The sequence below is a fragment of the Lepisosteus oculatus genome, chromosome 4, assembly GCF_040954835.1.
Source record: "Lepisosteus oculatus isolate fLepOcu1 chromosome 4, fLepOcu1.hap2, whole genome shotgun sequence".
Lineage (NCBI taxonomy): Eukaryota > Metazoa > Chordata > Actinopteri > Semionotiformes > Lepisosteidae > Lepisosteus > Lepisosteus oculatus.
In genome coordinates this window covers 46,243,979-46,307,894 of record NC_090699.1, presented here as the reverse complement: position 1 = coordinate 46,307,894, position 63,916 = coordinate 46,243,979, and the positions used below count along the sequence as shown (strand labels likewise).

The 63,916-nt window shown below is 42.0% G+C and overlaps 1 protein-coding gene across 3 annotated transcripts; it reads right to left on the bottom strand.

Annotated features, from left to right (window-relative positions):
- Window positions 1-9,534: 9,534 nt before the first annotated feature.
- LOC102683288 (LIM domain-binding protein 3-like) lies at window positions 9,535-59,696 on the bottom strand. Of its 3 annotated transcripts, XM_069189296.1 has the most exons (9): window positions 59,336-59,696; window positions 43,119-43,270; window positions 28,672-28,747; window positions 23,327-23,349; window positions 20,387-20,590; window positions 18,644-18,673; window positions 15,855-16,018; window positions 15,062-15,098; window positions 9,535-13,919 (listed from the first exon to the last, which is right to left on the bottom strand). In XM_069189296.1, exons 1-9 carry the CDS (start codon window positions 59,429-59,431, stop codon window positions 13,823-13,825), a joined length of 879 nt encoding a protein of 292 aa, XP_069045397.1. In that variant the 5' UTR covers window positions 59,432-59,696; the 3' UTR covers window positions 9,535-13,822. The 3 variants fall into 3 exon arrangements, with proteins under 3 accessions (XP_069045397.1, XP_069045398.1, XP_069045396.1); XM_069189297.1 differs by lacking the exon at window positions 18,644-18,673; XM_069189295.1 differs by lacking the exons at window positions 18,644-18,673; window positions 20,387-20,590; window positions 23,327-23,349 and adding an exon at window positions 26,427-26,737.
- Window positions 59,697-63,916: the final 4,220 nt, after the last annotated feature.

The window sequence follows — 63,916 nt, the reverse complement described above, 5'->3', positions numbered from 1 at the left end:
AAGGAGGCAATTTTGGGTTTCAGGTTCAGAATCATCAAGGGTAAATTAGTTCCTCATATTCCTGTGAGCGCTGGTAACAGGGAGGGAGAACAATAAGTTTACAGCACTTTTTTTATTGGTACATTCAGGACCCTGCAAAACACACTTGCGAACCAGAACCCTGTGACTTAACCTGCATTTCAGCCCCTGATGTCAATTCATTTTATAGATGACTGAAAATGGATTCAATTTGGAAGGCTAAGCTTTAGAAATCAATTCAAAGGGTCTTGGTTGGGAGAGCCCAATAAGATTAAATAATCTTATTAATTATTATTACATAATAAATTGTATTTGTATGGTGCTTTCTATCCTAAAAGTGGTTTATACATAGCCCCTACCTGGGTGAAACACAGCAGCCATTAAGCACCAGTAGCTCCACTATACACCAAATCAGGGGAGGAAATGAATTGAATTTGAATTAACAGCTGAATAAATGGGGACTTTAGGGAATGCAGAGTGTGCAGACCCAGAGTGAGTTTTAACCATAACACCACCCCTACTCTTTCTAAACTTGCCCTGGGTTCTATAATAAGCAAGTAGCCAGGACCTCAGTTTTAGCTGAAAGTCTCAGCTGAAAGATGGTCACCATACTGATGTATTGACTTGAGACAGAAATGCAGATTACATGGGTCTCTTTACAAGGTTCTTTGTCTATGATTGACTCTACCCCAACAATGTGAACATCCCAATAGACAGGAGGATAATTTTACATCTTTGCATGCTGATATGAAAACTCCTATTTCCACCGTAAGGCTCTCTGTTCTTACACGGTCTTTGGCAAGACAGGTCTCTTGTCAGGCAGGGGCTCTGGGTGGGAAATTCTTCATGGGAGCTGCAGAAGTAGCTTGAATGGGTCATGATGGTGATGATGATGACAACGACAATGATGAGTTTCAGTGCTAAAGATATCTCGCTGCATCAGTCATCTCTGCTTAGTGAGCTGTAACTACTTACCTGCGCTGGGGCTCATGGGGCTCTCTTGAGCTATTGAATTTTGGCCAACAGTTGACTAGTCAACCACACTGACATCAGTGGTTTAATGATACCACCTTCTCCTCATCTGTGTATTGAAAATGTATTTAACAGTCCAATGGCTGGGCACATAAAACTCCATAAATAACGAATTATTAGATATTTACACACATTTTCACTTAAACAGGGTATTGATGTCAGTGTGTTCAACTGCTCTGGGCAAAAATCTTAATCTCAAGAAGCACTTAAGGGGAGGTTTAATGTAAGGCATTTTCTACAAGTGGATCATTGTGCCAGTGTGAGTCAATGCCATCACTCTGACAGCACATCTATCACCACGCTCAGAGCCACATGTAACACAGCAAGGGTGGAGCCATTGAGAAAATCACTCTCCAGCAGCTGCGTTCTGATCTTACTTTGTTTGCAACCTGTATTTACGGTACACAGTCTGTTCAGGTGGAAAGAAAAAGCTTATCTCACTTCCAGAGGGATTTGGAGATGAGCAGTTCAGATTTTAGAGCTTGATTACAAATAGAAAACAGATCTACACCCAGTATGAAGGGGGGGTATCCATCTATTAGCAAGAGAACAGCTGTATGGTGCACAGAATCAGGGCCCAGGAGTCCCACAAATAAAAAGATTAGGTCTCTTCAGTGTAAATCTGGTGGTAGGATTTAAAACTGTTGACCCCTTTTATCCTGAAAATAACAGGTGAAGGGGAAACCCACAGCAGTGATCAACAAAGAAGGGGCTACAATTAAATTTAATTACCGAAATAAAAAAATGTATCCAAATATCTAACATTTTACATCAATTAGAAAGTGAGAAAAACTCTGTGCTGGATACTCACATTTTCTCCCCTCCATTTTCAGAGTTTATTTGGAAGACATTGATTATCCAGGAAACACATGACCATCACTACACACAATGGGCCATACCCATAAAGCCCCATCTGCCATACTAAGCTTCCCATGCTTTTCTTGAAAAATGAATAATTTTTTCCAGAACAAAAATAAAACTATCCACAAGAAGTAGCAGATTAATGTGCTAAAGGTACACACAGCCCCTGACCACATCACATGTGTCGTCTTCTGGTTAGTGTGCAAGTGGAAACTTAGCATGGTGGTAAGGGACCCCCAGAATATGGTTCAGCTGAAACACAAGACATCAGACTGAAATGACCATGACACACAATACACATGCAGCCGTTCCTGACCCGCCAGTCAGAACTCAAAGCTCCGCCTCTACTCCATACAAGGTTACCTTCTGGGTGTGGGCGGGGCTGGGGAGAGCGCCGGAGACAGGGCAGCGGGAGGAGACGGTGAGACCTGTTTGGCCAGGCTCTGCGGCGCCGCAGCTGGCTGACTGGGCGAAGCAGCAGGCAGAGAAGCAGGTGCAGGGCTTGTGGAGACTGGAGCATGCTCAATAGGAGTACTAGATCAGAGGTTAGGTTAGAATGAAAACAGAGGTCAAGATCAGAACAGCAAATATACATATATACATTCACATGTTGTGCATGTATATTGAGTTATGTACTCTGCAACACAATCTCTCCACAGTCATGCACATGGCATTCCCTATTGCTTTATCCAATGCAGGAATCTTCATCAAGAACAGAATGGAGAGAACAGGAGAGGGCACTGAGTTCATAGAGCTGAAAACAAGAGAAAACCTAAAAACATTAAGTTACACTATTGCAGTATTTGACTTCACTTCAAACAAATTACCCTGCAGCCCTGGGGGGGGGGGGGGGGGGGTCGATCAGTAATAATGGTTTCTCTTAGGTGAGAGTATAGTACAGATACCTGACACTCTGAGGCACTGCCCCACTAAGTGTGTCTGTTAGAGGAGGAGAAGTAAGGCTGGCTTCCTTGCTGACAGACTAAATAAAATTACTATTTTGCACAAAACATCCCTTAATATCTGATTGATTAGCTTTGGTCCCAACACACATTTCACTTCATAATATCTTCAGGTCTACTCCCTAAACTTCTGCAAGCAGCACCCATGCAGCTTGTTCCATTGCGAAAGATATACTGTGATCTTGGAAGATACACTGCACTCCTCTAGAGACTGTAACAGCTGTAAAGCCAAATATCGAGGGAAGAATACTATATGATCTGCTCTGCCATTACCTCACTCACAGGTAAGGACACCTGTTAACATTGCAGAGCCAAGAGACAGTTTCTAATTACAGTAGACTAATTGCTGGTTGATTTCTGTAAAGAAATCAGGAACAGACACAGAACTTCTGGAGTTTTTCACTTTATAGCAGGGCATCAGCTCTGTCTTCCCAGATTAAGTTCAATCTATTTCTTAAGCAACAAACTGGGAAATCAAAGAGTCTGAGAGATGGGCAGGGAACTGAAATGGTAATTGTGGGCAACCAGCCCTAGTTTTGTTAAGGTTCGGATGGCTCTTCGGTGTTTGATAGGCTTAGCTGTTTCAAATACCAAAGCACCCTGGAAGAACATGACACATTTGTGTGTGAACAATCACTCCTGCTGTGGAAGGAACTGACACAGATATATACCAAGAACCAACACAACTAAACCCAGAAAGAGTGGCAGCACCAGTGAATACAGATAGAAACCCATTCACGCGCCACGGAAGTCTGGAGCAAAAACAAAAACTTATTTTTTTTTAATTAGTCCAGAAAAAGAGTATGGAACTGGTTAGTTGGGAAGTTTCTTCTTTCTTTGTGGGGAAATCAGAATAAATGCAATGCCCACAGGAGCAGCCGAGGCAGAGAGAAAGAGGGAGGGCAGGCATCTAGCAGCAACACGCCTGGTGGACAACGCTGACCGACAGACACAGTTACCAGACTCCACTCCAGAACAGCTCTCTGGCCATAGCCACTTCGTCGCTCAGTTTAAATTGTTTTTCAATTACTTTTTGAGAGAGCCAAATAGAAATAATAGGCCTTCTACATGTCTGCATTCTTTTTTTTAGACCATCTGATGATATCTGATGCCACTATGATTAGGTGCAATTTTAATTAACCCGGTATTACTATTATAGCATTGGACAAATTGAAACAAAAATTTCATTTAAAGCTCATAGTCATGTGTCAGCGTCTAATTATTTCAGCGCAGAAAGTGACAATTGACTGACCATGAAAAAAGTCTGGAGTGGAAATAACCTGGTCACCAACCCTCCAACACTGTCAGTGTGAAACTAGTGGGAATGTTTCAGTTGTACTGTAGGTATGTAGTGGAGCATGTGTAACTGTGGGAGAACTGAACTGTATGGGCCCACTGGCAGGGGAGATGGGAGGAAGCAATGAAAAGTAAGCAAGTCACAGTCTGAGAACACAGAGAAAGAGACACTTCGCACAGACAGAGAGATGGCTCTGAACACTTTGCACAGACAGAGGGGCAGCTCTGAACACTTTGCACAGACAGAGGGGCAGCTCTGAACACTTTGGACAGACAGAAGGGCAGCTCTGACACAGTGCACAGATAGAAAGATGCCTCTGATGCTTTGCACAGACAGAGGGGCGTCTCTGACACTGCGCACAGAGAGATGGCTCTGATACTGTATTTTGCAGATAGAGGGATGGCTTTGACACTGCGCACAGAAAGAAGGGCAACTCTGACACTGTGCATAGACAGCGGGATAGATCTAACACAGTGCACAGACAGAGGGGCAGCTCTAGACCTGGAAGATCTAGTGACCTAACCCAGGCTGGGGCCAGTGACATCTCAAAGGCATACCCACTTACTTTGTAAGTATTACTTCCTTATTGATTACTATCATGTACAGTAATACTGACCCACTGTTCTAATGGTCTGATCAGATAAGTGATATTTCTTATTTGATTGCATAAATCAATGCAAAATTAAAGTGATATATTATTAATAAATTGGATGTATACTGCAACTATGAAAACAAATAAAAGTAAAAAAATTCGAATTATCCAAAAATAATGGAAATTACATTTTGCATTTTACTATTTTATTGTGTGATAAGCAATTTTGAAGATAATTTCTTTAAGATTGACAATAGTATATTTTTGCATTGGTCTCATTCATTGTTCCATTCATTGTTTAACAATTCCCCCTTATGACCCAAATCTGTAACTTCAGCTACTAGGAACTGACTGGATGGTTGCGCTTTAATAGATGGGTTCACAGTCTAACCTGAAATCTGCTTTCTTCTTTCTGTACATAGAGAGGTTTTAAATTAAAGCTCATTGATGAACTGGTAGACGTATTTAAAAAGGATTCACCCTGGCACATTTACTCCTACATACACACACCAATAGACAGACACATATGACCAACAAAACAAGAAAGGAACTGAAGGTCTGAAGAGGATTTATCGTTCATAACACAACTCACACTGGGAAGTGCCAATGAGAGCCAATCAAATGCGGGGCTTCAACACTGAGCTCTGCCCAGACTTACATGTTACCAATGAGATGAAGAATGAGCGCAATATTGCTGTCCTTCATTGGACTGATATTGTGTGTGGCGTAATAGAAATTTCTATCGCTCCAATCTGTGGCAAAAATAGGAGCTGGCATGACCGCCCCTATGTTTAAGTTCAAGAGCTCAGGAATGCACTGTTGTGTTTTGAACGCAAACTTTAACCTGCTTGTTATAAGCAAGACAAAGAAAGAAAGAGAGTAGGACAGATAGAGGAGAATGAAAGAGCATCTGATAGGTACTTAGGGTATCAGAGGTTAAGGTTTGCACTGATTCACATACATGCTTTTGTAATTGTTGATCATCCATTTTTTATTGAGTCCAAAAAGGGATGTTTAACACATTTTTGTTTTGTCAAGACACATAAAGAAGAAGCCATACAGTATCTCTCGTTCTCAGCCACTGCGGAAGGGAAAGACTGTGGGGTTGTGGGGTTTTGGGATTCAGGGAGAGGGAGAAATTTACGGCCCACGGCAAGGCTTAGCTGAGACCTACAGCGCCTCCTACTGGCAATGTCTGCTTGGCATGTCTGTCAACATAGGGAAACTGTCCTCTCCCACACTGCAAGGGGGTTAGAATTGCCCAGTGTGTGCAGGAAACCCAACACAGCATACAGCTAGTACCGCCCCTTTCTGCAGAACCAGACCAGAATTTTCTGCACACTCCGAAGAAGCAGGCCTAGCAGTATTGAGAGGCAGAGGGAGAGGACACAGGTGGAAATAGGACAGCATGCAGGGGCACGCAGATACTGGCTACAGTACGACACTGCTTAAACCCAAATGGCCCTGAACTGAAGGTTACGATGAAGCTGTTAGAAAACCCGCTGCGTGCACTCAGATGTCCTGATCATTAAAACCAGAGTCGGCCTTATTGCTGGACAACAACAGCCCCCAAAATCACAAGTCTAACAGGCCAGAATAAAAACATTTCTTGCAGCCACAACAATTTCAGCAGTGTCTCCTGTTACCGGTATCACAGAGATTTCCAGTTATTGGTGTGCTGTTTAACCAGGTTAGTCATTACTGTCCTCTGCTGGTAACCCACAGCAGACCAATATAACCAATCAGCCACTGTCAGAAAGCTGAGATCGCGGGTGTAAGTTAGGAGGTGCTGTTAACGAAAGCTGAATGATTTGATCTGAAGCAAAAGCCAAATGCAGGACAGACTGGGGGGCAGGCTCAGTCCATACACAGAAGACAGTACAGGACACAGAGGAGTGGACACACACACCGGAACATACAGTAGAACATCTCGCTTCCCTGCCCACTATGTCGCTTGGCACCCACCTGTCACAGTAGATACACAACAGACAGCGTCCAGCCCCAGAGGAGCTGCAGGGTGTACAGCACACCACAGACTACCACTGCTTTCCCACACAACGTCCCTGTTGTCATTAGGCTTGGCATGCTCTGACCACCACAGTCACTGCATCAGAGGAACTCACTACAATTCCTTTCGATCACAGCCTCTCTCTGCTCGTGTTCTCTCACGGCGGTAAGCGTTGCAATCAGTGGCCAGCCGTGCAGTTGGGTGACTGCTGCAGTGACACCCCTGGACAAGCCAGCTTGCTCAGCTGCTCTTCAGAGCAACACCATTCACAAAGAGAACAAAACTCTCGTTTCTCAAGTTTTACACATTTCTTCACCAAAACAACTTCCAGCTGGAAGGAAGCACTATGAAATTTTTGAATCCCACACACAAGTGAGGAGTCTCAATCTTGCTACAGTAGCTCTATGGGATTGAATCTAGGTTTGAGCTGCTGCCTATAATATGAGCACAACAGGGACATATCCTGGACTGAGGTGCAGGTGGCCTTCAGAAGGATGGCGAGTTCATGAACTTGCCTTGATAAGACATCACTTTAACGGGGATCATGTTTTTAAAAAATGTTCATCCCCTTCCTTCTAACACTTCAAACACTCTTTCTTTCCAGGAACACAATGACAGGGAATTAACTAGAGCTAATGCACTCATCTATGATGGCATGGACACCTATATGGACCTCTTCCTGCTGCTCTCAATTTCAGCTACAAAGTAAAAGAGATGGGAAGGCACAGAGGGGAAGAGATAACTAATTACTAGCTTCGACTTCCTGTCAGAAAAGCAAATTCAAGAATAAAGGCTCTGAGTTTGTGTTTGTGTTTCTACTGTCAAGATGAAGGAGCAACAGAGACTGTGGAGCAGCAGTGCCCATGGAAACTTACTTGTGTGCCTGGGTCAGAATGGTAAGAGAAAAGGAAAACAAGCTCAGGAAAACTGGGGGGAAGGTTTTCCTTTGGTTTGTCTTAAGAGGTCTGGGATGAGGTGCTGTGTGGATGGAGGGATGGAGGGATGGAGGGAGAGGGTCAGCCACCCATTGGCACAAGCACAGCTGCAAGACTCTCTCTCTTTTCCCAGCATGCAATGCATGCAGGGAGGGGTATCCCCTCCTCCTGATGGAGTGAGAGGGGGAGCAGATCCGAGGAAGAAGGAGGTTAGCGTTCGTATCCAGTACAACACAGAATTAATCAGTACAAATTAGCGCACAGCAGACCTAAGCAATTTCCCTATGTGAAAACCAGACAAGCAGAATTACCTTCTCAGGTCTTTTGAAACAGCTTCGGCTTTCTCAACGCCAGCTCTCTCTAATCACTCCACGATTGCCTCCTTTTTTCACCATAGATGGACAGATGCCCACGCGTCAGCTCTTCACCTGGCCTTCCTGCAGTTTCTCTTCTAAATCGATCACACCAAGCCCACTCCACTCTCACTGACACACCTCAAGACTGACACCTGAGCATCTTGGCAAAAGCTTGCAGCTCTTTATCTCTAAGTTATAGAGAAGACATCCTTACAGACAAGAAAATGCATTTTTCTTCAGTATTGAGCTACACCACAACCTTACGATGCTTAGCAACACTGTGAAATACATTTTTGCTATAGACAATAAATGTACCTTACAAAAACACAGAGCTGCAGGAACAACCATCATTATGTGAGAACTGCTGCAGTAGATCTGAATTCAAGCTGAGCAAAAATAAGGAGGGCAGGAGTGAGAACTGTTCCTAGGAGGAAGGAAGCAGAATCTCACCTCCCTGGGTGATATGTACATCAGATTTATTTAGTAATGTCTCTGACCATTATATGTGATAGAATAGCTCATTATAAACACTCCTAAATAAGAGATTAAATCTATTCTCTGTATGATCGTGGATTCTTGTTATATGCCATCAGTGGTTGGTGCAGGGTGAAGCATGGCTTTTCATCTGATCCACACCAGTAAGAGTCAGGGGCTGGACTCTGTGCTAGCACTCAGCAGGTAAATATTTCAAGGATATACCAGTACGAAGGTCTTCGTGGAAAACACTTCACTCTTTGCATCACAAAAGGTTGGAAAATATCATTTGTGATTCATCATGGGGAAAACAATATTTCTCAGAATAAAGTATCTGCTTTTAAACAGCATATGAGGTGGCTCATGGTACTCATCCTAGTTTAGATGCTAGAGCTGCTTTTGTTTGCTTTCTTGTTTTAGCCGAAAAATACAAAAAGTGTTTTTTCAATTCTTATGAGCGCAGTTTTACGTTGCAGACAGATAAGTTTTTCATAAGAATTATTTTAGCTATTTAACTGCTGTTGGAGTCATACAGTACGTAAACCTCAGCACTCAAGGAGGGTAAAATGGGACATGTGAGTGACTAACCAGGCTCTGGGGTGACTGCTATCTGCCCCACATAATCAATACACACTTACAGTATATCTCAGCGCTACTGGAGCTGTGTTGTCTCCTGTTCAAAAGGGCTGTTCTGCTCATTAAAAACTCTGGGAGATGCTTAAGAGGAAGAAAAGTGTTATGTACAAGTCACTTGCTCCTTATGAAGTCTGCCAATACCAGATGAGCTCTCATTGGTCCTTAACAAAACCTTTCAGTGAACCAATAATGTGCAAATAAGATGATCTTATGAATATTACAGCTCTAAGACTGCTGGGAATTTAAATTTGCATTATGAAAGACAGCGATTATCAGGACAGAACTGGGAAGGCCTGAGTCATGCCAGGCGTCACCAAAATTCCTTAAATCAGGAAGAAACAACCACCCCCACAACAGCCAAAATGATGGGTCATTTTCACGTTCTTTATTTCAGAATAATGTTGCCACTATATACAGAGAGATTTTCAAGCTACAGCAGAAGTAAAGTAGAGATCACATGCATGCACCTGTCAGTCTCCCTGGGGGAGGGTGTGTGTGGGGGGGCAGAGCCACCCACGCCCACTGAGACCTCAGCACTCATGACCTCAGTGCTTCATGACAGTGGGCCGTGGGAGACAGGACACAGCCCCGCCTTCAGGCGGGCACACGGGGAGATACGTCATTATCAAAGTCCACTCAATTAACACGGTGCTCTTGCATCAGCTCACAAGGGGGCGCTACATGTCCAGTAGCTGTCAATCCAGATGAAACAGGACGAAGGTGATACACCAGGATGGGCTGTGCCCCCTCCGCACACCCCCTTACTGCAGGGATAGCTGAGAGAGGCAACATTACAATATGGCTGACAAATGGATTTTGCGCTATGCACACAACCTGTGGTACAGCCTGACGGGCATTTCTCCTGCTGCTTCTCTGGCTCTTTCCTGTTTCTCTCTTGCTCAAGAGGCACCAGTTTCTTTCTAGCTGCTCATTTTCTGCTCCAGTACCATGGCTTTCCCTCAATGCCTCAGTACTGACTGTAACAGAACGCTGCCTCGTACAAAAAGACAACTGCAGCTGGGGTCCAGCAGTCTCATTCTTTAAGGGAGTTACAGGCTGCAGCTCTGTGACACTGGAGTCCTGGCAGCATGATACAATTTACATTGGCTGCCAAGTGTGGACAGAAAAATACAAAGTAAAAAATGACATTACTCTCTAATAATGGACAAACTGCCTTCACTGTTGCCTAAGGAATATGACAAAATGTATAATTCTTCCACAGTTCTCCTCAGTAGTTTGCACCAGGTCTTTACCAGATCTTCACTGTGCTGTGCCAGACTACACTGTAAAAGTCCACCCATTATCCACTGCTGCACCTACACAGGGTCTCGGTGAGCCGGAGCCTAATCCAGCAGGAACAGGGACTAGTACACACACAGGGGTAGGGTTCACACACAGGGACAATTAAGAGACATCAACTAACCCCGGCCAGCATGTCTGTGGGAGAAGCCAAGGAGAACATGCCAACTCCACACAGAAGTGGCCCAGGCTGGAAACGAACCCAAAACCCAGCAGCAGAACTGATAGCCACGCTTTCCCTTCACTCCAAGAACATAGAACAAATACTTACTAAGAGCTGCTCAGGGCTATATAACAATATAATAATTATTAATAATAATAATAACCTCAAAAAAGCAGTCTGACAGCGTAGTAAAATCATAGGAAAGCACAGTGATGGTCAGTACAAACCGCTTATAAGATAATGTTGGATGCCAAATTACACCTGTGGCAAAAGAATAAATCTTCTTTCTCAAATGACTGAAAAGACCTTAAAACCTGGGTGTTTTGCTCAAACCACTCTTTATCACAGAAAATAATCTGTTTTCAGGTAACACTGAGTGGTACTAAAAATGAAACTACAAATATGATTCAAGCATTCCACCAAAACTATGCACGTAGAATTGAACTGTGATGAATCAGTCCTTCAGTAGAGAGTGCTCTTTGTCTCAGAGCTACAGCCTGATACCAGAGTGTGAAACAGGACTCCTGTGTCGGCACTGCTCTGTGCTGACAATCCGCAGTTGTGTTTCAGTATGGGAGACCCTAAACCCTCGCCAACATCAGGGCTGCCCACTGCCCATAAAATCAGGTCTAATTTTAAAGGTATGGAAATCCCTAAAACACTCAAATCTGGAATTCTGGATGAAATAAGCTGTCTGCTACAGAATGAACACCCTCCCACCCATGGGAGGAAAAAAATACTCCTCTTTCCCAGACACCAAGAGATACCCCACTCCTGGTGTTCTGTCTGTACGTCAGTAAAACAAAATGACAAGCTTGACAACCCTGGTCAACATACTCTATCCCTCAACTCATCTCAGATTGCAGAGACCCTGCTTAGCCCTGTGTTTTCAGCGACAAAGAGAAGTTTGTGGAGAACAGACCATAAAGGCAAGGAGGCAATCCACTCCAACCCATTGCAGGGATAACACGGGAGATACCTTCTTACACAAAGCGTTCTGTGAGAATGGAACAAGATACCCAGCCATGTGCCGATAATTTGGCTTCTTTTAAATAACAGCTGGTTGAGATCCTTTGTCAACTAAATACCAAACAGGTTAGATGGGCCGAAATAGCCTCTTCATGCTTGTAACCTTTTTAATGTTCTTATTGAGGTTCAATGCATCACTTGTCTGCTTTTAAAAGCATAATCATTCAGAACGACTAGACAGTAGTCTCTCCTGAAATGTCTGTCAACCCTCTTACTTAATTTTCTTTTTAAACCCAATAGACTAACTTGGGAAAAATTTGGGCAGTTTGCCTATTAATGAGATAAATGTGAACTCAATAAAACAGCATCATAAAACAAAGCAAAGCTATAACCTTTCCTTTAATCTATTTAAACATTCTCCCTATCTCCCACTTCACAAATAACAAAATTACAATGGCATCATAAACCATTACTAATCCTACAAGCTTACAGCACATTAAAAAAACAAGAATAAGAACTGTTCTCCACAAACGCTGGTTTATTAATAGATACAAAGGGAACTACGGATTGTTCTGCACTCAAGGGTCTCAGAAATAAATGAAGGAAACTGAAACTTCACTCCATGTGTCAGTCTGTCTTTCAGTCTCCCACATGACCATGTGCACAGCATTACATCAGCATACTCAAGGATCTTGTCAGGTATTGTTGTTTTCCAAAGAGGGAAAAAAACATTGTCTTATTAGAAGAATAAGACAAAGGGCATCAAGAGATTTCAAAAGCAGTCTCTCGTGTTACTTAAAAAAATTGGGAGACTTCTTTTAACCTGGTACCTTTTCTCCCTGGTATTGTAAACAGAATTGTCCTAATTATCACCAGCTTTGACACTGTTAGAGTAACTCTTATCAGACTGAACCTGGGAAGCAACAAGAGCCACTGCTCTGATTCAGGTCTGTACAGGAGCTGAGGCTGCTGGGTTGGGGTAGAGGATTACTCACTGTCTCCCCCCTGTGGATAGGACATGGCAGTGTTGACAGCCAGGTTACGGCTCAACGAAATATGGATTCTTCTGAAACCTCATTCTCCCGCAGGATTCTCACTCCTTGCTGGGAGGGTCACATGGTCAAACTGTTGTGTGGCTTTTTGTTTCGATACCTTAGCTTCCGTGTTCATTGCCAGACAAGAATGACCAACCTATTACAATGTAAAAAACAAAACTCTCTCCTTGGTAATGTTTTTGTGTGTGTTCTATGCCTAGATGGGGCTTCTTTGCTGTTTACAGAACCCTGCTGCATTAAAATAAGCACATACTCCACCAGGCATCGTGGAATTGTCCACTTCTGCATAAACTGCTGTGTTTGAGTCTGCTCTGTTTTGTACTGTTTTGTGCCAGGTGGATGCTGCACATTGGTGGTGGTGGAGGGGAGTCCCCATTACCTGTAAAGCGCTTTGAGTGGAGTGTCCAGAAAAGCACTATATAAGTGTAAGCAATTATTATTATTATTATTATTATTATTATTATTTTTATTATTATTATTACTGAATGAAGTTTGCTTCCTCCCAGTCTTGAGGGTGCTCATGTTAACATGGTAGGGAAGCGTATGCTCACTGGAGCACTACTGTGGACTCCACTGCAAATACTTTCCTCCAATGCCATTGTAATGTAACAGACTTCCAATTAAACCAGAAGCAAGTTTACCTAGAAATTTATTTGACTCCAAACTGGATCTCAAAAGTTTTGAGCAGCCATTCTTCCTTACAAACCTGAACCCCTCAGTATCGACAAAGTCCAACAGTAGCAAAGGGGAAATAAGTGACACATCTTCTGTATCTTTGTTTTGGTTTCAAAGTGGGGTCTCTTTTATTAAAATTACAATTCATTGGACTGAAGAGGAAAAATACAGCCCTCCAACAGTGCCAGGCAATTTCTATTACTTTTTGTTGTACAGCAACAAACGATTTGCTTTGGAAATCAGTGGAACAGCCCAAAAATAGAAATACTGGCGTCTAGAATGAACAGAACTGAGAGCTATAACATAGCGGAGGGATACAAGATCAGAAACACATAACACATGAGGACAAGCACTCAGGAAACTGGTTTTGTTATTTTCTTTTTTCGCTACTCTACTGTTAAACTCATATTACAGGTACTAAACACTCTGCTTTCACACCTCTACCTCCTGTTCCTGCCTCTGATATCTCCTGCCTGTCTCAGCTGCACACCTAACCCTGAATGTTAAGGATCTGTGCAGACAAGCCGTGGTGCCAGTTTTTCAATTTAGCAAAACGTGGGCCTTTTACTTCTGTTTCAAACCTTTCCCTGTGGCATGGAGAAAGAGAGAAAGAGAGGGGAGAGAAACAGAGAGAAACAGGGAGAGAAAGAGGGGGTTAGGGATTGTGACTTCCATACCCCTGCCTGCCTGCCATCTGTGGGAGCTGGGATTTTGGGGTTTGGGCAATCCAGCACTTCTCAGTCCCCCATTGTGGCCCAGAGGAGCCTGTTCTTAAGCAGCACTAATGAGTCTCAGCTTAACCCAAACCAGAACAATGAAAAGCAACTTTCGGTACTCTAACAGGACAGGAGTAATTTCTTCTCCCACCAGGCAATTGAAATGGTTTCCCAGTTCAGCATTTAAAATAGGCAAAAAAGTCTTGTTTGTATATCCAATCACTTGTTTATATAAGCTTATATAGCCTGACATATTAAATTACATTACTATTAAATTGATCTCTAAAGAGAATGGAAAGCAAGATTTGAAGTTGGTATTGCTTAGTATTTTCACACTGAATTCTTTACAAATGTCAAAACTGTACCAGAGCAGGGTTTTCTGAACCATTCCAGCTATCATACAGTCAAGAGCTGCTGTACAGCGGGGATTGCTGTGGGTCTGACAGGGAGCAGGATTCCAGAGTTGGTGCCTAAGACACACACTGGCAATGGGACCCAGTCTCCAAAACTCAGGCCATGCTCTAGCATATATCACCCAGAGGGACAGCCTCCTGGCACATGGGGTGGCCCAGTCCTGAGAACCCAGAGGAATGGCATTGGGCTCATGATATTCAGGGAGCCACTTCAGACTGACTAACATCGAACAGGGCATTGCAAACCAGCCAGTGGGCAGCATTAGTGCTGAGGTGTAGTCTGCTTAGGAAACCCACTGAGACTGCTCAGGGTGCGTTTACTGGAAAAGAGAAGCACAAAACTGCCCAAAAACCTCACCCACTCCCATTATATGGCACTTAAACACATTCCAGCTCCAAAAGGTCAGCTTCCTCTGAAGCCAAGGCCTTGGAGCATTTAACGAAGTTGCAGCCGAGTGTCCTGGAAGAGGGCCTGGCAGAAGATGTCTGTGTCCTGGATTAAGCTGTGTATTAAACCAGCGCTTGGCCTAAGTCTCTGATGTACTGCTGGGACTGTGTGTCTGACAGATAAGGCCACCAGAGCTGCTGCTAGCTGCCTACCTTGATCTCCTCAGAGCATCCTCGTCTGGGTCTTGCACTGAAAGACAGAAGAAAACAGGCGTCAGCGTTTGAGGTGGACAAGTGGACACCAACTGCACTGACTGTCACCATACTTCCTGAGAGAAAGGATTCAGGTCTTCATGGAGAATTCTTGCCTTTTTTACATTCAGCTAAACCAGTGATCTGTGACCAGCTCTGCCTAGGCTCTTAAGGAAAAGCTTTACAGCTTATAATTGTCATTCTGGCATACTTAGAACATAAGAACAGTTACAAATGAGAGGAGGTTGGTTATTTTAGCCTTGTTGGTAACCAATAACTGTTGATCCAATAATTTCTTGGAGCCAGCACTTGTTCTAGTGAAATGGATTGTTGTTTAGTGGTTTATTGTGTTGATCCTGACATAGTTTCCTAAACAATATAATTTATCAATAGTTTTGGTAAAACACTTTCCTCTCTGACATTAGATTGGAAGACTCGGAGGACAGATTTGATCTCTTGATGATCCTGACAGTAATGGCATTCCCGCTCCTTAATTTCATATACTGTATGAGTTAACTGTTAGTCTTTAATGCTTGTTTGTGTCTGCTCTGTTGTATGCTGGGTGTTTTGCTGCTGCCCTTTGCTCCAAATGTCAAGGCTGTTCCTTTGAATGAGGCAGGACTCTCTATTACACTCTTACATGTAATATAATTCATATCTTACATTATATAACACAAGAGAAAGGGTCCAGATAAACAGTGGCATTGTACAGATCATCAGCACTGTGTGTGAAAGGGGAGCATGCTGTACTTACTGTACTCCGTTCCTGTGATGTGAGCCAGGACGCGGAAGGACTTGGACTGCAGGTTGGCAGCACGGCGAGCCCAGTCATCCAGCTCGCCCTTCTCCTGGTTCTTGACGACAGCCTGATACACTGGAGAAGCACTGTCTACGAGAGGGTCTTTAACAGGGAGCGTACTGCAACCACAGAGAGAGCCGTTGTTGTCAGTAGGTCCTGAACCCTACTCCCTGCTAGGCTGGGGTCACAATACCCCCCCAGCCGCTGAGGCTACAGAGGAAGACCTTGTTCAACACACAACATATCCTGTCACTAGCCACTCTCCTGTATGGTTATCCCATCCAATAGGTAACTTGCACGCATGTAATAGGATACTTCTAGACTATTATTGAGACCTGGACGAAGACCTGGGGAAGTAACATCTAAGTCTGCACAACTAAAATAGAAGACAAAAGTAGAACCTAGGCAAACAAACTTTCTGTCTCCAGTAATTAATATTAAAATACACAATCACTATAATATTAAACCTCACAATCGCTCAAACCCAGAGCCCTGGGAGACCCCTCTTCCACATCAGAATCGCTCAAACCCAGGAAATGTCATCAGCATGTCAAGGCAACAGAACATCCACAATGCTCACCACCCATGAAAATCTATGGAGCAATGAAACACTGGGGTTCAAACTGGACAGACACCCCAATTTAAAGGTACTGTGAATATATCTGGTGCCATGTAAAATCGGACTTGTAGGTGGACGATGGGAGAGTTGGGCTCTTGGGGCTCTGTGTGGAGATGAGCACAAGCCAGCATCAGGACCTAACCAGACATGAACAATGAACTTCTGACCTGCCTACATCCTTTAACCAGACACCCAACATAACCTTAGACATTTCTTTAATACCGGAGCTGGAACAGACTCAGAACATTCGCAGCCACTTCATTGTGAAGTACATTAATTGGTTCTTGGTATATCAGGCAGCAGTGGATTTGGGAGTGACAAACCTTGTTTGTTCTGTACACATTTCATACATAAAACCCTGCTCTCCTCAGGCCCAGTTCTTTGAAGATCAGCCTCAAGAATTAGCTTCCATTCTTCCAGAATCCAATTTCACTTTGTTCTGGGCTCCTTTGAGAGGTGTAATTTCTGCCTTTTGGTGCCACTGAATGCTGCTCAGGACCATAAGCCATCATTTCTTGTGTAGCTACTTCACACTGTCCTTTAAGTACCTGTCTGAACATCTCGATAGCTGGAAAACAAACCAGCAGCTTTTGCCCTTTAAGTGTTTTCCTTTCCAGACCACACCTCTGAACACAGATGCATCAGAGGACTGTGGACTTAGTTGGCTTAAGGAGGATAGACTTCAGGAGTTAGGAAAGAATAACAACACCAGTGAATGAAAGCAGAGGATCACGGGTTAAACACCAAAAGCACAATGGACTGAAGGGGTGTTCGTTAACTGCAAATACACTGTAAAACCCAAAACTGATTTCTTCTATAAGTAGTACAGGAAGCCTTTGTGGACAAACTTAGTTGGTGGAGGTTACTGGCTGGCCCAGTAATTAGGTCAGGTTAAGACCATGAAAGTGAAAGTATGGTTGACATCCCTTGAGAAGGGCTTTCTCCAAATCAAAATGCACCCAGAACTCATAACTGATACTACAAAAATGAAGTGGAATTATAAAACGAATACCTGGTACATTGTTCTGGCACACTCCATTTAACTGGGGCCACTTAAACAATTGTAACTTCAAACATTTTTGTTTACTCAAAGTTTTTGTTTTACTGCCTGTTAAGTGTTGAGGGCAAGTATGTTGAGGACTCAAAGTAAAGTTGTGGGTGCCTATAACAATTGGCCAAAAATAGGCACCAATTCTGGTGCTTGGAACCCCATTGTCTACTCCTATTCACTGTCACTGTACTTTCTGCTGCTTACTGGAACCAGGAAAGACTGGAATGGCTAACCACTAGATTGTCACATGTAACCGTTTTCAGCTTTTAAATATATGGAGATTACAATTAATTTCACAGGGCTCTGCAAGTCTCCAACCATCTAAGGCTTGAAAAGAATGAATATGGTTTAATAATGCAAATGTCTACAGCTATTTAGAAAGTGAGGACTCTAGACAGAAAACTTAAAGACATTTAAGGTCTAAGCATCTCCATTAACAGATGGGTGATAAACTGGGATTGAGACACTAACACCTGGTAATGGCAGTTTTCTTCAGGTCTGAAGGGGCACCTGCAGAGACTACTACTCCACTGCAGGTGAGGCTTCTACTATTTACTGCAAACCAGCAGCCCCTTCTTGTCTGAAACCCAGCAGGATACCTGGTCCTGCAGTGAAGGAGAGGGGCTCCTGGTTTATGCTCTGCAGCTGGAGTTCATCTGAAATTTATCACTGTGAATTACTTTAGATAAAAGAATCAGCTAAATGACTAATTACTCTGCTTTACATTACATACAGTCACGTGTCTTAGATTATTAAAACAAATCAGGACAAGTGAGCATTTAATACACCATGCAATGCAATGTAGGAGTTGAAACTAATGATTCAGTGATAGGTGGGATAAACACCTGGACTGGTAGGAAGAGAAGATATCAACTCTGCATTGGCGGCAATATGGAATATGGAGAACTGATCCGTCCCACTGGTTCCCAACACAGAGATCTGAAATGCCAGGGAGGACAGGGCCACAGCTAGCAGCTCAGCACCAAGGGGGATGAGCTCGTTAGTACAAGGATGAACAGGCAGGAGAGACAGACAGACGCCATGCTCGTCTGAGGCGAAGATTAGTCTACTTACGCCAGGGGAGAGCCGGCAGCACCGCCACCGCTGTGAGTCACATGACCAACCGGTCGCCCCCGGGCAGGGCCGCGATTGCAGGGGGAGGGGGGAAGCAGCAGGGCAGGGGTGAGACGGATGGTGCAGTGGGGGTGGTGTTGGAGGGAGGGAGTGAGAGAAGGGGGAGAAAAGGGAGAGATACATGAGCTCTATACAAACAGCTGGAGCCCGGCTGTACTGTGGTACCTTTCCAACCACCTCCAGTAGACAATATCCCACAGTCTGATACAGTTTGATGTAGCTGGACGAGATCCTCGGATCAGTTTGTTACTACCCAAGGGGCTAGATGGGCCGAAAGACCTTCGCTCCTTTGTGTGTTTGCCAGACACGCTGCCCCTGCCGTTTCTCCGCAGGCAGACAGGGTGTGCACTGGGATGAATCCACTGGTTATCGATGTGGAATCACTGCCGGGATTTCTCAAAGGCAGTGGACGCGAAAGGGGCAATCGTGATCATCCGTCATGACTCCCGCCTACAACGATGCGGTTTAGCAGAACACGCTGCACATGTAGGCGCTGCTCCTGCAAGCTGACTGGGTGCAACCATGCGCTGCAAAAGCGCCCCCTGCTGTTCACGGAAGACAGGCAATCGAGGCCTCACCTGTGACAGCACGGTGCACAGAAGGAAGCTGGAGACTGACTTATCAGTGACACCGACAGCAAGGCAGGATACAGCCGGCAGGATTTGTACTAATGCCCACGCTGATAACTCTCCATCAGGAAGTTGACTATAATGCATTTGTATTGATTTTACAAGTACAGGATATCAAAGAGAAACTTCCTAAATTAATTTAGAATAAGTTTAGAATAAGATTTTTAAGGTAATGTAAAAAAGGAGATGTGTGTAGAACAATATTTAAACTGAAATAATTTACCTTTTACAGTGTTCTCGCAAATTACATTACAATTTCATACAGTGTTTGTACCTGGAAATCCATTTATTTTTAGAAGGCAGCATAGGAATGAATTAACAAATTCCTGTACTGTGTTTTCAGAACTCAAGGTCAGTTAACGTTAATGAAATTTGAAAAGCTCCTGGACTGTGCAAAATTAAGAAAGAAGTCTCTGAAGATATGGGGAGGGAGCACACGTATGAATTAAATAAAGAAGAGGACAGACGCTTCAGCAATGTGATTAATAGCTAGTGAACCTGAGGTAAACAGTTTAATAGGGAGAACATGAGAGATGGTTTTGGACGAAGGCACTTCTCTTTTACATGTCCACTTTGAAGCGGCAGGACATGAGTCCCAGCTAGGTCTCTTCAGATATCCGTATCCACAAAGAGACACTTGTCTTCTCTCTATAGCCTGAAGCACAGCCCTGAGGGAGCCCACTGCCTCACACAACAGCTGACAGGAGGGAGACAACCCAGTGAAGAAAGCAGACTAGGAGCTCACAGTAATCGTCTATCACACGAGAATTAAAGTGTTCTTAGAAGATGTTGGGGAAACTCCCCTAGAGAGAACAGGGAACAAGAACATCTATCTAGCTTTGATTTCAGAGTGACCCTACTTGGCAAAGGATTAACAAATCACGGAGCGACCAACCTACTCTAGTGCACTAACATACAGTGAAAGCACAGTGAAAGCAAATTAAATTAGAGCATTGGAAACCATGGTGAATGAGCACCGTGCAAATGTTTCTCCGAAGGGTCTTCAGCAGCCAGTGGGCTGTGGGGTGGCAGGCCTGTGCAGAATGACGCTTACCTTGAGATGTCGCTTCCCCTGGCCTGGGCCTGACCAGCAATGGCGTCCATGATGGCGTCCTGGGAGTACATGCTAATGGGGGTGTTGTACTGGGCGTGGATGATGGTAGCCTTGCCACCAGGCCCCTTGACCTCAATTGGCTTGTGTGTGGACAAGGCAGAGTCCTTCAGCACGCTGGGGTTGAAGCTGGGGATATACTCAGTGCTGCAGGCAGTGGGGGACGTGAGAGAGACAGAGAGAGAGAGACAGTGCAGGACAGACAGAGACTGTGAGGGAGGAAGGGTGGCAGCGGAGAGTATCCCAATGTGACAATGTAACAGTAAGGAAGGGACCAATCAGCAGGTAAATTTAGTCAAGAAACCTGTACTCTCTGCATTGAGATGAACTGGCCTATGCCTGGGTATGCCGGTAACAAAAATACCTTGGATTTAATTATTGTTTCTGTGGGAAGCTTTGCAGGAACGTGGGGACTCGTGTCATTCCTCACAGATGGGCACCTTCCTCTCAGAATAGCCCATTCTGCAACAGAAGCTCAAATACAGTAAGGATCTACAAAGCCAATTCAATCAGAGCACCTAGGTCAGCACCCCTACTCCTTCGAACAATGCCAAAGGATTTTTCATTCCCACACACAGCCAGGACTACTGTGGTACTGGTTTGGAATTACTGGTCCAGAGGGAGCAGTGCCTCCTACTGGTCAACAAACACCACACCAGACTACATGCCTTGCTGTGATCCCGAGACCAGGTCTGTCCTCAGGGTCAGAAGGCTGCCTGCCACAGGTGGCCTCATGGACTAGTCACACAAAACCTAATTTTTACTAATATCTTAAACCTAATTAATAAAAGCAGTTAATCCAGCAGCCATATCACCCTGCAACTCACAACTGGCAGCCCACTGAAGCTAAGCAGGTGTGAGCCTGGTCAGTACCTGGATGGGAGACCTCCTGGGAAAAACTAAGGTTGCTGCTGGAAGAGGTGTTAGTGGGGCCAGCAGGGGGCGCTCACCCTGCAGTCCATGTGGGTCCTAATGCCCCAGTATAGTGACGGGGACACTATACTGTAAACAGGCGCCGTCCTTCGGATGAGACGTAAAACCGAGCTCCTGCCTCTCTGTGGTCATTAAAAATCCCAGGGCGCTTCTCGAAAAGAGTAGGGGTGTAACCCCGGTGTCCTGGCCAAATTTCCAATTGGCCCTTACCAGTCATGGCCTCCTAATAATCCCCATCTATGAATTGGCTTCATTACTCTGCTCTTCTCCCCACCAATAGCTGATGTGTGGTGAGCGTTCTGGCGCACTATGGCTGCCGTCGCATCATCCAGGTGGATGCTGCACATTGGTGGTGGTGGAGGGGAGTCCCCATTACCTGTAAAGCGCTTTGAGTGGAGTGTCCAGAAAAGCACTATATAAGTGTAAGCAATTATTATTATTATTAGTATGGAGATACGAAGACACGGTATTGTATTTATAAAACATTTAAGGAGCTGAAACAGACTGAAATCAAGTGAAAAGGACAAAACGTAAACACAAAAAACAAAGCGGCCTCATATAAGACAGCATAATTGCAATCCTTTTAAAGCCACCACACTGCTCAGAACCAAGTCTGTTACAAACAAGTCCAAGAAATGGAAAAAATGCCCTAGGCCCTGAAATAAAGGTCAAAAGTAGATGTAACAACCACTCCAATAATAAAATATTTTCAGACCAGAGTACACATATTGAAATTACTGGGAAATACATTTAAAACTGAGAACTGGAGGCAAGTTTTACATAGAGAACTGTGGGAGTGTTGAACATGATGCCCAGCCATATTGTTGAAGGTGACACCCTGGCTTCTGCTTCCACTCTTTCAGTGAATTGCTAGATGAGGCTGTCAGATCAGTTAGCTGCTGTAACCATTCTTTTATTGTGATCATATTATTTATTCTGTCTTTAAAGCTACAATGTAGAACACAATATTTTCTAAATGCAACATGAAAAATGGCACATGGAAGCCTTTTGACCTTTAAATTCAGAATCACGTACCTCTTCTAGCAATATCTCCAGACAAGAGGTACTGTAACCCATTAGCTTATGGACAAATAGAATTGCATGCATATCCACCTTACAATGGGATTGTCTATCTTTCCACTCCATCATTCACCACCCAGTTCACCAAGTCACAACATGCAGTCTGTTCTCTGCTGCTTTATCTTCAGAAATGGAGACTATTGTCTAAACATTGGAGGTTCCAATAGAACTCAGTGTTATTTCATTGTCGCATGCACTCAACTAACTACCAAGGACTGGAGCACAAGGGTCTTCATGAAACTATGTGCATTGAAAGGATCAGGCTACAGAGCACTATACTTAGGTACTATCTGAAGAAAGGCATTATCCTCTATGTCAAACTGGTGAAAGTGCAGTAGTTGTAGCCATTTAGAGGCACTACTGTTCATCTGCAACAGTCAGCACGGTTGCACAAGTCAATTACTGTATAAATTAAAACAAACTGAAATGGTGTATTATTAACCACCAAATAAATGTAAAGTGTTATAATTCATGTCTCAGTTTCTTTAATTTCCATTCCTGGCTGATTAAAATATTTTCTGACCTTTATAAAATGACTTATAAAAATGCAAACGTGGGTTTACCCCATTGCTTATGAAGCTGTGAAACTGCTGTCCTGACACTGTGCAGACCAGAGCAGAAGCGACGCTGCTGTCTCCTGACGTAGGCAAGTCTGAGACACAGTTATAGTGTACCTGAAAGCCTGGAGCTCTACAGACATTGCTTACAGATTGGCTGCATGTTATATGAATCACCACATGCAATGGAATAGAAGGGTATTCCTGTCAAAGTTCTAAAGCGACCCAGGCTACTGGCTCAACAACCAATCACAGACAACATGCTTGGACACAGCACAGCCCGGAGCACAGGCTCATGGGAAATCATACTAACTTGGCAACAGTGTTGGCAATGACCTGATGCAGTGGAAAGAGAAAGAGAGAGAGAGAAAAATCAAAGTTAAAAACACATTCGAGACCTTTCACTCTGGCAACATCACGACATGACCTCAGGCATGGACAGCACTGCAGGGCGTGACTGTACTCAGATGTCCTGATGTCCATTGGTGAGGACAGCCATGAAAATTGTTTGTCTGGTGTGCAAATGAGCAAAATACTCCACTATGGCATCCTGATTAGAAATACTGTACCAAACTAATTTGATTTCTCTTCTACCTCAACCATCTAATTTTATGACCCTGAGCAACATTCAGTTTTTTTTCCCTATAGAAATTTTCTTCTAAGAGAGTCTTGAAATGCTTTGTGCAGATCTTTCTCAGAGCTTGCTTGCCTTCCAGGGAGTTGCCCTTGATTTATTAATTCAATTGGCCTCACGGGCTCCATGACCACGGGTTATAATTGGAGTCTGAGCTTCCTCTCAAAGCTTCTCGAGGACTCCAGACTCTGCCGCCATAAACACAGTTTTAAGGAGTGATGGACAAGGACAGCAGCCACCACGCTGTGCCGCACTGACCCCAGGCCACCGCCCTCCAGCCAAACCAACCGCAGCTCCAAAGCCAAGTTACAGCAGTCACAACCCCACCACATCACCTGCAGGGTTAAAGTTTATGCCAGGGTTCAATAAAGTCCTTTTTTGCCTTGCATGAAAATTCCTGTTTTTCCTAAGCAGGGAGAGAGATGTCCCGGGACATACAGAGCCAGTGTTGGATGTACAGAAACTCGAGCCCTCGAATTCCACTGCCTTTTAAAGGAAAGGCAAAAACAGGTGTCCCTTTGCGCTGGCGCAGAGAGGGTGTAACACTATCGCACACAGCGGACTCAACACCAGCGCCCTCGCTCCAGCCCTGCCACTCGCATGAAGTCACCTCTCCCACTCGCTTGGCTCATGTGCCTCAACTTTCCCATCTCTCGTTTTTAAGGTGGCTCTGACTCTGGATTTTCTTTTGGTATCCCCAAGATGATTCTTTACATAACAAGCTACACAAAGTCAAGGACTTTCTGGGACTGGAAAGTTCTGTGAAGTGACTTTGATGACATAATTTGCAGCTCTGTCTCTAGCCCATAGCAGTTTTTCAAGTAAACACCAGCCAAACAGCCTCAGAGAAACTTCTTCATATTCTCATATTTTAATGTCCATAAGTTTAACTGCCAATGAGAAGGAACAATTTAATCCATTATTCACAAACTTTATCATCAATTGTTCTTCAGCAAAAAATCTTAAAATCAAAGCCAGTTTTTAAAACCAAGAATTCTTTCTTTGGTTGAACTAATGCCCTATGATGGTACTGTATATTACACTCCTTATGTGTTATATACCATCACAGTGCATTATCCAGGTGGATGCTGCACATTGGTGGTGGTAGAGGGGAGTCCCCATTACCTGTAAAGCGCTTTGAGTGGAGTGTTCAGAAAAGCGCTATATAAGTGTAAGCAATTATTATTATTAATTATTATTCCATATGCTCCTTTAAGATTATTCACAGGGCACTCCCTAACTCCAGCTTGGCATATGATTTTCTTTCTGAGGCCTGCCTTCCTTCAGGAGAAGTAGAAGATTTTGTATGTTTGGAAGTAATGAAGGAAGCCATGGAAAGGCACAACATCCTGCTTGTGAATACAGAAGCTACGAATGGCTAAATGTTCTGAGTCTCTTCTCTCCAGCCTGGGATGGAGGAGCTGCTGGTGTTTCTAGTGTCGTGACAGCAGCCTGCCAGCAGATGGAGTCCACTTTATGCAGGGGCAATCCCACAGCACTGGTGAGAAGTATCAGACAGTCACAGTAGCAATATAATCAGACTACATGACATGAGTAACGAGAGATTACTTTAAGGATTGCTTCCAAGAAGAACACTTACTGAACATGTCTGGGTGTCACTTAAGAATTATGTTACAGGCAATTCTCTTTCTCTAAAAGACAAAAAGGTCAACTGAAGTTACCTCGACTGACAACATACTTCTTTAATATTGACACTCCAACAACTACAAGTTAGAGCAACTCAAAGAGTACATACTACGTGCAGTCAGAGTCTGGGTTTAAGCCACTGCCTCAGGCATGCCTTCTATACCTTGAACTGCCCCCCCGATTGCCTGGGAAGGGGTGCATGACCGCCTCTGACGGTCAAGGGAGGTACAGTACATCTCTCTGATTTGTCAGGCTCATTGTTCACTATGAAAATTGGTGCACAAAAGGGGACAAGCGATGACTTTCCACATTAAAGTACATAAATACTTTATATATTTCTACAGAGCATTACATTTCTGATGCTGTTTTAAGGCTTAATTCTAACATGTCAAGGAATATAGTAACGAAAACATGCCCTCCCTCTGTTTTACACAAAAGAAAAAAACATAAAACCAGAGGCAACCCAAAAGGTAATCCAAGAGATCTGCTCTGTTACTCATCAGGAGTCCTGTAGTGGACTAATCCCAAGAGATTTGCTGTGGTACACAGCAGGAGACCTATAGTTGATTAAATCCAAAGGATCTGATCTGTTAGAAACATACCTTCTCAACAGTGCTGCTGGGTCAGCCTCTCCTCCGGTTTTTGTGTGATTCAAAAGGAAGGCTGTGTCTATAACCCCAGTCCTCCAAGCAAACAGAACACTGGAAGTCTTACATACTAACAGAGAATGATTCTCACAGTCTCTGGGACCAGGTTCCACTCTAGTCCTGCTCAGAACTGTAATTTATGAGTCTGAAAGAAATAGCTGTTGAAGAAGAAGAGGTTTGGGTTTTATCAGAATACTATATACTGTATTGCTGCAGCTGTGACCATTAGCACCACGTATTTAAAACTCTCTCAGCTCCTCATGAAACTATATTTCCTGATCAATAAGATCCCTACTTATGCAACTGAATGTGAAAGAAGGTTTGTGAAAGTGTTATTTCTGATATTCTAGTAAAAGAAAGAAGCCATCTGCAACTGTATTCTGTGCATTCTTGCAGGATGGGGTTTACAGAACAGCTTTCTGACGGAGACCCGAAGAATCAGTGGACAGACTCTGTTGTGGGTGTTAGTGTGTCCTGTTACATACCCCTGGAGGAGGCCGACAGCAGAGACCCTTCCTCTGCGGCCTCCCTGAGCCTCAGCCATCTCCCTAATGGTGTCGGCTGAGTAAAGGCCTATCGGGGTGTTATACTGCCCCCTCTGCCCTGCCAGTTTGCCCACAGGGCCTGAAAGCCGCTTCGTGGGAGAAGGGCCTCCAGCTTCAGTAATTGAAATGTTAGAGAAATGGTTGATCTCCTGCTTGCTGTAGAAGTAGGTGTTTGTCCCGTTGGTTACCCCCAGTGGCTTAGGGCTGGTAGTGCAGGCTGAGAGGCTGCCATTGATTTGAAGTGACTGATCCTTCAGAAGGAAACAAAAGGCGAGAGAAATGAAACGACAAAAAGAAGGGGAGAGACGATACAGAGAGCAGGGCATAATAAATGAATTCCTGTCCTCACATCTACCAAAGACAGCTTGGGATGAGCAGCGAGAGGTGTGACAATACAGGTTTTCCACTTCAATCACAGACAAGGTGGCCAGATGACGCTTCAATCAGCTGAAACTGAAGTATGCTGTTGTGTACAGTGTTCTCCATGTAATTTAATAGTTGGCTGATTTTGCTGAAGATGATCTTAAGATCAATTAGATATTGTAATACTTTGCTTCAATATCTGTAGCAGCATTCCTGGATTGAACAGTCATTTAAGACACAGCTCCTGACATCCTAGTTGAACAGCACAGTGATGAACTTGGGTCTGGTGATGAACCCCATGACCTAGGGGTTTTGAACTCCTAAGACAGCAGTGCAGTGCTGTCACTGTAACAGGCCTGTTCCTCACAATCCACACTTACACGCACAGGCAGAGGGGATACTTAAAGCTGAAAAGAACAGATAATGTGACAGGTGATTGCCGATGTAAATCTACACACGTGCCATAAAGTAAAAGGCATAGAAAAATAAACACTTTTGTGGGGCAATTTCTAATGATTTACAACCCATTTCACTGCTCTGGACTAAGCAGTGGTATTCTGAGTTCAGCAAGTCCCTGTGTATTTAAGCAGCCATCGCGAGGTGCATCAGGAAAGGGAAAAGACACCACCACAATGGTATCAAATGAATCCCAGCAAGTTTAATCAAAATTCAAATGGTCATGGGGCTGGGGAGGACAGACAGACTGCTTTATTGTGTGCACTTTGGAACCTCCTTGGATCATCTGAAATTCTTGACAATGGTCCGAAGTCTCATCCACAGTAGTCCTATGTGATTTTTTCCACTTAAATCTTAAGAGTTTACTTCTACATTAAAAAAAATTCACACATGCCCATCGAAACAAACACTTAAACCTGGGAGGCATAAGTTATATCACATCTCTTTTACAGGAGAGATCTAATGTAGAAGAGCTATTGACCTCCCAAATAATTACAAAAATCATTAGCACAATGTCAACAGTCATCTTCCCAAACACTTCCATAAAGAATGGCTGGAGAGTGTGGGTTATAGGAACAACAATGCAAAAACACTGACATTTTGCTCCGTTTGAAGCAAGAATGCAACCAGTGTTGCAGAAGAGGAAGACAGTTTCTCATTTTCTCATTCTTTGGCTGCCCAGTAGATGGGGCCAGTAGATTATTCGTAGCAATTGTCAGGGAAGAAACAAAAATTATTACTTTCGAATGTAAATCTTGAATGTTATTTTGCGTCTTGCTTGCATAACCCCAGAAGTGAACTGTGTGCCTTATGTTTGTCACTCAATGTATTGTACTAAGGCCTACTGGGTATTAAATAAGCTAGTTCTCAAATATCATAGCTCTCTTTTTACAGTTTGCTAGCCATTTCCTTCCAATTCTATATCTAAATCTGTTTCCCATTGGTGAATTCAGTGCTCCACTGAATTTTATGATAGTTTTCAGTGACACTTTTTCAGATGCTTTTTATGCTCAACCTGTGACCTCGGTAGCTCTTTCTAGTACTGTGGTATTTTGAATAGTATACATAACTGGAGCAGAATTAATTATGGGAATTAATTCAGCTTTTTTTTTTCAACTTAATTCAGACTACAGATATTTTTGTAAATTTTTAAACAGCCATTTAAATACATTTTAGTTGATATCAGTAATTGTTTGAAGTAGGTTATTAGGACATGATGGGTTATACTTTATTCCTACCACACTAGACCTGTTTATTAAGGTTTTATCTGAGAAACACAGCTACAATACGCTGCCTGACACATGCTGGTTCAGCAGGCAGGGTGACTGGACCACACCCTGGCACTGCCCTGCAGGATCTGTTTTACCTTCTGGTGTGGGATGACGGGCATGGGTGAATCCATTCTGGGGGTGGCCGTGGGCACTGGCGCGGGGCGTTTTGACCTGCCACGGGGTACAAAAAGAAACTTATTAAGCCACAAATCAAAAACAGATACAGAAGCATATGGTCTGTTCCACCTCAGCATTGCACCCCTGACATAACACACCCAGAGAATATGCTCGTGAGCTCCTTCCGTTTAAAACAGACTAGTCTACCACTTAAGACAATTTAGTAGTAAAAATGTTAAATATAAAATATTCTTAGACATGATTTTAGCAGTACAGCAAGATACAGCTTCAATCTTAACTTAGTGTTATGCATCTACTAGACAATAGGTTCTTAAAGACATACACAGTTAAAGTGAAAAAGATAACAGCCCTAACTGATAAAAAGAATTATGATTTGCACTACTTCACACAGACATGGCTATGAAAGGATGGAGTCAGCAGCGGGGCATTCCCTGCAGGCTGAACTTGAAAGATAAGCCAGCAGAGGCCATAAACTGTTGACGCAACTCTTGCCACTGGGGTTAAAGAAGAGAAGAGAGCAGAGCTCAGTAGCTGCAGGATAGTCTCCTGCCCTTTTTTCCAGAGCTGAGCTGACCAGTCTGGGATTTGTCTACTTGATTATGTCAGCCTGCACCCCAGAAGCAAAGCCCTGGGTACACTGACTTCTGCACTGCATAGGTCACTGGCACAAACAGTAGGGTACCAGGCCAGGAGGGAAAGAGACAGAGAAAAGAAAGCAGGGATTTCTGCTTCAACAGTTCATGGATGAAATGAAGGCCATCTCTGATTGGAAGGTGTTTTACTTTTGTGTAAGATATGGCTAGTAGGTGAAATGAAAAGGAAAGGGGAACTAAAATTTATGATGGAAACCTTAGTGACTTTTCCAAACTGACCAGTAAGCACCAAGTATGTTGGGGAAAGATGAAGATGCTCTGAAGATGACTGTTTTGAGAGGGGTTTTGAGAATAATACTTCTGAACAGGGAGGAATCAGCAGTGCAGCCAAGTCAATTTGGAAACCAAGGAGTGAATGTTGGAGTGGATGTGTAACCACCGATAGGAATAGCAGAAAGAAAGGTGGGCAGGGAAAAGGAAAGGGACGGAAACATGGAAAACATTGCTCGAGGCCCAATGTGGAATAAGGGACAGAAGAGCCATTCAGCCCGATACAGCCCATTAGTTAGACTAGCTCAGATCTGTGATCCAGTGGCATGCCTGATGCGGAGGGTAGACATAGACCTGGTGGTATACCCAACAGCTGGAAGATTTTGGAGTGGACTGGTTGAACTGGCCTGAGGGAGGGCTAAGTGATGGAGCTGACCACTAAGGGACTTGCACTAGATCGTCCAGGTTGGGGACCATGGGATGGCGCTGATCTTTACTGGAGTCGAAAAGCAGGTGCTGGGTCTGGCTCTGGAGACGGCACTGGAAGGGTTTTCTTTGGGTGTGTTGGAGAACAGAGGACCACAGGGAGTTCAGAGCTGAGAGCAAAGGTCTCAAGGTGAGGAGCAAGTACAGAACAATGCCCACGTGAAGGAATAATGTGTGAGCAGGTGTGACAGATACGTACACTCAGGAAAGTGCAAGCTGGTACAGTTAGGGTCTGACCTCTTACCAAGCTTTCATTTAAAACTACAGATTGCAGAGAACAGTGATACTATTGTGAAGTGCTCACGTTACTTTCAAGAAACAACTGGACGAGATCCTGGGATCAGTTAACTACAAATTACCAGCTGTGCCAGGTGGGCTACAAGACCTCCTCTCATTTGTAATCCATTTTATGTTCAAATACATTATGTTATGATTTATTTTAGATTTATTTATTTATTTTTAGTCCAGTAACTGAAAATTATCTTTTTTATTATTTTAAACTTATATTTTGGAATGGATGAACAGGTGACTATAAATACCATACAACTAAAAGCAGAGAATTAATCTGACCCCCTTGTGAATAATCTGGGGTGACCCCAGTACTCCCTTAGGGACTGGAATAAACATCATCTACTTGATTATTACTCTATTACGAAAGTACACACGCAATGTTTCTCCCTCAGTCTGCCAGATCAATAATTAATTACATGAAATCTGCTATAGATAAAATCCCAACAATTGGCTTCCACCACCAGAAACAATTTTACAATAAAACAAAACTGGATACATAAAAACCAAATAGATTAAAGTCTCCCCAAGTCTGAAGTCTTTTTACAGTAATTAATAAACAGTAATAAAAAAGAGAGCTGTTGTCAACTGATAAACATTGCTTTCTCAGAAACAACAGTTTAAAATAGTTAATAATAATAATTCCTTACACTTATATAGTGCTTTTCTGGACACTCCACTTAAAGCACATTACAGTACTTTAATGGGGACTCCCCTACACCATCACCAGTGTGCATCCCCACCTGGATGATTCGAAACCACCCATAGTGCACCAGTACACTCACCACACATCAGCTATCAGTGGGGAGGAGAACAGAGTGATAAATCCAATTCAGAGATGGGGATTACTAGGAGGCCGTGATTGGTAAATACCAGTGGGAAATTTGGCCAGGACACTGTGGTAGGACAGCCCTACTCTTTTCGAGAAACACACTGGGATTTTTAATGACCATAATCAGGTCCTTGGTTTTATGTCTCATCCGAAGAAACAAGAGCATAGATTTGTAAATAAATATAGATTTGTATTTTTTGACAGTGAAACAAAAAAACAGGCTTGTGTCTTATCAGATTCCAGAAATACATTATAAAAAATGATCTGTCTTCAATGAACAAGATGGTTCCATTAAATCTGTCAGCATCCTGTGCTGATTTTGAATGTGCGATTTGAAAACAACGTCAGAAGTGATGACAAAAATGGTTCTGGAGATTAAATTACACCCAAATTGAAAGGAAATGTTCCCCTTTTCAAGTCTGACAAAGAAAATAATGTTTTGACTTCAATGAAATGCTGGTGTTACCAAGGACTATGTGGAACAATGATTGCAAAACAAAATAATCAGTGGAGTAAAGACCACTGTGTGGGAGGACTTACACCACCAAAGTGCACTGCAGTCTCAAAACAAGCATCTGACCTTCAGTTTCTGGGAAACAGAATAACTCTGGCTTGGAGCCACAATGAATTGGATTTTTTGTGCAAACTGAACTTGAAGAAAAGGTTTTACACAGCTTATTTACCAGAGCTTTACTGTAAAAGATAAACAGATTTTGTACCTTCCTGATTAAAGCCTAGAATATACAGGATTTCAAGAACGTTAAGGATTTCATCTGTACATAATTATAATTGTTATACTGTTAATTTACTTGGCTGACACTTTAATTCAGCTTACAACTTCCTACTTTTTCTGTACAAGTGTATATGGTTGGGTTTACTGGAGTAATATTGATCAGACACAGTTCTCAAGGGTATAGCATGATTGCCCACACCTGAGTGTTTTGAGTCCTCTATCCGACAGTCTATCTATCCGAGTATATTAACATGAGAACGCATGCATGTGCACCAGCGTACACACGGAAAGGTATAAAGTACCGTTGTATAATACAATACAGTCATTGGAAGCTGAGGAGCTGGGAAGGAATCGTGCAGATCCTAGTTTCGGGCACACAAACAAGTATTTCTACTTATTTGTTTGGCTGTTTTATACCCCTATCCAGGGCTGGTGAACACGCTTGTCACATGACCTCTGCTGAGATCTGTCATAAACCTCTTTCTCACCTGGTGCACTTCTCATCCTGGAACAAAAAGTCATTCTCTATTTTTGTATGATGTATATTATTGTAAAACGTTAATCTAAGTATGGGCTAAGTATCTATTTTACCTAGTTTGTTTCTTTTCTCCACCATCAACAGCTTGCTAAAGCCAAATTGCCCCACAACATTACCTGTCTCATAGCAACTTTGCATTAAAGTAAAAAAGGAAGTAACAGATATGTTTTCAGGAAAGAATAAGAATAATAAAAATAATTGTGAAATATGAACCCTGATCCAGACAATTTTACAAGAAAGACTGAACAACTTTACAACACACTGGTCCTGCAAGTCTCGACTCAACAGCAAAGACAAAAAAACAGGGCACTGCATCACAGTTAAATCTTGAGGACAATGTGCTCAGACATTTGTCTCTTCTGTATATTTTCTTTACTTCTAACACCAGCAGGGATTTCACTGACCTTCCAGACATTATTTTGTTCTAGCATGTAATCCAGGGCTATAGTTTTATCATTCCAATAAAGAATAGGACAGAATAAGAGTCTTTTTTTATTAAAAAGGGGACTTATAGCTCATACCGGTGAAATCTTCATGTACAGAATCAGCCGGGTCTAAACTGGACTCAGCATTGATGCCAATATCGTAAAACAAGACTCTATATTTAATTATAATTTGTGGCTCACTGTCTCCATTTTGCCCCTCTACTCTTTCCTAGAGTTTTTATAGTACGTTTGCTTTTCACTCTGTTGTCATGCTTGACTATGATTCCATTATACTGTATGTCAGTTTAACTTTTTTTAACATTGTACCAAAGTGAAATTTGAGATGTAGAACCTACAGTAGATGATCTCTTCCCTAATTTTCTAACTTGTATTTCATATTCAAGAGGTCAATACTAATTTTAATGCCACCTCCCTTTGCAGTACCTTAATCATCTCAGTTAGTTAATTACTATAGCTTACAGTACTGTATGTGGCCTCCGACTGTGGTGCACTATGGGTCAACAGAAGTTTCTTTGTTTGAAGGGATGAAAATACTGTACCATGATCAGAAAATAACCAGCTGACATAAAAACAGAATAAAGGGAAAAATAAGATAAAAGTAGATTGCAATGAGCATGCAAAGATCACTTCCAGGTCAGTGAAAGAAAAGCGTCCAGTGAGTTATCTGTTGCTGTTAGATTTAATCTGTCTAGATGGTTTATCTGTTCTTCTTTCATGATGTGACGTTGCTGTATGAAAACCAGCCCACGCATTCGGTAAATTGCATCAAATATCTTTTAGCCTTTCATGTTGAGATGGGAAATAATTATCTTGCTTCATTCCTAAATGTATCCACTTTTCACTGCAGTTTTCTTGTGCGTATTGTTTGTATTTGTCCACTTCAGATCTATTTTCATCATCAAAGCCTGGAATACAATTGAACAAATGCAACAGGTCTAAGCTGCACACTTGTTTGGAGAAATCAGTGAACTGGTTGAATTAGATGTTTTTTGTTCTAATTTATCTGTAGCCTTTAAGGTTTTTACTTTATGCCTATTTATTATTTATACCTGTATCAATACTCTTTGCTCATTAACTAATGCTTCAGTTATATCGTTTGCTCCATGGTTTCTAACTTCACAACTCAAACCACCATGTTAGATCAACTAGGCTCTTGACATGCAATGTCCTCATCTCCTTTAATACCACTGAATTCTGTGAAATTTCAATTTATTTTCTACATTACTTAGATAAAAGCCGGTGATACTGGAACAGTGTACTACAGCTCCACAGATATGTTTTGGGTTCAGGAGGCAGGGATATGGGATTCTAGACTAAAGAATATCTCTCAGATTTACTGAATAAGTATGGAATAAAATATCTGTCTGCTTTGACAATGACAATGAATAAAGACATCATTCACAGTTGCAATAAGATTTAAGGGCTAAATCAGGGCTATTTTGGGCATTAATTGTGAAATGTATTGAAAATTGAATTTGGCACCTGGTCACACACTGCCACTGTATATCTTAATCATGTAACTGGCACTAAGATAAATCCAGTCATGTTTATTAAATCCAATTCAATGTGTTTAAACATTTCAACCTGGTGGAGTAATTCACAGAGTGCAGATTAACACTGTTATAACACTAATAACTGGCATTTCACTGGTACCTGATTTCACTTGTTGAACAATTCAGATGGGATCTTCCACATCTAGATTTGTGAGGAGGTGCAGACAGTTAGGTGTTTTGATCAGTTCTTCATTTTAGTTTTGTGCAAATAGCAGTCTGAGGTAGATACCATTTTCTCTGTGAAAACCATGTGAAAACCAGTGTACAGGTCCTCGAATCTTTCTTTCCCAGGTGTTTATTTACCAAGGACTCTCTCTCACTGCTGCCTTTCGTGTTGTTTGTTTCCATGATTTCAGCTGTTTTTCTATTGGTATCTTTAGAGCATGGTCTGAATCTGAACTCACAGGTTTTGCAAAATAAGTTATATCCTTCTGTGTCTAGTGCACCTTGTTATACAGTTGCACTCATTCAATGAAATGCTTTTTACCTTTGGTTTGCACCAATCAACCCATCAGAGTTATTGTTCATTGCATTATTAATCACTAATTAATCATTAATTAATCAGTTACTATTACCTAATAATTATTGACAACAGCACCTGAGGGTTGTTTCATAAAGCAGGATAATTAAATAACTAGATAGTAACTTTAGTAAAATGTTGACAAACGATCTAATTGTATCCAATTAAGTAACTATATCAACATGTCTAATTTCTAATCTCTAATTCTGTGCATTTTAATTGAAACTGAGCCTGACTTTGCACTTATGAGCTCATCTCACTGACCAGTCAGTCCCCTGCAAAAAATGACATCACCTTTCTTCAGGGATCCAGTTCACATTAGAGCTTCCTGAGAGAATAAAAGTTTACAGATTGCCAATACCCTTTATTTTGTTTTGCTGGTAATTTAAATTTGAAAGATACCATTTCATCAGGCAGGGTATACTGTACTTTATATTCACATTTCTTAAGCCCATACATTGTTAAAACTGCTTGTCATAGCTCAGTGTTAACAGAAACTCAATCTCCATGCATAGGGCTGAGATTCCTGTGACTGGTGTAAATTTGTTACTATGCTGGTGACTGTGAGTTCTTCAGCAAAGTGATAGTGTGTCTTGCAGTAGGAAAAGTGGTGTTTGCACTAAAACCGTTTTAGAAGCATTCATAACATTTTCAGGCCATGCATTAGTGAATACCATGAAACAGTGGCATCATTAAATGGTAGGTAATATCCTTATATACAATACTATCCAGCAAGACTTGCCAGCAGCCATATCACCCTGCAACTCACAACTGGCAGTCCACTGAAGCTCAGCAGGTGTGAGTCATTAAAAATCCCAGGGCGTTTCTCGAAAGAGTAGGGTTGTAACCCTGGCGTCCTGGCCAAATGTCCCATTGGCCCTGACCAATCATGGCCTCCAAATAATCCCCATCTATGAATTGGCTTCATCACTCTGTTCTCCTCCACAATGATAGCTGATGTGTGGTGAGCGTTCTGGCGCACTATGGCTGCCGTCGTTTCATCCAGGTGGATGCTGCACATTGGTGGAGGTGGAGGGGAGTCCCCATTACCTGTAAAGCACTTTGAGTGAAGTGTCCAGAAAAGCACTCTATAAGTGTAAGCAATTATTATTATTATTATTATAATTATAATCATCTACTTTACATGTAGTTTTTCTTCCCTGTAGCTGTGTACAGTGATCAACACATTTTCTTGTAGGGTTTCCTTATGGAATCAGTGCTCTGGACTGTACAGATATCTCCATTCAAGCCCCCATAGGGCCAAACTAGGCTGATTTTGTTATTACACTAAATTCACATCAGGTACAGTACGGGTAAAAAAACACTCTCGGTTTCACAAAAAATAAAAACTTTTATCACACAAAAGCCACAACAATCATGCCCATCAAAATAAGTTTCTGAATTTGTGTGCCTACATGTTGCTTAAACATACTGTAGGAGTTCAAAATGCACAGTTTCTATCATCATTCCATCATTTGGAGTTGGACGCATGGTCTTTGCCGTTGTTTTTGTGGTGGGGATGAAGGACTCCATCCTCAACCCTCCTGCCTTCTGCAGTGAAGTGTAAATGCATAGTAAGTCAGAGTGTTTAAGCCTGACTTGATTTAGATGGATGATTGAAACCAGAGTTTGCCATTGTGAAAGTCTGAAGTCAGCTATTAGGTTAATTCAATCTGGCTGACTTGAAAAAATCCTACAGTAATTAAACCTGCTTCCTTAATTACCCCCCCTGGAGGATAACAACTGAACTACAGGTTAGGAGCCCTGAAAGTCACTAGGTGATGAAAAACTCTGGGTTCTACCTAGAGCTCTAAATACAGGTTGTTTTTGGAGGTGATTATAGCAGGAAGATGGCTTCTGTATATCGACTCAGGGAGTCCTGGGGGAAGAACTGGCAAACCAGGGATTAAGATGACAAAGTGGGCTTATCTTTCTAAGGAGCCTGCAGATCAAAGACAGAGAAGACTGTTAAGTTTCACCACATGATATGCAGTACGATGCCATTCAGTCCAGCAAGCAAGTGTCTGTGGCATGGTACTGACACTACTCCCAGGATGCCCTTTCAGCTTCTCAGGTATGAACATAGACTGCGAGCCTGTTCCCTTTTTTGGTTTCTGTCTCTCTGAAGAGTTAGCTCACTTTGAGGTAAAGCCTCTCGTGATCTCTAATGCCATTCTTTTGCATCACCCTTCACTGGGTACACAGAGCTGGATTAGGAAGAAAAAACGTTCTGGCTCTGGATGAAAAGAGTGATGGGATTTCTGGGTTACTGGACAGAACTGGGCACATATTTGTCAGTGTGCAAGATCAGACCTGCTTTGACACGTACATTGGTTTTACAAGCTACTGTATCAGAGCATTAAACATAAAGAGATGTATGAAAAATATCTGTATCTCTGAAACTGCGAGAACAGAAAAATAAAACATGTCATTCAAAAGCTAGATTCAGGCAAAAAAACATTTACAAACTAGTAACTAAGCAAAACAAAGTTAGCTGTATCCAGAATGGGCAGATATAAAAACAGAATAGTACTAGTCTTAGTAGCCGAAAAGATCAGTGCATATTCACTAAACTCAGGGATGAGTGAATTCAGTGTTTAAACCTAGCAACCATGCAGGGTCTCAATAGCAGCAGGGATAGTAGATATATGTTAATTTGAACCCATAACAGAAATGAGGTAAATGAATTGAGATCTGCAACTGGAACAGCAGAGCTGGACCACTCCGATCAGCCCTATTTTCAATACCTTGGCATTTCTGAAGAGGGGGCTGGCACAGCTTGGGTACTCACACACTTTAGGGGAGGCGAAAGAAATGTACAAGAACAATACTATGGCTGCAATCCCACCTGCTGTCAGCAGAGGACACACAATATCTCCCAACAAACAGAGTGAGTAAACACTGAACAGTGCATTCTACTTGCACACACTTTACAGGATTTTAACAATTCTTAGTACAATTACTAATAGCATTAAAAACACAAAATTAAGAAATACCCCGAGTCTAAAATATAAAGTTAAAAATTGTAAAATTATAGATTAAAGTTAAGCATGTTTTCTGATAGGTGGCATTGCTGTCTTGTAGTGCTGGGGCCCTGGGTCCTGCATCTGGTGTGCTGTGTGTGCTGTGTGTGTGGAGTTTGTATGTTCTCTCCATGTTTGCATGGGTTTCCTTCAGCTGCGCCGCTTTCTTCACATAGTCCAAAAACATACTGGGTTCTGTTAACTGGCTTCTGGGAAAATCAGCCCAGTGTGAATATTTGTGCCTGTCTGCCCTGCGATGGACTGGTGTCCTAAGTGGTTAGAAAATGGATGGATGTTTTCTTATTAAAGGCAGATCACATCATAAGTGTGCCGTGACAATTTGAAAAATAACAACAGGTTAGTCACAAGTTTGTAATAACAGTAGCGAGCTTTCACACTGCATTTCACAAGGGATTAAATGGAAGCAACACCTTTGCTTTTCTAACCCTTGATGCTGTTCTTCTCTTACTATTCCACTATTTTTGTCTAAGAAGATAATTAAATTGCTAATATAGCAGAATTTCCTTCAGAAAAAAGGCATAAGACATAAATATTGGAACAGGGGGTTGTAAAACACCTTTCCAGTTCCAGCTCTACGTTACGTTACCTAACCCTGATTTCCTTGTGTGTGGGAAACAGCTTCTAGGTGAAGTTTCTTTTCAACATGAAAGATAATTCAAACTGACCTCCTCACGTGCATCTGCATCAGGCTTAACTATCCCCAGAGGATTCAGTGTTGTGTTGCTCCCATACATCTCTGCCTACGCCAACTCATTCGGCCTCTCTGAAAGCCTGTTACACAGTTCTTTCATTTTATTGTCCTTCAACATCCTTGTCATTCTCCATGAGAACCAAGGCTATACAGAGAGGCCATTACATTTGCTTTGAAAAAGGATGTGACACCAGAGCCCTGGTGAAGAACTGCCAGGCACTCTGAATGCCTTTTCCTCTAGCCTAACATCTATCACAAAATCAATTCTCAAGGCTTTTCCCCCCACAACTGCTTGACCTCTCTAACCGTCACCTTGGCAGCAGACACTATTTCTGTCAGTACCCTGTCACTCTTCAGGTGCTCTGCTGAAACTGGAGGAAAGATCCACACCACAACCTTCAGCATCTAGTCCACAGCAAATGAAGCAAAGCAGGGCTTAATGAGAAAATGCACAAGCGGGTTAAAGATGATTGAGCATCCCTCAGACGCACAACAGTGCCCCCTGTATCTTGTTAAAATCCTTCCAGTCCACTCTCTTCCATGAGCGGCTTTTATAGTAGATTGCTACTATAGTAGATTGCTCAAGTGATACGATAAATTACCTTGTACATTGACTGATTTCCAATGTATAAAGTTAATTTAGTCCAGAAGAATCCCACTCCTCCTTGCAATAGAAACATGGATTATGCAAATAAGCCACGTGGAAAGATCTTGTAAAGTACCTGGTTGCTGAGTTTAATGCACCGAAAACATGTACACAGAATCCCACCAGGAAACATAGACTGAATACTACAAAGATAATGATGATACATTATCAGCCAGCAGCCATATCACCCTGCAAATCAGAACTGGCAACCCACTGAAGCTAAGCAGGTGTGAGCCTGGTCAGTACCTGGATGGAAGATCTCCTGGGAAAAACTAAAGTTGCTGCTGGAAGAGGTGTTAGTGGGGCCAGCAGGGGGCACTCACCCTGTGGTCCACGTGGGTCCTAATGCCCCAGTATAGTGATGGGGACACTAAACTGTAAACAGGTGCTGTCCTTCGGATGAGATGCAAAACCGAGGTCCTTTCTCTCTGTGGTCATTAAAAATCGAAAGAGTAGGGTTGTAACCCTGGCATCCTGGCCAAATTTCCCATTGGCCCTTACCAATCATGGCCTCCTAATAATCCCCATCTATGAATTGGCTTCATTACTCTCTGCTCTCCTCCCCACTAATAGCTGATGTGTGGTGCACTATGGCTGCCATTGCATCATCCAGGTGGATGCTGCACATTGGTGGTGGTGGAGGGGAGTCCCCACTACCTGTAAAGCGCTTTGAGTGGAGTGTCCACTCAATTATTATTATTATTACGTCTATAATACATACATACGTCATACTACAATGATGAAGTTGCGATTTGTAAATGTGTCCTGTGTCTTATTCTAGAATGAATAATGAAGACATCATTAGAAACACATGCCCAGGACACACATCACACCAGTAGCATGTGTAAGAGCAGAGCGCTGGTGGGACCAATTTCCCCAGACACCTCTAGGGGAATACACTGCTGTTCTCAGTCACCTATCCAGTTGCTCAAAGACAACTGGCCAGGTGACTGTTTAAAAAGAGAAATCTTCCAGTGTCAGTCAGTCAATGGGGCTTGTGGACTAAAGTTTTTGTGAGTTTCTGAACTTTTGGAAACTTTGAGAAAAGTCTTAGAAAAAGAGACAGACTTTTCTGAGAATTCTGTTTTTGTGGTTGGTAAGCAGTCTATCTGCTCAACTGTGTTAGACAAGGACTTAAAGATGAAGTTTAGGCAGGAGTTCAAAGAAGAGCAAGGCTTGTTTTGTTGTTTGGTTGTGGTCTAATTTATTTTCCCTGAACTAACTAAAAAGCACAAGTGTGTTTTTGAGCCTCACAGTTTGGTCTGAACCCACCTGTTTGAACCTGATCCACACCCATAGGCTGATAATATATATAAAAAAATAAAAAAAAAGATAATTTGGGACAGACTAACATCAACAGTGTAAATGTGACACTGCATTTCCAATGCATTCCCATGAGAAATGTGGAATTAGGACACTGTGCCTTCAACTAATACAGTACTTTCTCTAAGAATTCAGAAGCCTTTCTCCCCAATTAAAATGTTACTTTCACCTTCGCAGTAACAGTTACGCCTGAGTAGAATTTGAACACATTTCAAAAACTGCACTTCTCTCTTGCTTCCTCATCATCTCTGACAGCAAATGTGTGTTTCATTAAAAATGAAACTCATAAGTACAGAAAGAAAACAAAAGCTTCCAGCAGCGTCACAGCAGAGAGACAATGTTAGAGCTGTACCAGCACAGACATGGAGTTGCAGCCTGTGGCAGTAAGATCCTGGGGCCGTGCCTCTGTCTGAACACACTGAGGCAATTACAGGAGGATAGGCCGTCTCATGGAGGCTGCTGACAGCTCCTAATACAAAGGATAACAAAATACCATCAAGCCATCAGAGTGGAGTGAAAGCAAAGTAATAAAGGCCCTTTCACACTAGCAGTAACTCATGGGCTCAGATTTGCTCAAAGCTGTGAAGCAGCACATTTGGAGACCTCGACTTCACATTTTCAGTCAAATCCATGTTCACCGGACAAGTTAAAAAAGCAGCACACTTCTTGCCATTTGTGTAGCTTGCGATACAGAGCCCCTAAAACTGATAGTGCCATTCTCCCCACAACACCCTGGTATATGGTGAGAATCAGCCTTTTATATGATTGACCATCTCTAGCCCTCAATTATGCACATGAACAAGTAACCCAGTGCTGTGTTGATTTATGCTTGGTGTTGTGTCTCATACACAATAATGCTAACTTTGGGCTGTTCATTTGAATAAGCTTTATCATACAGTACCTTGCAATATTTTAATAGCATTACATTCTGTGATCGGTGCACAGAGGTAAGACGCATCTTTACTGACATAATCTCAGGAATACCTGCATAGACCAGTCTGTTTTATCTAACAAGCACATCAGCTTGCACTCTTATCTGTGAATGATCTTTTCAGTGAGACTACAAATCCTCATTAGGGAATCGTCCCTACCCTGCAATACCCATTTGACATTAACAAATGCAAACTCATCAAAAGCAGGGAGGAATCTAATCTGCAAATATCCACGCAGTAGTAGACAGACAAGTTTACAATTCTTAATTGCTACTCACCATTCAGGCAGCCACATGCTTCTCTGGATACATTACGTGAAAAACGCTTATAATCCCCATCAACTCATTTGTGAAAAAGAGAAAGTGCCCTTACACCAATAACAGAACGATAAAAGCACTCCCCCTAAGACCTCTGAGCTGTGACACAATTACTACATATTGTGATGCCCCTATGCTTGTGGCACTACAAGGCTGCTACTTTCTCAGGTGGGTCATGGAATTTTTAAATATTTTTAACTGCACCTTTGTCCAAGATGCCAGTGCAGAGTAATCAATTGTCCTCTGGACCAAGTGTGGACATCACTGTTGTATCTTTGAGAAAGACCGAATGTCTTTGCCAACCCAATTCTGTAGGTGGGTGCCACTGTACCTGGGGAGCTACTGCTCATCAGACTGTCCAATCTGAATTGAGTTTGTTATCTCAGATTGATAAACACTACAGACACAGACATGAAGTTATACATGTAGGAATCAGGTTTCTTGGAAGCCCTGCTCCAGGCCTCTGTACTGGCTTCCCAGCACCACACAGTTGCTGGTTTATTGCCTCCCAGGTCTGCCCATCCAGTTTATTGTGAGAACGTGATATTTGGTCTCTCAATCCTGCAGGCACACAGGTGCTCCAGTCAAATGCAATCAAATCCCACCATATCCATTTCATTTATGACTCTGTCAGTCAAACAGGAAACACTTGCCACGAGGCAGGGGTGGTGAAGAGGGGATCCTAACCCATCCCACAGACAGGACAACCTTTAATGTGAGCTCTGAAGCCTGCTACGCCCACCCAGGAATTACCACTCATGCAGCTACTCATGACATTCCAATCAACATGCTGCAAGGCAGAATTAATATCACTGGTAAACAGCTGGAAGAAACGCAGTGCAGCACTGTCTGCCTCTCTAGTGTTTTTATGTTTTAAACAGTAGTAGAGGCTAAGATCAAAGGTCTCGACACAGAAAAGATACACTGGGAATGAAACCCAGTGAAGGACGTCGGTAACTGACACTGCGAGATATTCTGTTGGCGCAAAGTGAAAGTAAAAGAATCACTCCAGGGTACAAGACCATCATTCCAGCTGGGATCTGGACTCACAACCTTTCGGTTACAAGTCGAGAGCCCTGGAGTGCCAGTGAGCATCGCCCGCAACAGGTATGATGGCAAGGGCAGTATGTGGGGAGCTGGGACAGGGAGGTGTGGGTGCGAGTGCCCAGTACAGCCCAGTGGCAGCAGGTACCTCTGCATGGTGAGGTTTAGGTTGAAGCTGGCACACTTGATCTTGTTCTGTGCATCAAGGTGGGTCATGCCGTCAGTGCTGGCCCCATCGATGGCTATGATGATGTCACCCTGGTTCAGGTTGGCCTGTGCTGCCTTGCTTCCCGGGGTGATCTGTGAAAGGAGAGGAAGCAAATTACTGACTGTGTCTTGGTCAGCAGGCTGCACTGCAGGCTGAGCATCAGAGTAAGGACTTACCTGGAGACCAGGGCCCTTCCAGCCCACCCCACTGCAGGTCTTTAATACAGCCAGCCCTCAGCTCTTATACAGCTCCTACTAATTACCAATTAAATAATTAAGGAGAAAGTTGTATGGGACCAAAGTTCCTTAATGGAGTGAACTGAAAGGAGAGAGGAGTGGCTTGGCTGCTCACACATTCTCTTTTATATGAATTAAGCTGAAACCTACAGTATACAGGCAGTGGATATTCCAAAAAATGTCCAGGCAGAGCACACAGAAAATAATTCAAAATTCCAGGACAAAACTTAACCAGAACAAAATAACTTAGTTTCTTAAGACAATCAGTAGCATTTGCAAAAGGAACCTCTAACAAGTATATTTAACAAATTACTAGCAATAACCTTGTTTCAGAAACAGATTACTTAGGTCTACTTTATATAAAGAGCAAAGCTTGTAAAGACAGAAATGGGTCTGCTGTGTAATGAGAGTCTTATTTCCAACCCTGGAATAGTGTGCATTTTACCTTTATATAGACCTGCTAAAAGTGAGGTCTGGAGTATTAGATTAACTCCACATACGTGTATGGAAATTTACTCAAAATAAGGTATGAAAAAGCACCTGGTGCTGGTTTACTTAGAAGCTAGCAAATCCTTAAACAGCTTCAGCTCCTCTGCAGTTCTACAAGATTTCAGGACTCTGCAAGGCTAAAAGAACAGAACCTTCCTAGTCTTTAACAGATGGGACCTGATCCGAGTACTCAAAATCCTCACAAGCCATTCACATAGTCAACCCAGGGAACATGTGTATGTATATTTGAAACTAAGAATAGGTGGCACTACTTTACACATAGAGGTGTGGGAGTATGAAGCAAGCTAACCAGCCCTGCTGTTGAAGTCAAAAACCTGTATGAGATTTTCAGACCAATTACTTACTAAGAACAAAATAGTCTAGTTGGGCTGAATGGCATCCTCTTATTTGTAACCTTTCTTATGTTCTCATGCAGTCTTGTTTACATGTCTGTAATGCTTTCACTCTATTACAATCTGAGGCCACTACAGATAAGTGCAAAACTGTTTCTACTGAAAGCTTTTATACTGTAAATCCCTTTAATTTAACCACCAACTACAAACAAAATACTATGAAATATGACTAGTTTGGCATATAATCAGCTCAATTAAACTGTGTCTCTTTCAGTACAGACAGGGTGGAGATTAATCACAATCACACTGCCTGGTTATTTACAGCACCTTACTCTATTTCTAACTGCACTACAAGATCAGACTATTCAGGGAAAAGCTTAGCGTTACCCAGCTCCTCCATTCAACAATTCAATTGAAACTCGGTGTGAGGGGACGAGGAAGCAGAAGATGGAAGTGATTGCTCTGGATCTGCTATTTAGGTTCAGAGGGCAGAATTGGTGTACTGCATCACTGCAGTAAGAGAAGTGGACAGTTAATTGTGAACTGGTACATTTGAAAACCAAGCAACACTGGTTCGAATGTCCACAGTGCAATTGTTATGATCTCAAGACCTTTTCATGTCTTCAGAGCCTTCCGCAGGATCTACTCAAGCTGCAGGAGCAAACTCTGAATTCCTTGTCTCCCCAGCGTTGTCAAACGATTCCTTGCCATTCTCACGAATTCTGGAAGCTGAGAACCACCTCCAGCTGGGAAGGGAAATTTCAGACCTCAAGAGGGAGAAGGCAACCTTATAGCTACCTCATTAAATATCAAAAATAAAAGATGCTGTTGACACCTCCTGCCCTCGCACATCACTGTACCAGCTTGCACCTGTTCTCACAAGTCAAAGCTTTCGGCTCACAGCCTTCTCCCCTGAAGATGTCCGACTGCAGCTTCCTGCTGTGGTGAAATAACATGTGATTTCCTCAGGAAAGACCAATTCTAATGCCAACCCTATATCCAGTCTCTGCCCCAGTGAGGCAAACATGACTCACTGCAGAGACCAAGCTAGAGACCAGACCAGAAGCATTAGGAACTTCGGGACTGAGCTCCACAGCAGCAGCTCATTGAACCAGACCACTGAAGGGTCCTGACCGGGATCATCTGTCTCAGCTTCTGGTATCTCATTGCACCACGCCAGGCCAGAAGAGCTTCAATTACAGATGTATTAATTTTTTTTCGTCAAAGTGATGGAATAAAGTCTGCTTTGCAGTTCATCATCACAGTCTCTCTGTGCTCATTAGAGAGAAAGCTTTATTTTAAATTTACTACTGTGATATACAGTAAGTAGAAGTTTTCACAGCTGAAAAAGGACATTACACATTGCCACGGTGATTGTCAGACCCCCATATGATTGTGTTTAGTGCTGTTTTCCAGATTGTGGAACAACAGGTTTACACTTACAGGAAAGCCCTGAAAATCTCTTTCTCAGCAATTTTTATCAGAAACCGCTTTTCCTAGTGCATCGCAGTAAGCGCTGTACTTCAGAGGAGGATGAAGTGGATCCCCTCCTATGTGTGAAGCTCTTTGGAATCCTTTGGGATGAAAAACACTGTATAAATATAAGGATTATTATTGCAGTTGTGTAAAGGTTTAAAGTTAGAAACAGAAATCACTTTAAGAATTTGCTTTTTTGAAAACCACTATAAAAATTCACTTCACTGCTGAGTAAGTGTATTGAACTTGAAACTGATGTAGAAATTTTCCAACAGCAGGAGGGCAAAATGCACCAACCGCTGAAACGTCTGTTCCAGGGCTGATGGACGTGGATTGTCCTCCAGGCACACACAGTATTCTCTACATGCGACGTCTTGCTATGCATAAAACTTAAATGACATATGAACAATATAATGGTTGAATACGGGCAGGGCAGGGTAGCAGATAAGTCTGGACTCAAGACAGGTGGGCTGTGGGTTCAAGTCCCCATTGCAGACACTGCAGTTGTTCCTTGACAAGGTACTTCACTCCAGGTACATATGAATGGGGACCTGCAGTGTGGAAGGGGGAGTCATGTGATCCCTTTTTAACCAAGATAAGGGGGCTGCGTGATAGACTAGTGGTTAGCATTGCTACCTCATGATGCTGGGGTCCTGGGTTCAATGCAAGACCTGGTATGACATCTGTGTAAAGTTTATATGCTCTCCCCATGTTTAATTGGGGTTGCTGTGGTTTCCTCCTATAGAACCTACCTAAAATTGGCCCTGGTGTGAGTGTTTGTGTTTGTGTGTGTGTGATGGACTGGTGTTGCTTGCCCGTTGCTTGCTGGGATAGGCTCTGGCTTCCCCGTGACTCTGTATTGGATAATAGGTCAGAAAATGAATGGATGGAAACCAGGATAAGCTCTGACCAAATGAGCAGATGTGTGTGTCTTGACTATGGAAATGACCTATGTACCCTACAGTTTAATATATCAACTGTGATATATTATATTATTTAATATATCAACACTATTCCATTTGTGACCTGCTTATCAATATAAACAATATGAAGATCACTTAAGTGATGAGAATTTTGTTTTCTTTCTGATAAGTGCTAAAACTGGGTCTTTAAACCTGTATAGAAATATTTTTTTCTTTATTAATTCTACAGATATGACTTCATCTAAAGATATTATGACCTTCAGTAAAATACCCGTGTCTTTCTGGGTATGCAATATAAAATTTTCATTCAGATACATTAGTTTCAGTTTCATTTAATGGTGGTCATGTTATGGTAATACTATAAATCTTATTTTTTCTATCAGATAGTTCACAACAGCTGTCAACATCAACATTAGAAAGAAAATGGTGATTACAATTCCATTCATTTGTTTGGAAAACCAACTGATATTTTCAAAGTAAGTGGTGGAGCCCTTCTGTTCAACTTAAAATATTTACTTACAATCAGAATAATCTCCCAAACACAAGGAACAGATTCAAAACCATGCAATCAGGGGTCTCGAAGTCAGTTCCTGTTTCTGTTTTTTGTTTCACCCTGAGTAATCAAGTAATTAACTAATTATTTTCTAAAGTATACATACTGTATATATGTTTTTTATAAGGTCTTTTAGCAATGATTATACAGACATTGACTTCATTAAAGATACAGTTACCTATAAATCACTGTGTTTGGAAGAGCTACAATAGTGCAGAGAATCAATAAGACCAACTGTGAAACAGAGAACAAGGATGGAGCAACGCCCACTAGACACTCAGCTTTCCAGGAACTGAGTTTGAGAGTATAAGATGGAGAATTAGCCTTGGACAGCCTGGTTTTGGAAAAGCAGGTAATCAATCATTCCACCTACAACTATCCAATTTCATTAAAGAATTTCAGTCACACCCTTTTGCCACTTGATTCCTGTCAGAACAGGATGGTTCCCAGTAAACCCATCATCATCAGGGCCTCAGCTGCAAAGACCATCCTCTGTGTTCTGTAGGTATACTGTATGAAAATGTGCAACTGACTCCCCCTGATCCTTCTCAGGTGAACACAAGCCTCCCTTTTCCATACCACATCTTACAGCTAACCCTCAATTTGACAACTGAGTGAGGACGTAATTAAGGATTAATTAAGTAATTCAATTAGGAGTTGGATAAAACTGAACAGCTACACCGTTCTTCAATAGTCCACTAACAGCAGGTTCACCTACCCCACATGGCTCTGTGTTCAATCTACTAAAAGGACAGACAAGAAGCTGCCAAGCAGGACCTAGAAGAGAGCCGGAGTTATTCTGCTTTGTATGGCAAGCAGCAGGGTGATAACACCCAGTAAGCTGTGTGATACCAGACATGAACCACAGATGGCTTTTAATCCCTATTCTCCCTCTATACATTCAATAAAACATTTTCCCACAAACCACTGTATATTCACACTTTTACAGCAGTTTAATCAGACATTCATTAAACTAAGATTATCCTTCTCAATATAATTTAAAATCTATATGTGTCCACACTGAGAAATAAAAAACCCTCAAAAAACAGAACAGGAATCGTAAGGTTTTCAGAGTACATCTTATATGTGTGAACATCTGAATTTGATTTAAACTTTTTAAGCAGGTTTCTTAGTTTGTGATAATCTGTACTGCACTGCAAACTAAAACGCACACAGTCCAATGATCCAACGAGCCCTGATCTTCGGTCATTTTCTCAGCTAGACGAGTTACTGCCAAAGTATTACGCACACCTTTTGTAGTCATCATCCTGTTTTGTATTTGTTAGAATTGCAGTAGATTACTGAAATTACTGTTGAATACAAAAAGCTCTTCACCTTTCAGAGATTTCAATGCTGGCAAGAAGAATTTCTGTTACAGAGCTACTTCAAACAGTTATTTAATTGTTGATGTTAGTTTCAGAGAATGGTTTATAATGACCCTGAGTCTGGCGATTGTCACTCAAAGCTGAAGAGCAGCTGCTAGACTATTGATTAAGCAGCACCGAACAAAAGCAATTCAAAATAGAAAAGAGGAGGATGTTTTTCACCAACATTCCTATTTCATCTTATTTAACTATTGGTCTTCATCAAGTACAGTTTTACAATAAAAAATGTTATTCTACTTGAATGTGTCATTGCAAGAGCCTATTGGCTAAATCCAGCCATGGATTTTCTAATATGCTTAACCAGTGCAGGGTTGCAGGGGGATCGAAATCCAAAACTTCATAGTTACCAAATACAATAAAATTCCTTTCAGTCATTCTTTCTACCAAGCCCAATATTCATAATGGAATTTAGATAAGCATAATTTCTGTGTTCAGCAATTACTTAATTTTTTGCTTTGGGTTTAGTACTACTTTAAACCTTTGATCACTGATAAGCAACAAAATGACCACTCCCAGACCTCAAACACAACTGGAGTAAGAAGCTTTCAAAACGAAGACTTCAATGACTGCTGTATAACCATCGGACTCCCACGTGAGCATCTGCATCAGGTCATGCACGATTCCCAGGGCAGAATTACTGTGTTCATGCCTGCTGCATTTTGTGCCTAGTGTTGAATCACACACATAATAACTAACTTCAAGGCAACTGATTTAAAATATGTCAAGTCAACAGATTATTCCCATCTCTTTTCATGCTTTTGTGAAAGTACACAATACCTGTTTGCCTAGGTATCAAACAAAAATAAATGACAGAACTGTACAAGCTAACGCTGAGGTGCCGGTCTCCAATAAATGGGGTGTTTTACACAGTGATTAATCTGATGATGAATCTGGAATGTGTACAAATTATGAATGGACTAAAGTGCTGAAAAATAAATTCCAAATAAGAATTTAATCCTAATCAAAGGACATCATGTGCGTACAGTAGCCTGACGGGCTGGCAGATGGTTTATCTGAGCTCCGCACAACAGCTATGTGATACTACCACCGTGAACTCTGTGCAGATATTCATGGAGATCTCTGTGCAATCCTGGGACCCAAGAGCGCTTTTGATAAATGTCAGATATAATTGGCAAAGGGAGCCAGAGTCCCCTGACGCATGTTAAAGGTTGCACTGTAACTGGAAGCACAGCGATGGTGACTCACTGTGCGGAGATGATGTGGTATCCAGCACTGCGATGCCCTTTAATAGTGTAGTGCCCATGCTGCTGTCTCTGGCCTTCTGCAGTGTCCTGGCACATGACCTGAATGACCTCTCTGAACCGCAGTCCTGGGGGACTACCTCAAGTTCCTGGGTCATGATCCAAACAGCTCAATCATTCATTTTAAAACTTACAGAGCTCTGTACTGCATGAGGACTTACAGTACATGCGCTATACTGTATATTCAGTCTAGGTATACATGAGTGGACTGAAAGCTAGGTGGGACAGATTGCCTGCTGTACTGGTCAATCCTGTAGAAATTCTAAAAAGAAATAAACAAGACATTTCATGAAGAGGTCCTTTACTGCTCAGGCTGCACAAACACCTCAGCTTGTGCAGCTTCCCATCTGACTCATCTGAATAACTGAAAAAAAAAACCCTCAAAACTTGCTCCGTTATCATTTTGCCAGTTAATTAATATTCTCACAGAAATTAACATTTTGTAAATGAGGTTAATATAATAAAGTTAACTGAAGCAGAGAAAGGCCAGCAAAAGATCTTGATCACCTCAAGTTTTTATTCATTACTTACTGATATGGCAACAACTTTGAACACCAGGCATGACCCAGGAGGTCTCATCTGACCCAGCCTCTGTTCCACAGGCTCTGAATAGATAAATTTATGGACTAAGAATACAGTAGTTTTAAATACAGTAATAGTTATATAATTTCATCCTGATATAATGTGTTGTAAATATATATTACATTCTAAATGTAGTATATTAACACTCTATCTTCTCTGAGGGAGATGGTATTGAAGATCAATTCTCAAGCACTTCTGTCTGATGATAGATGCATTTTTGATTGTACTCAAATGAAACTGTTATCAGGCTGCCTTGTGTCTCCACTCACTTTCACTGGTAACACTTTCTGTTGTTCAAACATGTTTATAACTAGTTAATTAACAGTTAATATATAATGTAATTATTATCGGCTCGTGGTTAATAAAGAGCCATCTGAAGCCTTTCTTTCCATGTCAGGCTGAATATTCTTTATATGACCTTTTTCTGTAATAAGTTATTGAGACCATAAGAAAGGTTACAAATAATAGAAGGCCCAGTTGATCCATAGTTCTCACCCAGCTGATTCTTGGGGGAAGCCAGGGTATCAGCTTCAACATCGTGGCTGACTAACCTCTTCCATACACAACTCTTTGTGTAACGTTCCTCCTGTTCTTGGTTTTTACTGTACTTCCACGTAGTTTTATTAGTGTCCTCTGGTTCTATTTATTGGCTGTATAGTGTGGAAGTGCTTGAGACAAGCAGACAGAAAAATCCCAGTCGTGTATCCTGCGTTTCTCGAGCAGTGCATTCTGTCCTTTGCTTCTTTCTGCTTGTTAAAAGTGGAATGGAAGTAAGCTTCCCCCATGATGCAGTGAGGACAGAAAAATAAATCTCAGTATATTTAACAGTATTACAAAGCATTTCCTAAAGCTACATGTCTGAAAAGGGACAGGTTGGCAAGCATTAGTTTACTAATCTGGCATTAACCCCCAGTCCCCAGCCCATCCCCACCATTGACCGGCTGAGCCAATACTGCACAGGCCAGCTCAGATCTCCTGTTGGCAGCAGCACAAACAATGGAGCTGTTCTTCTGCTGATCCAGGCCTGGAGAGAAAGTGGGGCACAGAGGGGGAGCTGCATACAGGGCACTTCTGGTTCTTGTGCCACTCCGCTGGGTCTCAGACTGTGAACCATGAGGATGTGCAATACAGCTTTACAGTATGTTTTTACAAGAAGGAATTTCAAAAGCTGAGAACAAAATCCCTCATGTGATTTTTGTTCATCTTAAACTTCATCAGTTTAACCCACGACACTGACTGCTACTGTTTTACTAAAGCTTTGTGTCTTCAATACTTTATTATACTACAGTCTAGTTCAATAAGCTTCATAGTCAAACAGCTGTGCTTGAGGAGAAGTCCATGTCCCTGTTCCTGATTTGGGACTGATCATGAAGTGCAGGACTCTAATCAAAGTCCTAGCCAAACATTAACATTTCAATTTTCAAAAATGTCATTAATACTTTATACACTAATACAAACACAAAGTTCCTATCTAAAAGATATTTTATACTTTCTAACATGACACCAAAACCTACACTCACGGGCTTCACTATTGCCAACACTTTTTGTAAAAGGACTAAAGAATAACTAACCCACAAAGCAGTTAGTTTGAGCCCACATGGGCTCATGTCTTGTCTGAAACAATATACTGTAAGACATTGTTTCACAACTCTAAGGTTTACATGATAAAAACCAAATCTTCAGAAAAAATAAATCTATTGCTGAATTTGAACAAAATACAAACTTATATTTTTGACACTGTAATGGATTTTACTGGAAATAATCAGGAGTATGACTCCACACTTTCTTTAAATATGATTTTAGAAATAATAACACAAAAACAGAATAGTAGTACTAGTGTAAAGTTGCGATTTTGCCTAAAACTAAACCAAAATGTTTTACTCTGCTGCACACAGTTCAGATAACACTTTTTAAATTATACCAAGTTAAGTTACATACAGTAGTTCTTCTGACTTTAAAAACTCCCCTTAAAAAATAGAATTGGCCTATTATCCTACAGTGCTTTTCCCACAACTACAGTATTATAAAATATCAGCTTTCTACATCATGCCCTGCTTAATGCACCATTTCAAGTTACTTTGTTTGTGTTTGCTCCTTTGCAGTCTTAGTGTTGTGCTGCAATTGTATTCTCTATCTGTCAAGATGCTCATTTTGCTTCAGCAGAGAACTATGAAATCCTGGGGCCTTCAGAGCACACTGCTGCTGGTATCTATAGCCCACACGATCTGAGGCAGCTCCCCTGACCTTCAGTTCCCTTCTAAAAACAGCTCTGCCTGTCAGCACCTGCAGCTGCTACACTACAATACACAGAGCCCAAGACTGTGCTGGAATGTCAGAGGTCTGAAAGACTCAGGTTAACATCAGTGCCATATGTTATCTCACCAGGGCCTTTTTATAGCTCAACAGTGTGGCTGACAGCTCACCGATGCACAGCCACAGAGACCTGAGAATGGGCTGTCTCAAACGTGTTGCTCTAGTGTAGTCTAGGCACAGTTCAGCAGAGAGCAGGCAATATTAATCTCCACCAGCTGCAGGCTGACTGCAGCAGAAGTTGTCTTCCTAGAGATGATGCAAATTAGAGATGTTAACAATGCAAAAAGCAGGAAGGTCAAGTGTCAGGGGTCCCACAAGTGAAAGATCATCGGTCACAGGCTGTTAACGGGGCTAATTTGGGGATTTGCTGCAGGGTTCTCACACACTGCTCTCTCTGCCATGGGTGTATCTTCATCTTTCTGTTAAAATAAAACAAGAAGATGCCAGGGTCTGTGGGGCACAGAGAGAATAATTAAAAAGCAATTGATTGACATTTCACTGCCCTAGAGGCCTGGAAGGCACTGAGACTTAAGCCAAAGGTAAAGAAAATAGGATGTAAAAAAAAAATAAATTTAAGGAATAAACCTCGAGAGCACAGTAATCACTGTCGCCTGCACAGCAACAGTGGACATTTTGAAAGCCTGGAGTCTGACAAGGACTAGTACAGTAGCTTCATGCCCTTTAAAAGACAAGAGACAAGAAAGCCAATTCAGATATTCATGCAAATCTTCCACAGCAATCATCCGTTTCCATACACTGCGAAACATGCAATGGAAACCCACAGTGGCTGCACTTTCCAAATCCTTTAAAAAGATCTGTTGTAAAGCATATCAGCAGGATAAAATCAATACTTAAAAATTACCCTGATTACCTGGCTTTTGGAACAGCGGATTACAAATGAATGGTATTGAATTAAATACCAAGAACAGGAGACACTTCTTTACACAAGCGTTTGTGGGACTGTGGAATACACTACCCAGCCATGTTGCTGAAGCCAATACCTTAATTCCTTTCAAGAAACAGCTGAATAAGACCCTCGGATCGATTAGCTTCTAACTACAAAACGGGATGAATCGCCTTGTCTCATTTGTAACTGCAACCTTTCAGGCCTAGCTGAAAGAAAGCTGCACATCTAATTCATTAGCTATGGCAGAAAAGCTTCAATAAATCATCAGAGCATTCCAGTATGCTCTGACTGGTATACAGAAATCATAGCAGATGAGCAGTACAGTTTAGGGCACTTGAGGAAAGTGTGCTATACTCTTTTCCAAAGCAACAGGCATCTTGATTTAATAATCAATAACAGGCAAAGCAGACAGGATACAGTGGAGGGGCATTACAGTTTCACAGTCAGAAAAAGACCAGAGCTTAAAGAATTTTAATGTGAAATCTGCTTCAATTAACTTTACTAGGAATAAAAACAATAGTCTAAGTCTGTCAATAAGGGATCGGACTCAAATAAGGAATTTTTGTTTAGTGACTTCAAATGCAGGATGAAATAACAAAAAAAAGAGCCCCCCAGCGTCAATATGTACAGTATTCAGAAATGTACAAGAAAACCTCATGTCTGGGGTCTCTTACACGGCAGGCACACAAGTTACCAGAACAAAACAAGAGAGCTGGGGGTTTGATGGAGCCCTAATATTCTTTTATGTCCCTTATTATAAGATAGGTAGCTAAGCTGCTTAAATTATTTCACAATAAACCAACAAAAACTGAGCAACTGAGAAAAGCACAAATTCAAAGCAGAAATTCAGTAATTTTAGCTCAATCACACAATGTTGATGTTATTCAGGCTCTCTAGTTTCCTCTTGGTCAGAAAGCCTGTTTCATGGCTCAGATTAGGTGTGGAGCCTATTTCCTCTCATGAGACTTGTCTGCTGTGACTCCTTACTCCACCCACCAGGAAGTCTTGACTTCCTGTTTGATGTGGTTGCCTTGAGTTTGATTTCCTGGAGTGGTTAGGAGATGGTTTAAAGCAGGTCGTCTCCAAAGGCTTCTGAGTATTTACCATCTATCCCTCTTAGTGCAACACCACAGACCACATGATTTAATACCTAAAAAGCTCTTAAATCATTTTCTCTCCATGTCATATTAATACAACTACAATTCATGGCTTAAAACACAGCCCATTTTTAGAAAATAAAATGCATAATTAGCACTTCCAGAGGATGTAATGCCCCATTGCTGTTGTTTCTACATTCAATATGTGGACAGCAAAATTCAAAACAGACTACAATTAAAACAACTGGCTGTGAGTGTTCAAAATCCATTGACTGACAGCCCAGCAGTTGTTCAGAAGACTGGAAGACACACAAGGAAACTTTGTGAAAATTCATTTAACGGAGGTACTCCTTCTTTTTTATACACAAAAAGTTGTGGGAGTACTCATAAATGTTGATGAAGATGATATCCTGAATATGATACCCTTATGTCTTTCAAGAAACAGGTGGATGAGATCCTTGAATCAATTAACTACTGATTACAAACTGCGATAAATGGACCTAAATGGCTTCCTCTTGTTTTATGTTCCTAAGCAACAGAAAGCATTACATTTCACCCGAGAGCCATTAGAAGCATGTCGTTCATTTTTTAAAATCATATGTAATGTCGCAAAATTGACTATGCACCTCTAGACAAGTGAATCGGACTATAAAAACCCGTTTTGCATCTTAAACTATGCATATTTAAAACAAAGTTTTAAATTGTTAACTAACATGGATCAACAACGGTAAAACAATTTACCTCTTTCATATAAAAGTGTGAATTATTGAACTTATCTTGGTCCTTATACTGGGACTTTACATGCTGATGCAAAATTGCTTAAATAAAAGATAATTTTTAATGTAATTCATATAAGCATAATTGACCTGCAACTGGAATTGGGGAGGAACCAGAATACAGTATCTTGGTATGCATTAGAAACATACTATACCAATTGGTAAATCAACAGTATAGCAGTGCTCCATCTGATTAAATGATTCTGTTGGATTAACCAGTATGCATGAGCATGTTCAGGACATAGCTTCTAAAAATGCATTTAACAGCAGCTCCACTGGGTAATCTACAGCAACATAACTAGTGAGTCCACCAAACAGAGGTTTCTGGAACAGAAACACACACGTATCTCACTGCAATTCTCCCAGGAGCCACAGTAAGTGCACAGACAGCCTCACCCATTTCAGTATCACAATATTTACTTTTTTTGTTGTTGTAAAAATTAAAAAAGGATAAGATAGCTCTGACATTTTTGCAAACATTCTGTCCATATTACAATCATCTGATAGCAGAAACATATATTCACTATCAGCAGACAGGGTTTGACTCAACAGCCATCATCTCCACGTACTGTAAATGTCACTGAGCTGTGAGCTTGCTGTTAAACAGTTTCCATTTGAATTTCAATTTCCAGGGCTTGAAAATGCAGCTCACAATAATTGCAAGATGAGTGATGGACAGCAGCAGTGGCACTTGTAAATTACATCCTGTTTCAGAGGCTGCAGTTCTGGATCAGGAATTTAAAGATCTAAATCTTTTCTGCCTCTGTCCCCTCACTCTATCTCAGCCACACCCAGTGTGTTGTGGAAATACGTACTTGAAGACCACCTACAGTAGGCAACAAGTCAAATTTTTCATGGCAGTATTTTTAGAAAAGGGCAGCTTAATCGTAGTTCACAATAGGATGCGTAAGAGAAACAGCAGTACAAAATGCGTCTTCACCTGTCAAGGCTGTGATTGACTGGGGCTTCTGCGTCTGTAGTTGGCTTGACATAAGGCCCGACCACCTGAGCCCCTCTCAGTCTCTTCCAAGAGGCTAAACTTAGCAGCCCCAACTTCCCCAAGCCAAAAATCAGCAGTCTGAACCTCACAGGTCTTCCACTGCAGCCAAATGGATTTGCTCTATTTAAAATCACCGGGCCAAGCATCTCATACACCACAACACAAAGAGAGCTGGAGCAGCCTCATACCAAAGGAGGCACCAGAGACCACTGCTGTTGCAGCTCCTAAAAGTCTATGTTGAGTCAATCACTACATCATAAGTGATATATTCTTATTCATGCTTTGCCTTTTGTCGGTACAACTAATGGATGATGAAAGCAAAAAAAGAATCAAGCACCAAGATGAGCTTGTCTGATACTGTACCAAAGAAAAAAGAAAAGTTTGTAAATGTGCACAGAAAGTGAGCTCCAGCGTTTGACCTGGAAGCTCAGCATGCATGAGCGTGGGCTTATACTGCCCTAGTTCCAGGGTCCGATCTCTGGCCGAAATAATCCAGATTACAGAGTTGAGAGCAAGCCACAAAAGAGCTTTTAGGACTGGAAAGAGTAGTAGATCTTTAAACAAAATGGCAATGGAATCCTGGAATCCTTGTAGTTACTAATATCAACATGACAATCAAAAGGCAAAGCATAAGAAGATTAAATGCAATCTAATTGTGACTGTCCCTCCTCAAAGGCCTCTAAGTAATAGCAACAGAAATCGTGGCTGAGGTTTCCCTCTACTTCAGGCTCAGATCTTTCTGAAGTATGCTCTAACCGTGCAACAGAAATATTTTAAAAACACTGAATGGTTTAAGGTGTTCACGTCCTTAAAATCCCATGTTACTTAGCTAAAGGGTATATCCTGGCCCACTTTATGAGAAAGTAGCAGGCAGTTTTTGTTTCTAAAGTAGATTTCCAGTTCTTTACCCTGTTCCCTACAGTATTAGAATGAGCCCAGGGAAATTTGAGCTTAGTCCTATCTTCACATACATTTAATCTAAATCTTAACATATATTCACATAGATACAGAAATACAGGTACACTAGTGAGTAAAACACAAATATCTTAGGCAGAAACAGGAATTACTATACACACATACCAGGAGCATCAACAATTTCAACTCAAAGCCTCCACAAGTGTTTTTTGACTATTACAACAACCTTGTATGTTATTAATACAGATTGGTTTAGGTGAGAAGAAACCAAGCCTGACATTTAGCAGCCACTGGCTGTAGTGTTACTATCTTGTTGCATGGTGTCATCCAATCTCTGGGTTGGTCAGTACTGGGAAGGGAAACCTCCAAGAAAAACCAGGGTAAGCGGTAATGTTAGAACAGCAGGTGGCACTCACAATTTCCAATACAGTGCCCCAATACAGGAGCTGGGCACTGTGCTGTACAGTGCGCTATCCTTCAGAAGAGATGCTTAAACTGAAGTGCAATTATTATATATAATTAACAATTATTTGTAAATGAAAAATCCCATGGCATTGTTTGCAAGATTAGAGGTATTAACTCTGGTGACCTGGCTAAATTCCACTCCTGGCTTGTACAATCTGATCTCCCTAAAGTAACCACCTTAACAGAACAGTTGAACTAATTTCTCACTTGTCCAGTGGGGCTGCTGGTCATAATGCCTGCTGTGTGTTGCCCAGGTAGGACTGCACTGCAGTCATGAAGTGCCTTGAGATCATTTGGGATGAAACACAAGCAATTATTATTATTATTATTATTATTATTATTATTATTATTGATAAGAATCTGTAATTAAGCCATCACATTGCCTCAATTTGATTGTAACTGATTGGTTCCACTTCATTAACATCACATGCCCCTTTGCAAACATTTTTTTGTTCTAAAAAATAAAGATCTAACAGGATTGATCGTGGGCTTAAAATAAAACTACAACAGCAATTTCAGAGATCACTAAAGAACTGTCCTTCTGCATAAGGAAGGGAGCAGAGCTTTGCACAACAGAGCATACCATGCATTAATAATCAAGCCCATTCATACCAAGGTCAAGTTAAAATCAATAGACAATTACATATACACTGTCATCACAACACAGGGACTCTAACAATGAATTTTTCCAAGGGCTACAGTCCCTAGAATAAGCAATAGAGACAGAAAGTCCCAACACTGAGAATAAGCCATTCCACAGGCTCTGTCTGGATCTGACATAGGGGCCTGCAGGCCTAATAATCTCCAAATCAGTGGAGTTTAGGATTTGAAGTAAAATGACTCCAAGAGCCCACTGCTTACAAATGTGAGGGTCAGACATGTTCAGTTCAGTGCAAGTGAAAAGCGACACTGGCTTTCGTCAGCCAGAATCAAAGGAAGTTCTTCACACCAGGAACACATCTGCTCAGTCTCAGCCACTTCCCTGTGAAGTCTGACTCCTGACAGCCCTGGCCATGCAGAAACAGTCTCATCTTATACTTAACTAAATTACTATACCTGATACCAGACTGAGAAAATAGGGCTAAAATACACAAATATACTGCAAAGCTTTATGAACATCAAGTTAAATGTTATTCTAGTGCTAAGAGGTAGACAAATCAAACACTTTCATGTTTTCAGCTTGTAACTGGACAGTATTTGTAAAATCCACAAATAAAGGAGGAGCATAATATTTGCAACAGACAACGCTACAGAAAAATTCACTTCCACAATGAGAAACCAGAGGCTCTTGTGGGCCTAGGTGAGTTGAATTCTGGGCATTTTTTTCCCCTTTCTGAGCAAAGGGAATCATGCCTATGTTGTTACACAGGATCCCCGTAAACGAAGTGCGCAGGCAGTCCGGCCAGCTGCGGTGCTATAGCTTACCCTGGAGATGGTGAGGGGCATGTTGAAGTCCTTCCCTCCCTGCAGGCGGAAGCCCCATGGAGCTGGTCCAGACAGGGTCACAGTGTAATTGCTCATTTTCAAAAAAGTTTTCGAAATTGTTTTGCGTTTTCAAATTGTCCTCCCAAGTCTTGAAAATAAATGGACGGGGGGGGAAGGAGAAAGCGGGGAAGACGCCAAACAGCCGCTGGAAAAAAAAAATAAAAAGATGTGAAAAACCTTTTTGAAAAACACTACTTCTGATCAAAAGGCATACACAAAGCAAAATCTTTCCCAATTCCCCTCTTAAGACAGCAAAGTGACAGAGTAAGACAACCACATTGAAAGTCACAGGAACGAGAGGTCTTGCCTGCTGAGATGGGCTGGAGTGACAGCCTAAGAATAGCACCCCTCTGCAGTGGAGCAGAAAGTGATAGCACTCCTGCACTGGCCACCCTTATAAGGCCTGTAACAGGACACCCAGAATGCACAGCCTCCATGATTCACATGGCTAATATAGCCTGCAATAAGGCCAACAGATTTTTCTAGTCTCCTATGGGCACCTCCTGCCCCCCACCCAGAACACAGGACAGGCCAGGGAATCCACTAATGCCCATTTTTTAGATTTTAGAACAAGGCTTGGGTCTAGAGGTCATACAGTCATCTCTGGACCCTGCTGTCTTGGAGATGTGGACCTCCACTTTGAGAAGAGCTCGTGGTCATGACTTTCATGACAGTGCTTCATTCAGGAGTGAGATGCTTGTGGTTCTAGGTTCTGACAACAGAGGCTGCAGGACACAAAATCTTTCCACTGCTGCTGAACTATACTAGGGGCAGCAACGTTGCTCCTTGAGGAACACAAGATCTTACTACTGCCAGGACACCTTACTGGACTCATTATTCACATAAATGAAGTTAATCCTCCTGCCTGCTGTTTCACAGATTGTTAAACACCTGCCTGATTATGACCCCAGAGGACTGGAGAGGAGGATTACCGATCAGTAAAGGTGGAGGCTGGAATTATAGCTTCCATAGTGTTAGAGACCATCTACAGGGAAGAAAAGACCTCTGGGGTCAAATCTGTCAGTTTCACTGCTATAGGTACACATACAATCTGATGCAATCTGAAGCATGGACATTAATCCCTCCTAAGAAAATAGCCCATACATTGCTGGCTTGCTGGTATTTTTACATTTAACCCAATTATTTTACCAGAGAGAACTCATTATACAGTACATCACAGCACTGTACTGCTGAGAGTAAATCACTAGTATAGAACTCACTATACTACTACTGAATTCAGGCTAGTGTAGGTGTTATAGTGAGCGAGATGTGATTGAAAGTGTTTTAATGTCTGTCCTTGTCTAATATTTTTGTGAGATCTGCTGTATGATAAATCAAGCGAGCCTTTTAAAATACTCAACTTTAATAGCCCCTCAGAAAAAAACTTAAATGTGCCCTGTAGAGCCAGTAATTAGATAAAGGATGTTATTATTAATCTTGAGATACAAGCAGGGTCACTTCATTTTAAGTGATTTCTAAATATGCACATGTGCCCGGAGAGTTGGACGTTGAGTAACATCACCAATGAGAGACGCAAAAATGTCAAAACTTCTTCATCACTTCGAAAATGACTCTCAAATAGAGCCATTCTGCCCTTTTTGTCTGTTTGACTGCAATTAGCCTCTCTCTCTCGTTCCTAGCGTTAATCCCGCATCAGCAGGGTCCGCTTGTCGGCACACCAGTCTCCATTTGGTGGTTTGAACCAAATCTTTGAGCTGACGTTGCCATTAACTGCGACCAAGAAATACTCCAACCGGTGCGTCGCTCCGCCTGCCATCGGAGTTGGGGGGGGGGGGGGGGAGAACAAAGTAATGTAGCCAATTCATAGAGGGGGATTATTAGGAGGCATGGGAAATTTGGCCAGGACGCCGGGGTTACACCCCTACTCTTTTCGAGAAACACCCTTTTTAAAAAAAACTGCCTCAAAAAAAGGAATATATTTATTAAAAATAATTAATAATAATATTAATAATTACAATTATAATAATAGCAACAATAATATTACACAGTAGTACTGACCACAGAGAGTCAGGACCTCGGTTTTACATCTCATCCGAAGGACAGCACCTGTTTACAGTATAGTGTCCCCGTCACTATACTGGGGCATTAGGACCCACACAGACTGCAGGGTGAGCACCCCCTACTGCTCCCACTAACACCTCTTCCAGCAGCAACCTTAATTTTTCCCTAGGAGGTCTCCCATCCAGGTACTGACCAGGTTCACACCTGCTTAGCTTCAGTGGGTTGCTAGTTGTGATTTGCAGGGTGATATGGCTGCAGGCATTTGACTGCAATTAGCCTAATGTCCCAACCAGCTATTTTTTAAAGGATCCCACAGCATGAGTCAACCTCAACACGGGGACCATGTTATGGTCTCACTCCTCTGACCCCCCCTGTTTCCTGTCCTCCGTATTCTTTAGCTTTGTCTGCACTTGAATCCCGAGATCTCTGTGCTGCCGTTGATCTTGCAGGACCTCTCCCAGGTGACCTCGTCGGCTCCTTTGGGTGAATTCCACACATTGTGCACTTCTGTAAATTGTTACATATTGTGGTTCAAAAAAAGCATCATGGGGCATGAAAAAATGGCCATACTGAGAGAGGTAATGGACAATATAGAGCACATTGCTATGGAGCAGTTATGAGACCTTTAAGCTTTATCAGTGCATCAGAGAATGAAATGAAGCAGAGACGTCCCGAGTTCCATGGGCGGTTGGTTCTGGGAACGTCCAGTCCTGATTACAGTGCACATGACCGGCACAAGGCTGTGCAGATAAGACTAGGTCCTGCACACTAATGTACTCCAGAGCTGGCAGCCTGTGAGGCTGGGGGGCTGGGAATTCTTCATACAAAACCAAATTTTAAATCCCACATCACATTATCAGAACTGGTCTCCTGTAGTCAAGGCAATTTAGAAAAAATATTTACTAATATGCCAGGGGCTTCAGTAAATGAACAAGACACCAGTGACCTCATACGAATGTCAAACAAAGGCGAGGGACGAGGGCCTGTTAATTTTACCCTTTTAAACACTGCCTGAAGAGGCATATTAGGTGTATTATTTAAAGCCACTAGAAATTGCAAATGGCTTGGAAAAACTAATTAGAAAATGGGGAAGAGATAGCCCTCAGGAATCACAAAGTGAGAGTCCGGGAAGCCTATCAAGGCTCTTGTCCTGAATGGGACCGTGTTCTACAAGGGAATGAAATGAGAAAGGCATTTGTGACGAAAATATTACCATCTTATTTCAGCATTAACCTTTAAGTCATGTTTAGCTCTTTATGACTGACAAACTAACACTTAACAAATGATGGATCAGCCCAGGACAGAATCTACGTACTCCTTATGTGTGCTTACTACTAAATATAAACTAATAAACTGTATGTTTCACTAATAAGGCATGTGTTACCATGTTAGACAAACAGCAGCACTTACAAAGCTGTCTTTATAATACATATAGTAATAAGAAAGTGTTGGGTTGTGTTATGTATTACGTTGGAACAATTAACATATGTAAAGGAAGACTAAAGTGTTTAAAATTTTAAGTGCCTGAAGGTGACAGGGAGCCAGATTCTGAGGAGCATCCAGGATTCTCCTGGATGCAGCAAGAGGTCTCCTATCAGTCAAGCTTTCTAAAATACGAGGCTGAAACCTCAAAATGGAAACATCTATCCATTCTTCCATGACCAGAACTTTGCTCATTCCTGGTAACGAACAGGCTCAGTGCTATGGTACAGGGCATGAACACAATTAGAGATAATTCACAATTAACTCAGATGTTTGTTACCGTATTTACAATTTTGTTGTTAGGTAGTTAGACTGGTAACTCATGCAAGAGAGTTTATTAATATTATTCAGCTCTGTTAAAATTACAGGCACTGTACCCTAAGCTGCCATGAAAAAACTTGTTGGATTGATGCAGAATAGAAACTGACAATGGCTCCCGAGGGTCCACCAATCCCCTCCTGAGCCCCTGTCCCTGTCTGCTGCAGGGTTAGTTGTATGACAGACTGTGAAGAATAAACACAGAGGGGTTATTTTCATCACAGTGTGCCCAACTTTGGCTCCCAGGGAGCCCCAAGGGAAACGTGCCGCACCCACTCGCCCGACTGAACTTTCTTCAGTTGGGTCTAAAATAGCTGGCATTGCACTGATGGACTTTGTAACAGGTTCATTAAAGCTGTGCCAGATCTTCTCTCAAGGAGTAGAGGATGTATGTGAGTGAGGGGGTTAGCCAGCACTATATAGTCCTCAGCCAGAGGACAAGAGATCCCCAAAGGACCCTCCTGGCCTGTACACAAGTCTGAAGAAGTTATGCTGTGATCAACAAAGGAACGTCGATTTCAGATGTATGAAGCCAAATCTAAAAAATCAAAGAAACTTCTGGGCAACTAACAGCCTTATTTATCTGCCTCAAGATAAGGCAGAACCAGACCAACTAATTATAAACTCTTCATTCCTCAGCAATCATCCAGTGCTCATACAATAAAGCCATGCAACAAAAAAATCCAGTTTGCATACAAG

Coding starts and splice junctions, on each gene's coding strand:
- LOC102683288 (XM_069189295.1), bottom strand. CDS start 59,431: ATGAGCAATTACACTGTGACCCTGTCTGGACCAGCTCCATGGGGCTTC. Junction 28,748..43,118: donor CTAAACCTCACCATGCAGAG/GTACCTGCTGCC, acceptor ACCCCGTGGCAG/GTCAAAACGCCCCGCGCCAG. Junction 15,099..15,854: donor CATCACAGGAACGGAGTACA/GTAAGTACAGCA, acceptor TCTGTCTTTCAG/TGCAAGACCCAGACGAGGAT.